This window comes from Dendropsophus ebraccatus, chromosome 13 (genome assembly GCF_027789765.1).
Source record: "Dendropsophus ebraccatus isolate aDenEbr1 chromosome 13, aDenEbr1.pat, whole genome shotgun sequence".
NCBI classification, from domain to species: Eukaryota; Metazoa; Chordata; class Amphibia; order Anura; family Hylidae; genus Dendropsophus; species Dendropsophus ebraccatus.
In genome coordinates, this window is record NC_091466.1 from 12,824,965 (window position 1) to 12,897,053 (window position 72,089).

A 72,089-nucleotide genomic window follows, 5' to 3' on the forward strand; every position below is an offset into this window, starting at 1 on the left:
GCATGTGGCTCTTGCATGGGTGTGTACTCCACCCCCTCCACGTTATGCCTGTAGTACAGAAGGAAGTCCTTTATCACAGAGCTCCTGGCAACAAACAGGGCACAGACACATAATAGGTCTTTCACAAAGGTATATCCTTTATGTCTGTAGAACTCCTGCACAGTTGTCTTCCTCTGTTCAGGACACACCTCACCTGGCTTTGAGTGCTCCAAACGTCTTTCTGGGCTCCTCATCCTCCTATAGCCATCCACATGTGAACTCCAGGGTTCCTCATCCTCCTCAGGCCATCCACAGGTGAACTCCAGGGTTCCTTATCCTCCTCAGGCCATCCACATGTGAACACCAGGGCTCCTCATTCTCCTCAGGCCATCCACATGTGAACTCCAGGGTTCCTCATCCTACTCAGGCCATCCACAGGTGAACGCCAGGGCTCCTTATCCTCCTCAGGTCATCCACAGGTGAACGCCAGGGCTCATCATCCTCCTCAGGCCATCCACAGGTGAACGCCAGGGCTCCTTATCCTCCTCAGGTCATCCACAGGTGAACGCCAGGGCTCATCATCCTCCTCAGGTCATCCACAGGTGAACGCCAGGGCTCCTCATCCTCCTTAGGCCATTCACAGGTGAACACCAGGGCTCCTTGTCCTCCTCAGGCCATCCACAGGTGAACACCAGGGCTCCTCATCCTCCTCAGGCCATCCACAGTTGACCGCCAGAGCTCCTCATCCTCCTCAGGCCATCCACAGGTGAACTCCAGGGCTCCTCATCCTCCTCAGGCCATCCACAGGTGACCGCCAGAGCTCCTCATCCTCCTCAGGCCATCCACAGGTGAACTCCAGGGCTCCTCATCCTCCTCAGGCCATCCACGGGTGAACTCCAGGGCTCCTCATCCTCCTTAGGCCATTCACAGGTGAACGCCAGGGCTCCTCATCCCCCTCAGGCCATCCACAGATGACCGCCAGGGCTCCTCATCCTCCTCAGGCCATCCACAGGTAACCGCCAGGGCTTCTTATCCTCCTCAGGCCATCCACAGGTGAACGCCAGGGCTCCTTATCCTCCTCAGGCCATCCACAGGTGAACGCCAGGGCTCCTTATCCTCCTCAGACCATCCACAGATGACCGCCAGGGCTTCTTATCCTCCTCAGGCCATCCACAGGTGAACGCCAGGGCTCTTCATCTTCCTCAGGCCATCCACAGGTGAACGCCAGGGCTCCTCATCCTCCTTAGGCCATTCACAGGTGAACGCCAGGGCTCCTCATCCTCCTTAGGCCATCCACAGGTGACCGCCAGAGCTCCTCATCCTCCTCAGGCCATCCACAGGTGAACTCCAGGGCTCCTCATTCTCCTCAGGCCATCCACAGGTGAACGCCAGGGCTCCTTATCCTCCTCAGGCCATCCACAGGTGAACGCCAAGGTTCCTTATCCTCCTCAGGCCATCCACAGATGACCGCCAGGGCTTCTTATCCTCCTCAGGCCATTCACAGGTGAACGCCAGGGCTCTATATCCTCCTCAGGCCATCCACAGGTGAACACCAGGGCTCCTCATCCTCCTCAGGCCATCCACAGGTGACCGCCAGAGCTCCTCATCCTCCTCAAGCCATCCACGGGTGGACTCCAGGGCTCCTCATCCTCCTTAGGCCATTCACAGGTGAACGCCAGGGCTCCTCATCCTCCTCAGGCCATCCACGGGTGAACTCCAGGGCTCCTCATCCTCCTTAGGCCACTCACAGGTGACCGCCAGGGCTCCTCATCCTTCTCAGACCATCCACAGGTGAACGCCAGGGCTCATCATCCTTCTCAGACCATCCACAGGTGAACGCCAGGGCTCCTTATCCTCCTCAGGCCATCCACAGGTGAACGCCAGGGCTCCTCATCCTCCTCAGGCCATCCACAGATTACCGCCAGGGCTCCTTATCCTCCTCAGGCCATCCACAGGTGAACGCCAGGGCTCTTCATCCTCCTCAGGCCATCCACAGGTGAACGCCAGGGCTCCTTATCCTCCTCAGGCCATCCACACGTGAACTTCAGGGCTCCTCATCCTCCTCAGGCCATCCACAGATGAACACCAGGGCTCCTCATCCTCTTCAGGCCATCCACAGGTGAACACCAGGGCTCCTCATTCTCCTCAGGCCATCCACAAGTGAACACCAGGGCTCCTCCTCCTCTTCAGGCCATCCACAGGTGAACGCCAGGGCTCCTCATCCTCCTCAGACCATCCACAGGTGAACGCCAGAGCTCCTCCTCAGGCAATCCACAGGTGAACACCAGGGCTCCTCATCCTCCTCAGAACATCCACAGGTGAACACCAGGGCTCCTCATCCTCCTCAGACCATCCACAGGTGAACGCCAGAGCTCTTCATCCTCCTCAGGCCATCCACAGGTGAACACCAGGGCTCCTCATCCTCCTCAGAACATCCACAGGTGAACACCAGGGCTCCTCATCCTCCTCAGACCATCTACAGGTGAACGCCAGAGCTCTTCATCCTCCTCAGGCCATCCACAGGTGAACTTCAGGGTTCCTCCTCCTCCTCAGGCCATCCACAGGTGAACTCCAGGGTTCCTCCTCCTCCTCAGACCATCCACAGGTGAACTCCAGGGTTCCTCCTCCTCCTCAGGCCATCCACAGGTGAACGCCAGGGCTCCCCATCCTCCTCAGGCCATCCACAGGTAACCGCCAGGGCTCCTCATGCTCCTCAGGCCATCCACGAAGCACTGATGGATGCCAGGGCTCCACATCTTCTTTAGGCCACCCCATAAACACTTGTGGATGTCCGGACTCCCAGTAAGCACTTCGCTCATGACCAACCTGTCGCTTTACTTTTCTCTACTGTGGTTTCTGTTTAATGCAGGGCTGAAGGGGGCGTAAAAATTAGGGTGGAGATACAGATTTCTAATGGTGTTTAGGGGGCTTTTCTGGTACTGGTTTTTATTTGTTTTTATGGGGGGGCGGGGGGTTATGCCACAAAATTATATATTCAGAAACACTTGCTGAAGCCACATCAGCCATAGAAGACAATGTGACTGTCAGGAATGTGCCTTTGCGCTCCTCTGTTAAGGGCGTACAAAGCAGAAGGCACTGGACCTGGTGTGAACAGGGCTCTGTTTCTATCTGTTCAGCCACACCCACCTTTCCTCTCAGCCTCTGGCAAAGATAGGGTTACTGTGTTCTCTGCTGGCTGATTCGTGCAGCTGAGCAGTCTTGTATGTTCCTTGATGGACAGGTGCCTCTGCCAGTTAGGGTGTTAGCGTCGGTCCAATGGGAATCTGGAGTGGTCAGCAGCAAGTCGCTGGCTATTAGTGTATACTATACTAAGCGTTCCTTCTATTTCTGGTGTATCTGCTCTGGCCTTTGCCCATCTATTTTCCTGTCTAGTCTGCCGCCTGCCCTGACCTATTTTGCCTGTCCCCAATTATTCGACCGTTTACCGATTGTGTACTTTTGTTACCAGCTTTATGTTCAGCGGCACCTACCACTGGTCTGTCTGCTGCTCCATCCCCTCCAAGAGCTCCTGCATGGTGAGTGGGTTTGTCCCCCAGATAGAACAGTTTCAGCATATCCTGCTGTCAATTGCCCCTTGCTGTGCTGAAATCTGTGGTGCCTGGACTGTCCACAGGATCATTCCCGCGTCAGATCCAGTCGCCATTCACCTAGGCCCAGTCTACATTAACCCAGTGGCCAGTTAGGGAGATGTAAAGGCTTAAAATACAAAGTCATGTATTCTGCTTATGTCCAAGGAAGGGTATCCCCAAACATACAGCTAATCCCAGTGAATACACAACATGGATCCCTTACAAATAGCTGATAATAACATATATAATAGAGAATAACGCAGTATCCAAACATTTGTAGTACATATATCACCATGTGTGGAAAAAGGTAAGGGGACTGTAGGGCAAAGAGCACATATTTTTATATATTCATGTTTCCCACCAATCTGAACCTGTCTGATTCCAGAACTTCCTGCGTGGTGATTGGCAGGCTCCACCACACCCATCTGGTTTCTTCTGCTAGTCCTAACCGGGCTGCAGACTAAGTTCAGCCTGAGTAGTGATGGACAGATGCCTTTTCCACTTATCTCCTGCTCATTCTGTATTCTGGATGTCAGAGGACTGGTCCAATCAAACTCAGGACCGGGATTCTGACATCTCTTAAGAAGTTCACTTGTGCTCTCGGACATTGATTTCTTGTACCTTGAGCTGATATTTCATAATGGATTTCTTGGAAAACAGTTCTTATATCTCCAGTTCAACCTGTATATTCCTCACTAGGATTGATCGAACATCCGAAAAAGCTAGGTTCGATCGAACGCAAACCTCGCCGGACCTTACGTATTTGATTGCTGGTGTCTTCACAGTCTGTGCAGAAGGAGGAGACATCCCGGGGACCGCCTGGAATTCTGGGATTCAGCCCATTACCTAGGTTGAATTCTGGAATTCCAGTTGGTCCCTGGGATGTCTCCTCCTTCTGTACGGACTGTGAAGACATCAGCAATTAAATGCTTTTTCAGATGTTTGATGTAGCCTATTCCTCACTAGTCTTTTTCATGTTTGTCTCTCTTGTCTTGTTCTGTGTTTTGCCAACGTTTAAGGTCAGGCTGGCAAATCTTGGTGGGGACTAGTGTTAGGGCTCACACTATATCTATATTCTACCCAGGTTCTGGGTTCCCTTACTATATTATCATACACTGTACACTTTATTTTTGCAAAAGGTTATATAGGAACAAAGGCACTACAACAAAACTATGTGATATGCTAGAAACAAATTCTATCACCTGGGATATTAATATGTGATATGACTAAAAACTTTCTGCATAGTACATGACTTACTTCCCTCGCTAAAAGTAAAATGCAAAATGTGTGAATGCCACACAACAAAAAAGGGAACAACCCAACAGTTCTACATATTGTGCACCCGATCATGCAGAGAACTTTCTAAGGTTCAGTGTATAGAAGAATAATCTGCCCCTGATGTCCTGTAGAGTCGTGAGGCTACTCCAGCTTTATTAGAGTAGATTCACAGAGGCTTTATTGGACTGGCCCACCAGAGGACTAGAGGATCCTCTGGTGGGCCTCCAGCTTTAAAACCTGCAGTTACACTGACTGACATGTTGTTTCTCATTGGTTCTTCAATGGTGGGCCCCCAGGATCATTCCCTCTGGTTGGCCCCAGATACCCCAGTCCAACACTGGACAGAGACGCAATACACAATACATTCAGAAGAGTGGATCCAATGGGGGCATGGTAGTTGTCGGCATTACATTCTTTCCAGTTGGCAACATATACCCCAACATTTTAGTGTAATGTCTTAACATGTGTTGAAAACATACAAGGTGGAAAGGAAGGAAGAGGGGGAAAAGAAAATGAGGAAGAGAAGTACACAAGAGGAGAAAGAAATGACAGAATGATAAGGTGGATAAGGTGAAAGAAGGGTAAAGGGAAAGGGGTCTATGGGCCAGGTCACACTGAGCAAAAGGCAAGGAATTTCCTTGCCGGATCTGTACTTAAAATGTCGCCTGAAAAATTGGTGCAGAGCTATTTTTTTATTGAGTTCAATAGGATTTCCGCTCTGCTGTTCACACAACAGAGGATCCGAGTGGAGTGTTTTACAAGAAAAAACATGTAAATTCTTTGGGGCGGATACCATTTGAAGAATCCCATAGAAATCAATGGGGCTTTGATTTTCCGCTTTGAGATTTGTCGGCGCAGAATTGCCAAAATTGCCAAATTTAGAAGACAGCCCTTCAGGAGGTGCTAAAGGAGGTTCTCTCTCTAATATCTTTGCAATAAGGGCATCCCAATCTATGGAGAACTGGTGGTGGTGTTTTTACCTGGACAGAACAGCTCTGTCCTCTGAGGTGCTTTGTGGTGTTCTGGTCGGGAAAATTCTGGTACCATAGTCTAGTCTGCAAACTTTGCAGCATTCTCTGGCCCTAAGAAGGGAATGGAGTCCGGAGTCCGGATGCAAGTGTGCTCCCCTTAACCATGAAGACAATATCGTTTTCTCGCCTTGTCAGTCAGTAAACCAGATGGCGTGAGGACACATTTTAACTGTTTAAATGACACTTCACAGACCTTCAGTGCAGACTTCAGAATTTTACACAGATCTCCATGGTGTGGGTGATTGTGGATCAATCATGTCTCTTCCTGGGATGCAACAAGCAGTAAAACACCTCCCTCAGAAAGTTGTCCTGTGATAGTCACCCAGAACATCCAGGTGTACTGATCGACCGGACAGTAAGTCAAACAGGAAAGCAACCAGCACTTTCTCAGCTGTGCTCTCTATCAGCTCATGCTGTTGGATAGTGGACATTACTTTGCATTGATCAGTTCAATCGGCGCTCTGCTAGCACAGCCTGTCTGAAGAAGGCCGTACAAGTACATCTGCCATGGCAGGCAAAGAGGCTTTCAGAAGCTGCCTATCAGATTCCTCAAGTCACATTACCATCTACATCCTGCCATCTCTATTGATCAGGGTATATAAAGGGTTAAACAGCTGGGATCAGGCTGTCAGCTATAAGATACAACCTCCCTCCCCCAACTTTTTTTTCATGTTGTTTTATTTTATTTTTTTTAACCTTTTAAGTGTCTCGTCTCATCCAGTTGATTTGGTGTCCTTGCAAACATACTGGCCTACAGAATAGAGATAACATTTCAGTATTACAACAATGTTAAACTTTTTAAAATTTTATTATTTATTTATTTTTTTTGCTGTTTTGATTTTAATTCCACCCCCAATTTTATTTTATTTTTTGGTTGTGGCCGGTATTAGATTTAAGAAGCACAATTTCGCTCGCAGAACAACCTATGTCTTTGTCAATGCAAAAATGAAAGTATGGAGGCGCTTAGAAGGTGAGGAGATACAGTAGATCTAAGATTGGGGTCTAGTAGATCATTTGTAGAAGACAAGAAGTACATGGCTCATAGCTGGTCTTCAAGCAAATTTGTACAGGCCAATACCCCCTGAAACCATCACTATGTCTGTTCCTGGAGTGTGCCTTTCCGATATGATGCCTAAAAACAGGTTTAAATCTGTTGATGCGGCCAGGCGGGGGGTCAATTAGGCATAACACCGGCCCCAGGAGAAAGGCTGACCCCGAGACTGGACATAGCGGGTAAAAGGTTACAAAACTGTACTGGTGGTTTGGGGTGGGTGGAGTCCAGTACAGATTCACTTTAACTGCTCCTGTTAATAATGGCATCACAGGTGGCCTAGTACATGAAGCTGGTGACCACCATGACTCTTACATCAACTAACCACATTTCACTTCATTGATATGAAGATATTGAAAAGCCCTGTTAGTACTGTAAGTTATATTATATATAGTACTAGTTAGTTACTGTGTGTTTGTATTATTTCAGTACTGTATGTAGTATGGCGGTGTATAGCATTGTTAGTTACAATACACCAATACTAATTGTGTGGTATCACACATGGCATCATCCAACCCTGATAGCACTGTTCACACATATGGTTGAGCACATATACAGTTTATGAAGTGCCAGCAACTATTTTACAGTTCTTCTTCCTTCCTTCTTGTATTTATAGAAATTTACTGAAAGAAGCAACTTCTCTCCTTATACTCGGCAGCATCATCTCCATCCATCATGTCCACCGAGACGTCGCTGTTATTACTCTGTAAGTACAATCATCTTCATGTCTATCAGTCTCTGATGGGGAATCATAAGAGGGATCAATAATGTCATATAAATAGCGGATAATACTACAAGTTACTGGGCTACACCCCAAGTCTCCCATCATATGTCCCTCAATACGACTGTGCACAGGGTATAGTGTCATATAAATAGGGGGTAATACTACAAGTTACTGGGCTACACCCCAAGTCTCCCATCACATGTCCCTCTATACAGCTGTGCACAGGGTATAATGTCATATAAATAGTGGGTAATACTACAAGTTACCGGGCAACAAAAAAGTCTTTTTTAGATGTATATTAATCTATATTTTTCACTGAAAGTGACCAAAAGTGTTCCAACACTGCCAGAATACTGAAAAAACTAAATACTAAAAAAAAATGTTTAAATGTGTTTAAAATTGTTCTTTTACTATCCCTTTTACTTTTTGGTGTAAAGTTGAGTGCGGTGTCATTTTTTTTTTTTTTTTGCACCATGACCTGTACATTTTATCAGTAGTTTGCTTGCTTTGTTTTTGTGCGGCTTTTTTTTTACAAATTTGCATGTACAGACAGAAACACTAAAGGCCCTATTAGACAAAGCAATAGTCAGCCGAATCAGGACGATCATTGGCTGATCATTTCTTTTGAGTCCCAACATAAAATAATTGGGTGTCGGGTACGCGGCCAATGGCTGATGATTGTAGTATAAAATATTAAAGTGATAACTCACCTTACCAACGTTCCATGGTGTCCTCGGGCCTTCCCAGGTGTCCTTGAAGGCCTTTCCGGGGTCTGCAACTCTGTCTTCTCTGCACTGACAGGCCTCCGGACACTCAGCCAATCACTGGCCCGAGACAGACAGTGACCTGTGACTGACTAAGTGACTGGCGACCTGTCACTGGAGAGAGGACAATGCTGCACACACTGGGAAGGCCTTCAAGGACACCGGAGAAGGCCCGGGGACACCTGGGAATGTGGTAAGGTGAGTCATTGCTTTATCATTTTATACTAAAGGCAAGGGCTTCACAGACATCTCTTATGATGTCTGTGCAGCCTTTGCTGCCCAATAGTTGGCCTGTCTAATTGCTCAGTAAATGAGCCCAGATTTAGTAGATCAGCACTCGTTTACAGTTTATGATCAGGCCCTAAGGCCAGATTCACACGTCTATGATATACGATCTGTTAACTGGCTGTATCTATCTATCTATCTATCTATCTATCTATCTATCTATCTATCTATCTATCTCCTATCTATCTATCTATCTATCTATCTATCTATCTATCTATCTATCTATCAGACTGAATTATTTAGGATTCCCTGCATCACAATTTATTATGAATCAGCAAACTCTGGAACAGTTAAACACTATGAGGGAGATTTATCAAACATGGTGTAAAGTGAAACTGGCTCAGTCGCCCCTAGCAACCAATCAGATTCCACCTTTCATTTTCCAAAGAGTCTGTGAGGAATGTAACATGGAATCTGATTGGTTGCTAGGGGCAACTGAGCCAGTTTCACTTTACACCATGTTCGATAAATCTCCCCCAATGTTATTGAGCTGAGAAAAGGAGGAAATGTACCATTATATCTGATAACTGCTTCTCTATTCTCTGTAGGGTTGGTTCTGCTACAAGAAGGTAAGTCCCCAGCTTTGTCCATTCTGCCCTCATTCTATTAAAAGTAATCCTTGCATACAGTGAATAGCGATGTCACTTGTGTTACACAACTCACCTTATAAATTCACGTTTGGAATTTTTTCCATCTTCTGATTATTATGGTGTTTGGGTGTTCATGTATGAACATACAGGACTGCGGTCAGGCAGGGGTTAACATTTTCCGGCGTATAAGGCGAACCCTGACAATCTGCTTAACAGTCAGGGGTCGTCTTATACGGAAAATACAGTATATCTAGCTAAAAGCACACAGAGGAGACTGAGGTGAACATTGACTAAAAGAAACAACTCTACCTACGCTGGACGGCTGCTCTCTATTCATCCTTATAACTAAGACAAGATGTCAAGTCAGTGGCTAGGTAAGTGCATAAAGCCAAAAGACTCCACTGCTGTTGCTAGGTTTTTATTAGGGGCCCCCCTGACGGCTAGCTCTACCCACAAATTGGGGCCTATGTTCCTGTTTCTATATCACTTCGTACCCACAGACAGGTGGAAGATCATCCCCATGAGCGTAGGTACTCTTTTCATAAAAGCCCCCACAGCTGAGTACTTTAGGGTCTAGGTAGGACCCTCAATAACCCTTAAGTAGCCTTCAGCCCACTCCTCTCCTTCTAAAGCCAGCCTACCAAACTAAGTTCACGCTAAAGTAACACAGAGACTTTCAAGTAAATAAACTATTATTCTTCGCGCGAGAAGCTGAGATCTAAAAACAATTATTTCTCCAGCGAAAATGGTGTTCTGCACTTTTAAGAATCTACAGTAAATTGGTTCTTGTTTAAGTTCATCAGCACCTGTACTAACAAAAAAAGTGTATGTTGGTACATCCAGGGGTGGGCGCATACCACTTCTGGCCACCATGACAAGTGCCTCAGGGTACACCACCATCTTGCCCTAGCTAAGTCCACCTGGATTCCCTGGGTCACCACAGATTTTTCCTCTTCCAGCATTTTTGAAGTAACCATTTGCAGTGTCCCAGAACAGCCCTTCTCATGCTCATACTTTTATTATAGCCAGTTTTGTTCTGGAAAGTTATGGTCCACTGCAAACTGCGTGTATTGTGTCACCTCTGCAGTATTCAGGTCTGCTATTTCATTCATTTATTGCATGTATATTCAGGTATCAGTGCCTAATGGTATTATGTCGCCTCCTAGTGTTCAAGTATGGTACTTCTCATGTATATTTCTCTGTATATGCCTAATGGTGTGGTGATGCAATGGCTGGATGTCACGTGACTGTGCCCTGCTTCCATGGTAACTCCAATGGTCATCAAGCTTTTGGCTGGGGTTACCATGTGACTTCCTGTTCTATCTCAGTCTTGTCCTCCACCTTCAGGGGACAAGTGTGAGTCTATCTCCTATCCCATAGGGAATAGGTTGTGTGTTTGGCCTCTCTCCCTGCTAAGAGAGAGGCCTGCGTGTGCTCTGCTGCTCCAGTCCACTGGCTGTGTTCCTGTCACAAGTCTCAAGATTCTCATCTGGGTGTCGATTCTTCAGTTCCTCTCATCATCATCTTCTCTAATCATCAACAGCAAGTATTTCATTCAAGTCTCATTCCACCCAGCATCTCAACTTCAGTTTCACTACTACTCCCATCATTCAGCACGCTAATCTCACAGCCTATTGCAGTATCACCCATTACTCTGCTTTATTTAAGATTGCCTTATTCCCGGTTGCATCCGGAGAGACTGTTGCTACTAGTTACCACTGTTACAATAAATATACAACTACCGTTGTTTCTGAACCTTGGCATTGGTGTGATAATTGGTGCCCTGACTAAGGACAACGAAGAATCACATGCCCAGTATTCCCGCATGGTCAGGAACCCGGTTTCCAGCTGTATCACCCTCGTGCCTAAACCGTGACCACTGTATTCTACAGCTGCCCCGGTTCCTGCCTGTTAGCACCATCTATACTGCGGAGTGGCCCCTAGGGGCCAGGGCGTAGCATTTTGGCGTCACGAACAGGATAACGATCGCATTGTGTGCCCCCAAGAGTGTGCCGCAACCCCAAAGAGACTTTCCCATATCACCATGGGGGTAATCGAGGCGCTCAGGGCCCTAGACTGTACACAAGATGGCCGCCGTCTTCTTCAATTTCTAACTGCGCCATACCCCGGAGAGGAGGGGGTTAACCGCCTTGCTGCCAAAGCGCGGGAATCGCCCGGCGCCATAGACTTTGCATTGACTGCTCCTGATTGGCTGCCTGTGCCAGATGATGTCACTGTTGCCGGGCAGGCTACAGGGACGGAACTTCAACCCCTGCGCTCCGCCTCCTCCCAGGTCCTCAAGACCATGCCAGTGCGCAGCAAGATGGCGTCCTGCATGGAGTATTCACCTGCTACTGCTGCACCTGTGCCGCCGGAGTCCTCCACAGCCTTACCCAAGCTCGACCCGGCATGCCTGCTGGCCCCGCTGCCCTCAGACAGCGACAGCAGCTGGGGATCTACTCGGCCCGAAGACGGGGATCAAAGCCGGGCCTCCACTCCAAGCTCCCCTGACAGAGGTGATGAGACTTTTTCTGGACTCAGCGGTGCCTCCAGCCCCGAGCATTCCGTCTCCTCCCGCTATACTTTCTCTACCGGACCATCGCTCTCCTCTGAGGACGACCGGATTCTGGACGAGTCTTCACCGGTGCCTCCAGATCCTGATCCCGGGGGTAAGACTTTCCTTAAGGGCCCTATATCTCCGGGCCTATGGCGGCCTCCAGGGTGTGATTCTCCGCCCCTACCACAATGGGTATTCGGCCGGGAGCCCAAAGTGATGCAGCTAGTGGAAGATATACAGCGGTCTCTCTCTCTCTCTCTACCCGCCACTAAAGCTGCACCCGCTATGGCTACTACTGCGCCTGCCGCTCCCACTACAGCAGGGCAGTCCACAGCAGCTAACACTGCCTCTTCCACAGCCGTGGCTAAAGCCACCAATGCTTCTACTACCGTCACCTATAATGTGGCCCCTGTCATTTCACCTATAACTACTGTGACCCCCAGCATTGTGGTCACCACTGCATCCAGCGATGCTTCTGCTCCAGTCCCTCCAGGCTTCTACTACCCGTGGCAAAAGAAGAAGAAGAAGCCTACTCAGGGTCCTCCTGCATCCTTTCATTAAGCTTCACTACAGAAAGCAAAGTTTTTAACTGTTCATATGACTGTTTTGTTTCAGGTTTGAAAAAGTTCTATGCAACGTTCAAGGTTCGTGCCTGGTTCTCCTGACCAAGTTTCCTTATTATCATCCAGCTATGTGCTGATGGACACTCATTGACCAAACTGTTCTCTAGTGCCTGTCCCAGAGCCTTTACATGGACGATGTTCTATATTGCCTAAAGAGACTCTACCACACAGAGACACTTAACCCATTCCTTCCTAAAGCACTTTTCATGCACTAACTACCTGTAACCAGAGTATGTTAGGCACCCCTAGGTGAAGTCCTGCCACTAGGGTTTTCTATATCCTACAGCTGCCCCGGTTCCTGCCTGTTAGCACCATCTATACTGCGGAGTGGCCCCTAGGGGCCAGGGCATCGCACATTTACCTCTTTTCATCTGCTGAAGATATTCCTTTGCTTTCAGTTCTGTGTTATCTGCCCTGTTTGTTGCTTAGCCAACATGTAGTATCCATGTATCACTGTTCTTTTTATCTTTGCCTCAGTGTTTCTGTGTCATTGTGTTGGTCAGCAGAAGTGGTTCTTGCATGTTGATGGTTTACATGTGTTTGCTGTTACTCCTATCATCCATAATCACAAGCATGGCATTGATTACTGTAACGGCGGTCAGGCGTCCCAGCTGCCATGCATTCCCTCACCGTCACTAGTTCTTCAGCCCGAAGCCTCATGGAGCAGCTTGTGTCATCTCTGCATGTAGTATAGATCTGGCCTCTAGAGGGGGTGCGTGTGCACCCTTCTTCGAGTTAAGGTTTAGTGCCTTAATTATTACACACCTGTGGTATTTAAGGAGGCTTCATTCTCTGCCTGGGCGTCAAGGTCCTATCGCCCTGCTAAGCTGTTGCTTTGCAAAAGCGTTCCTGTGTTCCTGTATTCCCCGGTCCTGGTTCCTGTGCTCCTGCTACTGTTTTCCTGCCATATCCATCCTGGTTCCTGTGTCCCCGCTGTGGTGTCCTCTTGTCCTACTGTTCCTGCTGTCTGATCCTGCACTCCCAGTTGCTTCCAGTATATCTCCATGTTCCTGTCCTGAGTGTGAACCTGCACCTGCTATCGTTCCTGCATCAAGTTACCCGCTTTGTGTGAAATACACTGTGTGACCTGCACTTGCATATTCATCCTCCCGGCATCTGTCACCAGCATCTGTTACTTTTATCCGGTGTGTCTGGTGTCTGCATATTGGTCTGTACAGTACTGTCAGTTTGGCAATACAGGTGGTTCCCCCCTCGCCATCTGGTCTACCCGAGCAAGCTGTCACATGCTTTGTCTATCACAAGATGTAGCGACCTGGTGTATCCTCTGGCAAAGTCTATCTCCACCATCAGGAGTATTTTGTGAAGAACAGAGGATACGCTTAGACAACGCGCAATGACAGACAGGAAGCTGTCACTAGTCACAGGCTGGACACCTCCCAGTTCACGGCTTCCACCTGCACCGTGTGCATATTTAAATGACATTTTACTGGTATATAAAGCTACCAAGGAACAAACACCAGATATGGTAGGAGTCCAGCATACAACATCTATGCAGCGTTGCTGGGAGCCTAATCACCACAATTGGTTCCTTTTAAGACAATGGGGCAATTGATTTTACTAAGGGCAATTTACTCTCCAGCACTTGGCTAGAAAACATCCCTGCTTGGCTTCTCCGTCAAGTTGTCTCATACCAATTATATGTCTTCCTCATCTGGCATCTGTTAAAACCTGGACAATGGAGGTAGCTTGAACTGTACCCTACTCTTACCCTATACTTCCGATGACAGAAGTTCATATGTACTATATATTATACTACCCAAATATATGATGACTTATAGCTGTGATATGTTATGTACATATTCTTATATTTTCACATTTGTTCGGATTTATCCTTCATTCATTTATTTCACTTATATGTGTTGGCACAACCCACCACTTGCCCCAACCACTCACATATTGGTTTTTGCCCCATTTATATCACCACTCACACCACCCGATGTATGTTTCATAACTAGAGATGAGCGAACCTGGAGCATGCTCGAGTCCATCCGAACCTGAACTTTTGGCATTTGATTAGCGGTGGCTGCTGAAGTTGGATAAAGCCCTAAGGCTATGTGGAAAACATGGATATAGTCATTGGCTGTATCCATGTTTTCCAGACAACCTTAGAGCTTTATGCAACTTCAGCAGCCACCGCTAATTAAATGCCAATCGTTCGGGTTCGGATGGACTCGAACCCGAACCCGGTTCGCTCATCTCTATTCATAATCATAGACCTGAAACGTCACTGACTTGTACTTGGGGATGCAATAAAGTCTTGAAGATTATTGCAACAGCATTCAGAGGTCGCTGGATGTTGCGTTAGCTGGGGCGAGGGGTTGTGTATCAACAAGGCACTTCTTATGGTGGCCAGGAGTGGTAGTGCCTACAACTGGGTATACTGACACAAGACCTTTTAGGTAGAACAGGGGTAGGTGTGAGACCTGAGTAACCCCAGAGTTCAGTACTTAACCCCTTAAGGTCAAAGCCAATTTTGTTTTTGCGCTTTTGCTTTTTTCACTTTATGTTTAAAAAGCCATAGCGCTTGCATTTTTTCACCTAGAGACCCATATGAGCCCTTATTTTTTGCGACACCAATTGTTTTTGCAATGACAGACTTTATTTTCCCATAAAATATGCTGCGAAACTGGTAAAAAAATCATTTGCGCTGCCAAATAGAAAAAAAGAAAAAAGGAATTTGTTTTCATTTCAGCGAGTTTTGTGCTTATGCCGTTCACCCTGGGGTAAAACTGACTTGTTATGCATGTTCCTCAAGTCGTTACGATTACAACAATATGTAACATGTATAACTTTTATTTTATTTGATGGCTTATAAAAAATTCAAACCATTGTTAACGAATATATGTTACTTAGGGTCCATTTACACAGAAAGATTATCTGCCAAAGATTTGAAGCCAAAGCCAGGAATGGATTTGAAAAGAGGAGAAATCTCAGGCTTTCCTTTATGACCTGATCTCTGTTTACAGTCTGTTTCTGGCTCTGGCTTCAAATCTTTGGCAGATAATCTGTCAGATAATCTTTCTGTGTAAAAGGACCCTTAAAATTGCTTTATTCTCAGGCTTATAACGCTTTTATCCTTTGGTCTATGGGGCTGTTTGAGGTGTTATTTTTTGCGCCCATGACATGTAGTTTTTATCGGTACCTTGATTGCGCATATGCAACTTTTCGATCGCTTTTTTGACATTTTTTTTTAATTTGATACGACCAAAAATGCACTTCGGAATTTTTTTGTTTACCGTGCGAGATCAGGAATGTGATAATTTAATAGTTCGGGCGATTACGCGCTCGGTGATACCAAACAATTTTATTTATTTGTTTATGTATTTATTTATATTTATAAAATGGGAAAAGGGGGGTGATTTGGACTTTTATTAGGGAAGGAGATTTTTATTAATAAAAAAAAAAAAAAAATTATTATTTTTTTTTACATTAACTAGAAGTCCCCCTGGGGGACTTGTATATACAAAGCACTGAACTCTCATAGAGATCAATGCTGTGTATATACAGTACACAGCAAAGATCCATTAGATCTGTGATGCATTGCTTTGGCCTGCTGCAAGCCATAGCAATGTACAGTATTGCCGAGCCGGGATCAGCATCATTGCGACGCTGAGTCCCAGCCGGGCCAGAAGCACAGATCTTCCCAGAGATCCAGCCCACTAGACACCAGGGACATCGGGAGCAAAGCATCTAAGTGCAGCTGTCAGGTTTGACAGCTGCATTTTGATGCTTAATTAGCCGGCGTGGCAACGGGACCCGTGCCGGCTAATAGAGGCACTCCCCGGCTGCACATGACATCCGGGAGCAGCGCTGTGCAGCGCGGGGTCCCGGTTGGACCCCTCTCTGAACTCCTCCCGCATCACCAACATGTATCAGATACGTCATGGGACGCTAAGGGGTTAAACAGGAACAATTTTTACTGAAGGTTAACGGGGCAAATACAAAAAATTATAACAATGGCAGTAAGGGGCAAAACAAAAATAGTAATATCCTTTCACAATCCCTTAAGCTTGATGCTTCGGTATATAGATACACTTTGTAGTAGATATAGATTCTTTAGACTCTTAGAATGGACTTGTAATAGCATTGATAGGTTAGGTTACACTTGGCTAGGGGGCTGCCGAGGGGCCCTTGCCTAAGTAGTAGTAAACTCTGTAAGGGTGACTAGACTGAAGAATACTTGATAGAAGAATAACCCATACTAACAATTTAGGAGAATACTGGCTTTTGCCTTTTTTTTTTTTGCCTGTGATCTGCGAGAGTGCAAGACCTGAAAGCATTGGCTCCGGGCTTGCAGAACATGGGGGAATCTAGCCACTCAAGATTACCCGAGATGACTTATCAAAGACCAATGGAGTACTTCAGCTGAAACTGCACTTTGCTCCACTGCAGAAGACCCAATAAGCAGTAGGACTGACTTTCCTGACGTGGAAAGGAATAGTCCAGTAACACTTATTTCTTTACTATAAAGATGTATGAGAACTGTGCAGGTGACTGTGTGTCCAATTCCTCTGTATAACACATGATGTCTTATAGGAGCGGCCATCAGACCTGTGGTCACCTTCACTCCAGACTACAGGAAGATATTTACATCAGAGAATATAACAATGAGCTGTGATGTGGCATCTACTATAGGAGATGAGGCGGATTATTACTGGTACAAAGACTCTTCTCATGTACAAAGAAAAAAATCCTATACAATACAATATAGTGTAAAAACAGACAGTGGAAGTTACCAATGTGAGACCAGACCTGGCGGAAGAAGTGACCCTGTTAGACTGGATGTTAGTGATGGTGAGTAACTCTACCAGGTCACAGATATACAGACAAAGTTACTGAGAAGAGATCATATATGTCACCTCATCTTATATCATGTTATATTACAGGTTACGTCATCCTGCAGACCCCTCTATATGTCTATGAAGGAGATGACCTATACATAAGATGTCACCATCATCCTGTATACACCGGAGGACAGACAATATTCTATAAAGATAACAGAGTCATCAGAGACCAGGGAGATAATGCAGAATATCATATAGGAAATGTAGACAGGAATACTGCTGGGACATACAAGTGTATAAAGGAAGTCTATTATAATGGTCGGTATAACCAACATGAAGATGAAGTTTCTGTATCAGTTAAAGGTAAATCATGGATCATTTCTAGATTATTCTGCAGCATTAGTACAACTATGGCGTCATCTGCAGATATTACTGAGGGAGGAGAAGATCAGAGGACAGATCTGTAGTAGGGATTCATTGAAATATGTTAACAATGAGAAGGAGAAGGGGGACTATTTTTGTTAACACTTAGGGCAGCTTCACACATCCCGGAATCGCTGCAGATTTACTGTCATTTTGTATAGGTTTTCATACTGCGAGTATGAAAAGCCTCATCCCACTTAACCCGCCACGACCCGCTGAATACTTTACCTGGCTGCGCTCTGGCCTGCTTCTGTGGCTCCCGGCCGTAATCACCACTGATTGGCTCCTTCTCATTGTTAACATATTACAAAAGTAAAGTATTGTCTGGGCCGCGGCGGGTTATGGGGGGGATGAGGCTTTAGATACTGATCCCTCTTACAAAGTGACAGTACCGGGAATCGCAGCGGATTTAACTACAAACTTGCAGCGTGAAATCCGCTGCGATTCTGGTAGGTGTGAAGATGCCCTAAAATGGTATTTCAGCAAATCAATTTTATTTTTCTTTAGATTTCTTTTGAAAAATGTTGAGTAACTTTGAAATATAATTTTACTAAAAGAGAACTCCAGGAAAAAACATAAATACAGTATAGTGCAGGCTGGGGGGTGCGGGAACATAATAAAGAATCAATACTTACCCATTCCTATGACCATGTAACGCTGCTTCACAGCTCGGGACCTTGCTGGCCTTCTGCAGCTTCAGCTCCTGCAATCTCACAATCAAGCTTAGAAATGCAAGCCCGAGCCAGTCAGTGACTGTGACACCACTGAAGTCACTGACTGGCTGAGCGAGCCCATCCCACTGGGTCATGAAGACACCAGAGCATAGGAGAAACTGGAGACCAAGGAGTAAGAGGTTCAGAAATTTGGGGTCAAAATTGTTTAGATTTGTGAATCAAATGCAAACGAATTTCAATAAAGCAGCCGAACTATAGTACAATAGCTACAATAGTGTGACTATTACAGAGTTACAAATTTTGTAGCACAGTTTTTTTTTAAGCGTCTAAAATCATTCAATTTCCTCCATGGACAGCAGTGGACGTTGGTGGATCAGCGACGTAATATCAATTTCCACCCAGGACAGCAGTAGACTTGAAGCCAAAACCAGGAATGCATTTGAAAAGAGGAGAAATCTCAGGCTTTTCTTTATGACCTGATCTCTGTTTATAGTCTGTTTCTGGCTTTGGCTTCAAATATTAGGCAGATAATCTGTCAGATAATCTTTCTGTGGGAATAGACCCTTAGACATTGTTAAAGCTGCAGCCCCATAAGGGGCAATGTCTTAGTCCTAGAAGGCTCCAGAACAGACACCTAGACGTGACAGCGGAAGCACTTTGACTCTCTTCGACCCTGATGTACTACATAGAGGACTAACTGCTGGGAAAGAGCACCCACAAAACGCTGAAAGCTGCTCGGTTTGGAGTGTCAGCACTCAAAATATAGGGCAGCACAAACTCCAGATCTAGGCTTGCTTATTTATTTTCTAGAGCTGTTTAAGACTCTAACAGTAAAAGTGACCCCACACCCATTTATTGAGGGGAGTAACATGACCCTAACATGTGAGACTGCGGTGAATCAGCAGGTTGTGAGGGTGCTGTTGGCTAGGGTAGGTTTAACGGTATTGTGGCTGCTAGGTGGGTGTAGGGTCACTTAGGCACTTGTCACGGTAGCCTGGAGTGGTGTTGGTACCAGCCCCCTATCAGACAGTGGTGTGGTGGTGCGGAATGATAGACAGAGTTCAATGGCTTATCCAGAATAATGCGGTTCAGGGAAGAAAAAGAGCGCTGCACCTCACACCTATGGCTGATACTAGTACCTCTCGGCTGCATAAAAAAACATCAGAATTCTGTATGTGAATTGATCAAGCCACACTGCCCCATGTACCGCGTGCAGGTATCTGATACAGATGGGTCCCTACACTAAGTCCACACTGTGCCAGTCAGCGATCACCCCCACCCCCCCACCCCCGCAGGCGTGCACAGTCAGGGAAGGGAGGCCATGGAACGGCCCTGCAACCCCCATGCCAAAGGACCAGACCCAAAATTGCCACACCAAAACCCAGCCAGCACCACCGGCGGAGGAAGCTGCCCCCAAACAGCACAAGTCTGGATAACGTATTGCACTCACCATAGCTATCAAAGACAGAATGGGACAGACAGGAGGGATTAAAACCATGAGCATTCAGGTGTCTCCTGCTAATTGCGGCCATGTGGGTCTCACCAGGAGGAGTGCAAAACACGGAGAAAAGAGAGAAACAAAATACGGTTCAGGGAAGAAAAAGAGTGCTGCACCTCACACCTATGGCTGATACTAGTACCTCTCGGCTGCATAAAAAACATCAGAATTCTGTATGTGAATTGATCAAGCCACACTGCCCCATGTACCGCGTGCAGGTATCTGATACACATGGGTCCCTACACTAAGTCCACACTGTGCCGGTCAGCGACCACCATCCCCTGCAGGCGTGTACAGTCAGGGAAGGGAGGCCATGGAACGGCCCTGCAACCCCCATGCCACAGGACCAGACCCAAAATTGCCACACCAAAACCCAGCCAGCACCACCGGCGGAGGAAGCTGCCCCCAAACAGCACAAGTCTGGATAAGGTATTGCACTCACCATAGCTATCAAAGACAGAATGGGACAGACAGGAGGGATTAAAACCATGAGCACTCAGGTGTGTGGGGGCAGTGTGGCTTGATCAATTCACATACAGAATTCTGATGTTTTTTATGCAGCCGAGAGGTACTAGTATCAGCCATAGGTGTGAGGTGCAGCACTCTTTTTCTTCCCTGAACCGTATTTTGTTTCTCTCTTTTCTCCGTATTTTGCACTCCTCCTGGTGAGACCCACATGACCGCAATTAGCAGGAGACACCTGAGTGCTCATGGTTTTAGTCCCTCCTGTCTGTCCCATTCTGTCTTTGATAGCTATGGTGAGTGCAATACCTTATCCAGACTTGTGCTGTTTGGGGGCAGCTTCCTCCGCCGGTGGTGCTGGCTGGGTTTTGGTGTGGCAATTTTGGGTCTGGTCCTGTGGCATGGGGGTTGCAGGGCCGTTCCATGGCCTCCCTTCCCTGACTGTGCAAGCCTGTCGGGGGGGCTGGTCGCTGACCGGCACAGTGTGGACTTAGTGTAGGGACCCATGTGTATCAGATACCTGCACGAGGTACATGGGGCAGTGTGGCTTGATCAATTCACATACAGAATTCTGATGTTTTTTATGCAGCCGAGAGGTACTAGTATCAGCCATAGGTGTGAGGTGCAGCACTCTTTTTCTTCCCTGAACCTTATCCAGAATAATGTCCATTTCCTTAGTTTCTTCAGTGCAATACACACTAAGGCTTTGGTAACTGCAGGTGCAGGCAATAGGTAGAAAAGTTGTAACAACAACAGAAAATGAGAGTAGAGGAGTATCTTGAGGGCCCTGTCCAAGGTCGCTATGTACTCTTCCGGGATAGAATAGTTGGGAGTAGTAGAAGAGAAGAATATACTTGTACTTAAGTTTTCTGACTGCCTAATGCCCTACAGTGTCAGGGTATCGGTCCTGTGAGGGTAGTATGAGGTCCCAGGTCCCTGCGCTGGGCAAAGCAGACTTTCCAAACCTTTCCATGATAGCCGTGCGTTATTCAGTTAAATACAAAGGCTAGCTTTGTTCCACTGGGGTCAGTGCCTAACTGTAAACAGGTCACTGCCCTGTACTGTGTAGAGGGTATCTCTGGCATGAACAAGGTGATCCTTAGAGGACTTCCATTCCTCCTGAGGTGACTAGCACTGCACACTTTCGGTGGTTACTTGCTTAGAAGAAAATCAATTTCTTGGTCCCTGACAAGGGTCCTGGCCTCAGCCAGGCCCTGACTTCACTGTAGCAGGAGCTGTCTTTTTCGTTGTTCTCTCTCGCAGAACTGAGTAGAGACTGACTGACTCCTAGTGATTGGGGTTGTGTGGTGCAAGAGAAAGAAAAGAGAGGATAGATCAGAAAAAAGAGGGAAAACAGCACCTCTGACAGGAGGAAAATAAACACATGAAACCCAACAATTAACCCAGTGTTTCCTTCAGCCGTGCATAAAGTAAAACATACAAAAACACAGTAGCGACACCTAGTGGTGAAAGCACAGAACATATCTCTGACCATATCTGACTGTGAGAACCTGATACAAGTTACTTTGCCCAGGTGCAATAGAAGGTTAGTAGCACACCTGTGCTTGGACACTACAAGACAATTGTCCCTCCTCCCAGACACAATACACAACTGCGGGTTACTTTCTATAGAGAAGGACGGATTGTTCAGGAATCTGGTGTCAGTGATATTTATGGAATCTACAATGTTCAGCTGGAGGATTCTGGGAAATATTCATGTGAAGTAGAAACTATAGATGGCAGAGTAAGGAAGAGAAGTGCAGAGAAAGTTATCCAGGTAGAGGGTAAGTATGGACACTGGTGATGTGTGGTGATGATGACTGGTGACATGTGAGGACTTCCCTGAAAATTTTAAAATATAAAATGTATTAAATTTTTCCTCTCTTTTCCATGCTAGAGCCACTCTCCCATCCATATATTACTGTGACCAATGACTTGTATGAAGGAGATCACATGACCCTGACATGTAACACGGCTCTTAGTCCATACATAAAGCCTACAGAAGTGCAGTTTGCTTTCTACAGAGATGGACGGACGGTTCAGGAATTCACATCATCTAATAAATATGAAGTTCAGTCCGCTCACCTGGAGGATTCTGGGAATTATATCTGTCAAGTAAAAACCTCCTTCGGCATCATAATGAGGAGAAGTGATGGATCCAAAATACTGGTAAATGGTAAGTAGGGTTGGGAAGAAATGTAGAGCAATGATTAATGACTGATTGATGATTGATGACTGATTGACATAGCCTAAACTGTGTGACAGGCGACAGCTTTACCTAAACAGCAAATGTTCTTTAGGGCCTAGTTCACACAATGTATTCTTTTTATTAAACAACGGCCATTGTTTAATGACAGTGACCGGTCGCACTTACCCCTATGGAATCCCGGCTACAGTGTATACGAATTTCTTTCTAATAGATAATGTGACAAACTATCTGCAATCCTTGTGTTTTTTTTGTTTATGGTGTTCACCGCACGGGAAAGGGGGGTTGATTAAAACTCTTATTGGGAGATAGGCTATTTCATATTTTTTAAAACTTTTAAAAAATATGTTTGTTTGTTTTTTACAAATTTGATTGCATATACTGTGTAGTGATGTCTAATACATATTAAAATTCTGATTTAAGCTTGATAACCTTAGTCTCAGTACTGTAACCCACCCATTTCCTTAATGATCTTGGCCGCCCTCTTCTGCACCTCTGCCACCCTCTGCAGTGGCGTGTAGTAGACAGTATAAATTATGGCCACTTCATGGAACATGCCGCCCCTCAGAGACTCTACAAAGCTGCCGCCTGAGCAATAAATTAATTTGGCCTCATGGAATGAGCAGTCCTGGTGCCATGTTAAATGTACTGCACCTTGTAAAATAATTCACTTTTGAGAGATGTGCACCAACTAGGGATGGTCCGAACCTGCCGAGGCAATGATTCCCGCTGTCTTCCACCTCCGTGGAGAGGGTGGATACAGCGGGAGGACCACCTGGAAAACTGGGATACAGCCATAGCCATAGGCTGTATCCCAGTTTTCCAGGCGGTCCTCCCGCTGTATCCACCCGCTGCACGGAGTGGACGGACAGCAGAAATCTGATGCCGAGTGTTCGGGTTCATACGAACCCGAACCTCGGCAGGTTCGGACCATCCTTAGCATTAACTTTTGCTGGATATCTATCTACCTCACATCTATATCATCTGTTATATCATCTGTTTTTTTTTCATTAACTAGTTATATATTATTATTACTACTACTACTACTAATATAATATATGTAATATATTATTATATAACTGTTCCTAATAGAACGTTCCTGCAGCCAATACAGAGGTACCAGCTGCAGGAATGTCCTTAATATAGCCTGGCGTCGGGCAGTTTAAGAGCATCTGTTGCTATGCACCCTAGCTAATCTACCAATTAGCCCCCCCCCCCCTGAAAATAAGGCAGCACGGGTGTTACTTGTCTTTACACCCCTTGCAAAAGCCTGGACCATGCCACTCAGCCCTCTCCCTCCAGTGCTGCTCACCCCTCCTCTCCTCCCGTGCTGCTCACCCCTCCTCTCCTCCCGTGCTGCTCACCCCTCCTCTCCCTCCGGTGTCGCTCACCCCTCCATCTCCCTCCCGTGCCACTCACCCCTCTGTCTCCCTCCCCTGTTGTTCACCCCTTCGTCTCCCTTCCGTGACGCTCACCTCTCTCCCAATCACATATAGATGATTATTATTATTATTATTATTATTACACATTTGAGGGCAGTGATGGCAGTGCTAGTCAATGATGCAAGGTAATAAATGGGCATGTCATGCATCTAATGTGACTAGGGAACTTGGTGTAATGACCGGGAAAGCGGGCCAATATTATCTGTCTTTAATGTTATTGAAATGACAAAGAATAGGGAAAGTGGAAGATAAGCAATTCCTAATGATATAGAAATAGAGCACAATATACCTCATCCCTTCGTCATCATCAATAATTCTTTTCTTTTTATTGTGATTTGCTTATATAGTTATTGTTGGATTCTCTTACTCTTTTCTAGAGCTCTTCTCTCCTCCAGTCCTGACAGTGTCTCCAGAGTCGGTCAGTGATGGTGATACCATGACCCTAAGCTGTGACACTAATCTCAGAGACTATAGACAGAGCACAGATCTGCAGTATGCCTTCTACAGAGATGGGGGAAACCTACAGGGATTCACCTCTTCTAATAAATATGAAGTTCTGTTCATTCAGGGGGAAATTCTGGGACATTTACATGTGAGATCCGAACATCAACCGGCAGTGTAAGGAAGGAGAGTCAGAGACTACAGATACAAGGTGAGTATTGTTCTGTATAAATCTGCCTATAGAGCTGTAATCAACTATCACCAGCAGCTTCCATAGACAATAAATGGGGTGACGGAAAACTGAAAACCGAGGATCCCATTTATGAGACTGTGAGATGGAGTGAAATAGTGTTGTAAAACTTCTTACCTCTCTACACTCCCTTGGTGCTCTCCTGTGGTGTCTCTGGTTCCCCAGCTCTATAACTGCTTGTTCAGCCAATCACTGACTGCTGTGGGCTGTCACTGAGCAGGGGACCCGGAGAGGGCACCAGGGGAGCGCAGAGAGGTAACAATGGGTTCTTTATTATTTTTTAACATAACAGCAGCACAATATCTGAAGTTTTACTATGCTATGCTATGCTATGCTAAGTTTTGCTATGGCACCCCAGTCTTGTAGTGAAATGAAAATGCGATGCCAGAATGAAGTGCCATATACAGGGCTGACGTCAGCAGAGGGCTTAATGTGTTTTTAATGTGTGAAGGGCCCTTCAATGAGATCGCTGCTGTACACATAACTGTCCTCAGACCAGGGCATAATGCGAGGTAACCGTGGTCCCGCAGCTGTCTGTCATTAACCCCCTTAAATGCTGTGATGCACAGTGATTGCGACATTTAAAGTAGTCAGTGACAGGACAAGGACCCGATGACTTGTGTCGGCAGGTGGGGGTAAGCCACTTACCCCCGTCCTGTCGGATCTGCAATCTGTTCATACAGTCTGCTCTCAGGCAGACTCTACGTACAGATCGCTGATAATACTGATGAATGACATGTTATGCCATAGCATTCATCAGTATATGTAATCAGAACATTACATATATAGGCCCCTAAGTGACTTATATAGGCAATACAAAATGTGTAAAAAAAAAAAAAAAGTTTTAAAAAATATTAAAAAAATCCTAATAAAATACCCCAATAAAAATTTATATAACCTCCTTTCCTTTTACACAAATAAAAACCTGAAAGAATAAAATAATCACATTACATAACTTAGCGTGCAGCATTGTTCGATCTATTAAACTATAGCAATATTGGTCCCACACGGTGAACGGCGTAAATGAAAAGCAGAAAAAACACACCAGGATTGCTAATTTTTTACAATTATATATTAGAAATATTTTTCCATGAAGAAGAACTCACGTCACATGCACAGCAAAGACGGAGGCTTCCGGCCACCAGGAACAGCTCACCAAAGCCCACTCGTACAGCACAGTAGGGACAGCGTAGGGTATGGAGCTTCCGGCCACCAGGAGGCAATCACCACAACACACTCGTACAGCACAGCAGGGACAGAGTGCACAGTATAGCAGCAGGCGATGGAATAACGGCATCATTATATGTGGTGGAGGGGAACCACAGGGATGGCGGCAGGCGACGGCTTTTTAATGCCTTGCCTGCACATTTACAAGTGACAACCACGAAAGGGAACATCGGGATTGGAGGCAGGTGATGGTATTCATGTCTTGCATGCAGCTGCTCTGCCACAGATGGTGAACATAGGGCAGCACAGTGGCTTAGTGGTTAGCGATGTAGGCTTGCTGTGCTGTGGTCATTGGTTCAAATCCCACCAAGGCCAACTTTTTTGCTAATATGGATGTTGTTTGACTTCCTTGCTCTTATATGTCACAGGGACATATCAAATATTCTATTTGTCTGGGGTCTCTGCTGAGACCCCAACTGATTGGGAAAATGAGTAATGAGAAGCATGTGCTAGAACATCTCACTCCACGGCTCATAGCAATCTCACTCAAGGGGGCTCCAATATAAGTCTATGGGGCCACTGGAGAGAGATGATTGACAATGGGGAAATGCAGCACACTACTGCTCATTCTCCTCTTCTTGGTGTGGGGGGGGTCTTAGCAATGCATTTTATGATTTCATTAAGTGTTCAAGACCCACAAGAGTCCAGACAACCATCTAGTTGTATATAACTCTTCTAGTTCTATATCTCTCTAGTTGCTAACATGTAATAGAAGAAATGTTCTAATCTTCTCTTAATAAAAATAATATTTATGTTAATGTTTTTTAGATCCTATAAACTATATGGGGTACACCTGGCAGAATATAATCCGCCTGACAATATCTGGATGTGTAATAATAGTTGGCGCGCTATTTGTCTTCTATCATATAAAATGGGTGATGTCTATGGAGGCAGCAGACACCTCTACAGTATACTGACCGACTGGTCTACAGGACCCAACAGCATCATCCATCCATGTATATACAGCGGAGGATATACTGACATCTATATACCTGGCTACAGGACCCAACAGCATCATCCATCCATGTACATACAGCGGAGGATATACTGACATCTATATACCTGACTACAAGACCCAACAGCATCATCCATGTACATACAGCGAAGGATATACTGACATCTATATACCTGGCTACAAGACCCAACAGCATCATCCATGTATATACAGAGGAGGATATACTGACATCTATATACCCGGCTACAAGACCCAGCAGCATCATCCATGTACATACAGCGGAGGATATACTGACATCTATATACCTGGCTACAGGACCCAACAGCATCATCCATCCATGTACATACAGCGGAGGATATACTGACATCTATATACCTGGCTACAAGACCCAACAGCATCATCCATCTATGTACATACAGCGGAGGATATACTGACATCTATATACCTGGCTACAGGACCCAACAGCATCATCCATCCATGTACATACAGCGGAGGATATACTGACATCTATATACCTGGCTACAAGACCCAACAGCATCACCCATCCATGTACATACAGCGGAGGATATACTGACATCTATATACCTGGCTACAAGACCCAACAGCATCATCCATCCATGTACATATAGCGGAGGATATACTGACATCTATATACCTGGCTACAAGACCCAACAGCATCATCCATCCATGTACATACAGCGGAGGATATACTGACATCTATATACCTGGCTACAAGACCCAACAGCATCATCCATCCATGTACATATAGCGGAGGATATACTGAGGAATATATGCCCCAAATGTGATGGTCTCTAAAAGTTAAAGCTCTTTAACACATTTAACCCCTTAGTGCCAATTTGTTATTGGCCAAACCGTTATTTTTTTTTGTATATATATATATATATATATATATATATATATATATATATATATATATATTTATATATCATTGTTCTGTTAGATTTTGGGGTTTACACAACTTACTCAGTTTTTTGTAATAAATATATATATACTTGAATATATTTTTAGATATATTTTAGTTTTTTTTAATATATATTCATATATTTTGAGGGATAATGAATAAAAAAAATTATATTTATTTATAATGTCTGTGGTGTGCCACTGCTTCCTCCTCAACGGGTGCTATGTCACCCTGCCCAGAACCACGGCTTCTGCCCGCTGCATCGCTTGGAACCCCACACCCTCGCCCTCATCCTCATCCTTTCCCCTTGCCTCTGGGGTTCAACATTTTATGGACACTGCACAGTCTAGACTGAGATAGCTGCACTACAGATCACAGCAAGCCAAGAAAATATATTACTCAGACTACTTTGGAGGTAGTTGTATAGAGTCTGTGTGTAAGTGCTGCTATATGGTGTATGTCACCCTCTTACACAGGACAATCAGCAGTGAGCTTGGATATGGCTGCACTTAGAAATAGTAAAGCATCACTGATGACTGGCTGCAGATTGGAAAAGATACTGGTCACACTAGTTTTTGGAGGTTGTCATATAGAATCTGTGGGTAAGTGCAGCTATATGGTGTATGCCACCCTCTTACACAGAACAATCAGCAGTGAGCTTGGATATGGGTGTACTAAGAAATAAAGTAACCCTGATGACTGGCTGCAGATGAAACTGAAAGAAACTGGTAACACTAGTTTTTGAAAGTTGTCGTATAGTCTGTGTGTAAGTGGTGGTATATGGTGTATGCCACCTGTTACACAGGACAGACACACGCGCCGATTTTGGTGTTCATGGGACTTCTCCTTCAAACTAAAAAAAAAATCCTCTCCATTACTAGACTAGGCCAGCACTATCTCAATTCTCTCTGCTCTTCCACTGTGCTGCTGTGCTGAAAGTATATAGCAATACATAATAGATAATGGAGTGATCATACTCAACAGTCCTGGGCCTTGTGTCCTAGCTCGTTAGTACTGAACTGAGGCAACCCCGAGACATCTCTAAGGCTGTCAATATACAATGGATATAGCTCATTGAACAGGAAAGGGGAACTAATGTAAACCTGTAGAGCAGCAGGATCAGTATATAGAACTGAGATAGAAGAGGTATATACTGTAGCTCAGAGGACCCCATAGACAGAATAGGCAAACTAATAAAAACCTGTACACAGCAGGGTCAGTATATAGCACTAAGAATGATGGGGTATACAGCTCAGAAGACTACAAGTACAGAAAAGGGGAACTAATGTAACCCGGTACACAGCAGGGTGAGTATATACAGAGCAGAACTGGAGGGAAGATACAGATAACTAGGCTCTTTGTACAGATAACTAGACTCTTTGGGGAACCAATAAACTCTATACACAGCAGAGTCAGTATATAGATAGCATTATAAACAGCTCAGAGGATGCCATGTATAGAAAAGGGGAACTAAAATAAACTCGTAGACAGCAGTATATAGATATCACTAAGATAGATGGAGTATAAAGCTCAGGGGATGCCAGATACAGTATATGCTTGGGGAACTGATGACAGCAGGGTGGTCGCTGACCTGCCGCTTATATACAGGTCACTGACCTCCATGTATAAGAAGGGGGGACTAACAACCTGTCCTGGACACAGCACAGCCCTTATACACAGCAGGTCAGGAGGTCAGAGCAGTGCTATCTGCATACTGAATGATGATCATACAGCAGTGATATATCAGCCATGTCTGTAGTATGTGAGGTAAGCTGAAGCAGATACCTGTATACAGCCGCTGTCCTCCTCTATTACACCAGAACTCAGTATATAGCAGTGATATGTCAGCCATGTCTGTAGTGTGTGAGGTAAGCTGGAACAGTACACCAGAGCTCAGTATACAGCAGCCATGTCTGCAGTGTGTGAGGTAAGCTGGAACAATACACCAGAGCTCAGTATACAGCAGTGATATATCACCCATGTCTGCAGTGTGTGAGGTAAGATGGAGCAGATACCTGTATACAGCCGCTGTCCTCCTCTATTACACCAGAGCTCAGTATACAGCAGTGATATATCACCCATGTATGTAGTGTGTGAGGTAAGCTGGAACAGTACACCAGAGCTCAGTATACAGCAGCCATGTCTGCAGTGTGTGAGGTAAGCTGGAACAGTACACCAGAGCTCAGTATACAGCAGTGATATGTCAGTCATGTCTGCAGTGTGTGAGGTAAGCTGAAGCAGATACCTGTATACAGCCCCTGTCCTCCTCTATTACACCAGAGCTCAGTATATAGCAGTGATATGTCAGCCATGTCTGCAGTGTGTAAGGTAAGCTGGAGCAAATAGATACCTGTTTGCAGCCCCTGTCATCCTCTATTACACAGAGATCAGTATATAGCAGTCATACTGTATATTAGCCATGTCTACAGTATGTGAGGTAAATGGGAGCAGATACCTGTATAGAGCCCCTGTCCTCCTCCATTACACCAGAGGCAGTGATATAAGCATACCTCCCAACTGTCCCGAATTCCGCGGGACAGTCCCGTTTTCAGGGTGCTGTCCCGCGGTCCCGGAACGGCACCCAGTGTCCCGCATTATATGTGGCCCCACCGAAAAAAAACAATAAACCAGTAACTCACCTGTCCGCCGGTCCCAGCAGCTCCTCTCCCGGCAAGGCACGTACTCCCGTCATCCTCTGGGGCGGGCAGTGGGGTATACAGACACTGACTGTGCTGGAAGTGAGCTGCAGCCTCTGTCATGAATTACTTCCAGTACAGTCAGTGTCTCTGTACCCCGCTGCCCGCCCCGGAGGATGACAGGAGTGCGCGCTCTGCCAGGAGAGGAGCTGCTGGGACCGGTGGACAGGTGAGTTACTGGTTTATTGTTTTTTTTCGGTGGGGCCACACAAATGGGAGGATTGGCTATTATGTGGGGCGCTATCTGGGGGATTGGCTACTATATGGGGGGATTGGCTACTATGTGGGGCACTATATGGGGGATTGGCTACTTTGTGGGGCACTATATGGGGGGCATTGGCTACTTTGTGGGGCATATTTGGGGGCATTGGCTACTATGTGGGCACTATATGGGGTATTGGCTACTATGTGGGGCACTATATGGGGGCATTGACAACTATGTGGGGCACTATATGGGGATTGGCTACTATGTGGGCCACTATATGGGGGCATTGCCTACTATGAGGGGCACTATATGGGGGGATTGGCTACTATGTGGGGCACTATATGGGGGATTGGCTACTTTGTGGGGCACTATATGGGGGGCATTGGCTACTATGTGGGCACTATATGGGGTATTGACTACTATGTGGGGCACTCTATGGGGGATTGGCTACTATGTGGACACTATATGGGGTATTGACTACTATGTGGGGCACTCTATGGGGGATTGGCTACTATGTGGGGCACTCTATGGGGGATTGGCTACTATGTGGGGCACTATATGAGGATTGGCTACTATGTGGGGCACTATATGGGGATTGGCTACTATGTGGGGCACTATATAGGGGGATTGGCTACTATGTGGGGCACTATATGGGGATTGGCTACTATGTGGGGCACTATATGGGGGGATTGGCTACTATGTGCGGCACTATATGGGGATTGGCTACTATGTGGGGCACTATATAGGGGGATTGGCTACTATGTGGGGCACTATATGGGGATTGGCTACTATGTGGGGCACTATATGGGGGGATTGGCTACTATGTGGGGCACTATATGGGCATTGGCTACTATGTGGGGCACTATATGGGGGATTGGCTACTATGTGGGCACTATATGGGGTATTGACTACTATGTGGGGCACTCTATGGGGGATTGGCTACTATGTGGGGCACTCTATGGGGGATTGGCTACTATGTGGGGCACTATATGGGGATTGGCTACTATGTGGGGAACTATATGGGGATTGGCTACTATGTGGGGCACTATATGGGGTATTGACTACTATGTGGGGCACTCTATGGGGGATTGGCTACTATGTGGGGCACTCTATGGGGGATTGGCTACTATGTGGGGCACTATATGGGGATTGGCTACTATGTGGGGAACTATATGGGGATTGGCTACTATGTGGGGCACTATATGAGGGGATTGGCTACTATGTGGGGCACTATATGGGCATTGCATACTATGTGGGGCACTATATGGGGGATTGGCTACTATGTGGGCACTATATGGGGTATTGACTACTATGTGGGGCACTCTATGGGGGATTGGCTACTATGTGGGGCACTCTATGGGGGATTGGCTACTATGTGGGGCACTATATGGGGATTGGCTACTATGTGGGGCACTATATGGGGATTGGCTACTATGTGGGGCACTATATGAGGGGATTGGCTACTATGTGGGGCACTATATGGGCATTGCATACTATGTGGGGCACTATATGGGGGCATTGAATACTATGTGGGGATCTATATGGGGGCATTGGATACTATGTGGGCAGGGGCGGATTAACTTTACCATAGGCCTAGAGCAGTTCACCAAGCCTGGGCCCCCCCACCCCACTGTAACTATGGAAGCACTAGCCTGGCGTTCATAGTACAGGATAGATAATGTCATGATATCCTGATTTGTGCAAAATTGCCATAAAAAAACAGTGATTTTTTTGCAAATCATGGCAGAAGTGTAGCCAGTAGACAGTACACCACTGAAAGTATAAAACTTTTTGGGTGGTCATGGGCCCCCCAGGAGCTCAGGGCCCCGGGCTGGCACCCGAAACGCCCCTATTATAATCCACTACTGTATGTGGGGCACTATATGGGGGATTGGATACTATGTGTGGCACTATATGGGGGATGGGATACTATGTGGGGCACTATTGGGGGGATTGGATACTATGTGGGGCACTATATGGTGGATGGGATACTATGTGGGGCACTATTGGGGGGATTGGATACTATATAGGGCATTTTGGGGGGATTGGATACTGTATAGGGCACTATTCAGTCAGCAGCATGTGGTGACTGTAGGGGAGTGGCTATGGAGGGTTGTTATGGGGGCGTGGCTATGGAGGGTTGCTATGAGGCGTGGCTATGGAGGGTCACTATGGGAGCGTGGCTATGGAGGGTCACTATGGGGGGGCTATGGGGACCGCGGCGCACATTTCCCTCTTTGCTCTTTGCAAAAGTCGGGAGGTAAGATATAACAGCCATGTCTGTAGTAAGTGAGATAAGCTGGAACAGATAGATACCTGTATAGAGCCCCTGTTCTCCTCTACTACACCAGAGGTCAGTATAACGCAGTGATATATCAGCCATGTCTGCAGGAAGTGTACACAGCTCAGTCTGCAGTGTGTGAGGTAAGATGGAGCAGAGACATGAGGAGACATGGTGACTGGAGGAATCCCTGGGGTAATGTGGATTCCATACATGATATAGGAGCTGATAATACACTGCGTGTGATGTCTGAGGTGAATGTGATCATATAAGTGTAATGTAATTAGAAGTAAGGCTCTGTTCACAAACTGTAGAATAAAATAAAAAAATGTGAGGTCAAAATACAACAGTATTTTCAATATAAGGCTATGTTCACACAACGTATCTTTTCGTAAAAGTACGGGTGTTGTTGCCGATTTTCACAAAAAGATACGTTGCCTTGTGCTCTGTGGGATACCGGCTGGAGTGTATACACATGATATACACTCCAGCCGGGATCCCTCACGGCGCCGTAGAAAACTGACATGTCAGTTTTCTGCGGCCGCTATTCAGTGAACAGCAGCCACAGAAAACCCTGTCAGTGCACACTATGGAGCGAGCGGCTCCGGCTGTGGAGAGTGCGCATCAGAACTCTGTGGCCCGAAAGATCATCCAATGATGTTTTCAGAGACCAGCCGTTCCGTGACCAGGCCGGGTCACAGAATGGCCCTTCTAGTACGCTATGTGAACGTAGCCTAATAATGTGCTCCATTGAGGTCACTAGAAAATTGGCTGGCAGTGCACACACAGTATAGAATAATGAACGTAATTGATGACGACCGTCCAAATAATGAACATGCTCAGTATTTGTCATCTGCATTTGGAAAATACTGCCTTTTTTCATCTATTTACACATTGTTTCATTTTTAATCTAAAAACTCTTGTACACCAATTGATTATTGGCCATACTGACCTTACCGGCGAATCGTTTGCTGTAATAGATCACGTTAAAAGATCACGATCAGCCAACATTCACCATGTTGTTTGATCGTTGTCTTTCATCATGTTGAAACACAACGATCTGAGTCTGCTGCTCATCGCTCTGTGTATAGAAGCAACATGAGCAGACTGCTGCTAACTTCAGTGGCCAGCCCAAACAATCCAAGGAACGATTGGGCAACCCCTCCTACTGTTTACCGCTCACTGTCTGTGTGTGTAATAGCACAGACAGCAAGTGGGCAATGAGGGGCAAGCGAGTGCTGACCTGTTAGGTTAGTGCTCGTTTCCCCCTTTTATCGTGCCGTGCAATACGGACTTAACCTCATAATCTCTGAGGCTACAGACATGTTTTCTCCAGATGAGACAGAGAGGAAGGGACATATAAGACAGGAAGTGCCGCAAGAACATGTAGTTTTTTTTTAATCAGCTAAGTTCACACAAAGTATTTATGTGAAAACACAGAAACTGTGCAAATCTTCCCATTATATTTTGCCCTATCAGTCCCACTTCTGATTTCTGGTTGAAAAAATACTTACCAAAAGACTGACAAAAATACTATGCCATACATAGCCATAAAGTCAATCTGTCACCCCCGACTACCCACAGAAGCACCTAGAACATACCTTTGTTGTCTGTGTCTGTATGTATAGCACCTTGATTCAGGCCATTAATATTGTCATGGAGGTGGAACCAGTGTCGGACTGGAGTGCCTTGGGCCCACCAGGGGAAATCATTCTTAGGGCCCACCCTTCAGCCACCATACTTATCTATGGTAACATTAATAAGGGTCCAGTTACACGGCACGATATGGGGCAGTATGGGGCTGCAAACGATTGCTAATCTGCAGGGCAGGAATATATAGAGATGTGCAGCCGACAGCAATGATTTTTACAGCCGCACAAAAGATCAAATCAGCCGACTATGGGGCATTTGCTTGTCAGCTGATCTCTGGCACTGTTACATGGGGCTTCCTAGGAGCGCTTGTTACCGATAATTGGCCGGTGTAATTGGGCTATAAGACAATTTCCTTTGTATGATAACGCTGTATACTTAGATACAAAAGCCATACAGCTACCAATGACACCAGGATATAAAGAGCAAATATCCCCACACATATTACCGCCATACTATTACTGACCAGATCCTGTATACTGAGACTGATTTTACCAATAATACCATTATATAGGCGGGAAATATTATCACCATACATATTACCGCCACAATTACCGCCATACTGTTACTGACCAGATCCTGTATACTGAGAGTGATATTACTAATAATACCAGTAATATTACCGCCACACCACAACCAATACCATCACTATATTGTTACTGACCAATTCTAGTATACTAAGAACAATAAAAAACAGTACCGGATTACAAGCAACAAATACCACCACATACTGACAAATACCACCACATACTGACACAGAGGTAGACACAGCTCTACACAGGCTCTATACACCATATACATTACAGTGCAAATATATCAGGTGACTCACAGGGGACGTCTTCTCTGATCGGAGTTCTTCCCTTTTCATCTTCTCCATCCGTCCTGGGCCATAATGAGAACTTCTATGAGCCAAGAATCCACAGAATCTGCCAGACAGACATATTAGGCTCCTCACTATGTCACCATCCTCATCTCTCTACAAACTGCACATCTGTATTGGCCCCTGTACGCCCTCACTCGAATATATATATATATATATATATATATATATATATTCCTTACAGTATATGGTCCCCCCTCTGTTGTCCCCCTTATAAATGGCACCCCATATTGTCCATCCCCCATATAGGTACCCCCCTTATGCTGTCCATCCCCATATATATAGCACCCTCAAGTTGTCCTTCTTCAATATAGATATCCTCATGTCCATTCACCCCATATGGCCCCCTCATGTTGTCGATTCCTCAGTAATAGCCCCCTCATGTTGTCCATTGCCCCCTATAGCCCCCTCATGTTGTCCAACCCCCCATAGCCCCCTCATGTTTTCCATCTCCCCATAGCCCCCTCATGTTGTCCATCCCCCCCAAAGCCCCCTCATGTTTTCCATTCCCACTATAGCCCTCTCATGTTGTCCATCCCCCCCTATAGCCCCCTCATGTTGTCCATCCCCCTCTATAGCCCCCTCATGTTGTCCATCCCCCTATAGCCCCCTCATGTTTTCCATCTCCCCATAGCCCCCTCATGTTGTCCATCCCCCTCTATAGCCCTCTCATGTTGTCCATCCCCCCTATAGCCCTCTCATGTTGTCCATCCCCCTCTATAGCCCCCTCATGTTGTCCATCCCCCTCTATAGCCCCCTCATGTTGTCCACCCCCCTATAGCCCCCTCATGTTTTCCATCTCCCCCCTATAGCCCCCTCATGTTGTCCATCTCCCCCATAGCCCCCTCATGTTGTCCATCCCCCCCTATAGCCCCCTCATGTTGTCCATCCCCCCTATAGCCCCCTCATGTTGTCCATCTCCCCCCTATAGCCCCCTCATGTTGTCCATCTTCCCCCCATGTTGTCCATCTCCCCCCATGTTGTCCATCCCCCCCTCATGTTGTCCATCTCCCCCCCCTCTCATGTTGTCCATCTCTCCCCCATGTTGTCCATCTCCCCCCCTCTCATGTTGTCCATCTCTCCCCCCTCTCATGTTGTCCATCTCTCCCCCATGTTGTCCATCTCCCCCCCTCTCATGTTGTCCATCTCTCCCCCATGTTGTCCATCTCCCCCCCATGTTGTCCATCTCCCCCCCCTCTCATGTTGTCCATCTCTCCCCCATGTTGTCCATCTCCCCCCCTCATGTTGTCCATCTCTCCCCCTCCCATGTTGTCCATCTCTCCTCCCCATGTTGTCCATCTCTCCTCCCCATGTTGTCCATCTCTCCCCCACCCCCCTCATGTTGTCCATCTCTCCCCTCCCCTCATGATGTCCATCTCTCCCCCATGTTGTCCATCTCCCCCCCTCATGTTGTCCATCTCTCCCCCCCCATGTTGTCCATCTCTCCTCCCCATGTTGTCCATCTCTCCCCCCTCATGTTGTCCATCTCTCCTCCCCATGTTGTCCATCTCTCCCTCACCCACCTCATGTTGTCCATCTCTCCCCCACCCCCCTCATGTTGTCCATCTCCCCCCCTCATGTTGTCCATCTCTCCCCCCCCCCCATGTTGTCCATCTCTCCCCCCTCATGTTGTCCATCTCTCCCCCCTCATGTTGTCCATCTCTCCTCCCCATGTTGTCCATCTCTCCCCCCTCATGTTGTCCATCTCTCCTCCCCATGTTGTCCATCTCTCCCCCCTCATGTTGTCCATCTCTCCTCCCCATGTTGTCCATCTCTCCCTCACCCACCTCATGTTGTCCATCTCTCCCCCACCCCCCTCATGTTGTCCATCTCTCCCCTCCCCTCATGTTGTCCATCTCCCCCCCCCCCTCATGTTGTCCATCTCTCCCCCATGTTGTCCATCTCCCCCCCTCATGTTGTCCATCTCCCCCCCTCATGTTGTCCATCTCTCCCCCCTCTCATGTTGTCCATCTCTCCCCCATGTTGTCCATCTCCCCCCCTCATGTTGTCCATCTCTCCTCCCCATGTTGTCCATCTCTCCCTCACCCCCCTCATGTTGTCCATCTCTCCCCCACCCCCCTCATGTTGTCCATCTCTCCCCCACCCCCCTCATGTTGTCCATCTCTCCCCCACCCCCCTCATGTTGTCCATCTCCCCCCCACCCCCCTCATGTTGTCCATCTCTCCCCCACCCCCCTCATGTTGTCCATCTCCCCCCTATGATAAAAAAAACAAAACCGAAACTCAACTCACCTGTCAACACGCTCCCCCGTCGTTGGTCTCTTCTCCTCTGTTCCCCGACAGACGAGCAGCTCCTGGTCCTGGACAGCGCCATCAACACTGAGCTCCGTGCGCGCCGCAGCGGCTGGGACTTCCGGTATGCGCTACGTGAACCGGAAGTCCTAGCAGCCGCACCGCACACAGAGCTCGGTGGTGATGACGCTGCCGGGACCAGCAGCTGCTCATCTGTCGGGGCGGCGGCGGCGGCAGCACCCTTGTGATCGCAAGCTTGCGATCACAAGGAAGGGAGGGTGCCGGCCAGCTATCGGCGGCTGAGTGGGCCCCCCAGGAGCACGGGGGCCCCCGATGCGGGGGGACCGTGCTCCCTGACTGGGGGGCGGGGCCTACTCCTGCTTGGGGCCCACCGGGGGTTTCCCCGGTCCCCCGGTGGCCCAGTCCGCCCCTGGGTGGAACCAATCATTCCCTGGGTCCTTGTACAACTTCCCCTCACTCTGCTGTTTGTCCTCCCTTTGCATAATCAGCAATGTGGATTGTGCATTCACCACAGAGAGGTGTAGGGGTGCTAGGACTCAGGGAATGATAGCCCCTTATGAGCTATTCTAGTTATTTAGATGTTATGTCAACAGCAAAGCTTATAGGATTTTGCTATTTCATATCATCAACGGGGTCTTGATAAATTTCCTCCTTATGTATCTAATTTTATTCTAAGTGATCTCTGTATAATTCACCTGTCTAATAAATGTATTTCATGTTTGTATTAGGACATTGTTTACACTGAAGTAAACGCCAAGGCTAAACGCCAAGTCAAGGCTCCTCAAGGCATGTCTGACACTTCAGCTGAAATCTATCAGAATCTAGACCACCAAAAGACACCTTAGGTTCATTGTGGTCAATATAAATATTTCTATTTCTTGAAGAGACAATTAGAAGCTGCCTTACAGAGGTTGTTGCCTTGTATTATCACTGTATGATGAAAGGACATGTCTGATGGACATTGTTTGGCCTTCCAATGTTTCTGTTCCGCTACTGATGAAGTGATCATCCAAATGCATATTTTATCCAGAAATTTTCAGAGTGTATCAAACAACAAGGAGTTGGGCCTGGTGCAGACTGAGCAGTAAAACAATTAGGCATTGATTTAGGTTTAAAGTAATAAGGAAACTGTAAGCCACTTTTCGACTCTTAGACTTTTTGTTTCATGGCCACCGAAATTCCCAAATAGAATCAACAATAAAATTTGACTTTGCTCAATAAACATGCCTGAAAAACATGGCTAGCAGGCCATAGGCCATATCCATGTTTCCCTTGGACTATGTTCAACTTCTTTAGCCACCAGTATTCAAATGCCAAATGGTCCCACTTGAGTTGAGCTTATCTCTAAGTTAAAGGCTTTGTGCCACCAGTTCTTCCACACCAAACTCCCCCTCCATGCCTTTATGGACCTTTGTGGACTAGGTAGGGCACAGTCATGTTAAAACAAAAACGGGCCAAGCTTAAACTGTTCTTCAAGTTGGAAGAGACAAAATGTCTTCATAAGCTTATTAAATCACTGTAATTAAAGGGCTTAGGCCGACCCATCATCCCCTACCCACCATACCATTATCCCTCCTCCGCCAAACTGTATAGTTGGCACAATGCAGTCAGGCAGGTAATGTTCTACCTGAATTTAGCAAACCCAGACCCATTAATCAGTTGCCAGATGGAGAAGTGTGATTTTGTCACTCCACAGAGCATGTGTCCAATGCCACAGAGTCGAGTGGCAACGTGCTTTAAACCATGTCGTCCGGCATAACCCCAACCACAGCCTGGAGGTCCAGGACAGCTGCAGGGTGACGTCGCAGGACCTGACTGGATGTGGAGACAGCGGAAAGTGTGGGGGCAGGTGAGCGGCTGGCTGGGGGAGGGGGGGGCGCAATGCTGGCCATCACTCAATCACTCAGGGGGCGGACACCTGAGGTTTGCCTCAGGCGGAAGAGACCCAGAATCGGCCCTGCTTACAGCACAACGCTGGAATACGCTGGAGCTCTTCTGCTTTCCAAAAGACACAGAACGAGGCTGGATTGTTGAAGACAATATATGACTCGCTTATCGTGAGAGTACGGCGCACAAGCATCTGAAGGGTCTGAAGATGAATATATGTATCTATATTGATAAGTATTCTATTCTATCTATAAGATGAAATTTGTATCTCTATTAATAAGTAATTAACCTGTCTAACTTGGGCAGAAAGGTTATTAGTTAAAAGAAAGTAGCAAACCCCTTTAACGCTCCAAATGGGAAAAAATGTTTGTATAAAAGGTCAGATTATGAATGGAAAGTGTTTAGTAGTTACTGGCAGCAGATTTGGGCTTTTTTGCAAGATAAATGAATCCAGGCCAGATATTAGTTGTATCTTGCTACTGGTGAGGCACTTACTTATAGGGGTTCTCTGGCCCATCTTACTTCCTGAGCAGCTTCGCTGCCTGAATTGTGAATTCACGGCACGGCTGCGTTCCAGTGCCGCCATTCTATGCCGTGACATCAGCTGCAGTGGACGTCTCTTTCTCATCTTCAGAAGCTTGAGTGCCGTACTCTTGCTTATTGTGAGAGTACGGCATACAAGTGTCTAAAATGTCTGAAAATGAGGACGGCACATTGTGGAAGAGACGCCCACTGCAGCTGACGTCACAGCATAGAATGGCAGCGCTGGAATGCCGGTGGCGGAGCTGCTCTGGATGTAAGATGGGTGGGAGTACCCCTTTAATGAACCATCTACCTCTTTGTAGATGCTGGTCTGAGATCTCCAGCCTGTTGGTTTGGTATAGCCAGCATCTAGTGTGTTGCTGCATTGCTCTTGTCCTTTCTCAGCCCTTCAGTACATTAGTGTTTCTTGTTTCTTCTTCTGTTAGTGGTTTGTACTATCTATTGCAATAGACCTAAGTAGTTTCTCACCCATTTTGCACATTCTCTATGCTTTTCTTCTAAAGCAACCCTCAGTGCATGGTTGCACAATCACACTGCTCCTATCTGCTGCAATCATTCTGGTGAATAGTTAATTTCTGTTTCTGACTTATATGAACTGGCATGTATTTTCTTGTGTATTTTCTTGTGGTGGGTATTGCATTCCTGCTCTACCATGAAGACCTAGGGATATCTGAGTACGGGAGTCCATTGTCAGGATTTAAGGAAGGCTTCTATAGATGAAGACTAGTTCTATTGACAGGGGCGTAGCTAATGTCTCCTGGGCCCTGGTGCGAGAGGCCAACTTGGCCCCCCCCCCCCTCCTTTCACGACCAAGTGATGCTATTGGTGTGTGTATATATATATATATATATATATATATATATATATACACACACCAAGACAGATATTACCACTAACACCAGCATATTGGAAGAGAAAGTATTATCACCGCACATATTACTGCCATACTGTTACCGACCAAATCCTGTATACTGAGACCTATATTACCAGTAATACCAGTATATAGGAAGGAAACATTACTGCCACACCACAACCACTACCATCACCACCATATTGTTACTGACCAAATCCAGTACACTAAATCACCTCATCCAGTCATATAGAGGTGGCCCCAGCTCTACACAGGTTCTATACACCATATACATTACAGTGCAGATATATCAGGTGACTCACAGGGGGACGTCTTCTCTGATCGGAGTTCTTCCCTTTTCATCTTCTTCTCCATTTGCCCTGGGCCGTTATGAGAACTTCTCCGAGCCACGAATCCACGGAATCTGCCAGACAGACATATTAGTCTCCTCACTCTGGCACCATCCTCATCTATATACACACTGCACATCTGTATTGTCCCCTTTACACACTCCTTTAGCGGGTAGGCCTGACTCTGTGACCCCCTAATAATATATGCCCCCCTCTGTGTATTCCCTCTCCCCCTATGTTGCCCCCCCCAAATAGATGGCCCCCTCTCCCCCCATGTTGCCCTCCTTATAGATGGCCCCCTCTCCCCCCACCCTCCCTTATAGATGGCCTCCTCTCCCCCCTACATATAGATGGCCCCCTTTACCCCCTCCCTTATAGATGGCCCCCTCTCTCCTCACCCTCCCTTATGGATGGCCCCCTCTCCCCCCACCCTCCCTTATAGATGGCCCCCTCTCCCCCCTCCCTTATAGATGGTCCCCTCCCCCCCCCCCCCCTCCCTTATAGATGGGCCCCTTCCCCCTCTCCCTTATAGATGGCCCCCTCTCCCCCCCTCCCTTATAGATGGTCCCCTCCCCCCCTCCCTTATAGATGGTCCCCTTCCCCCTCTCCCTTATAGATGGTCCCCTTCACCCCCCCCTCCCTTATAGATGATCCCCTTCACCCCCCCTGCCTTATAGATGGTCCCCTTCCCCCCCCCCCCCCTGCCTTATAGATGGTCCCCTTCACCCCCCCCTGCCTTATAGATGATCCCCTTCACCCCCCCTCCCTTATAGATGGTCCCCTTCACCCCCCCTCCTCCCTTATAGATGGTCCCCTTCACCCCCCCTCCTCCCTTATAGATGGTCCCCTTCACCCCCCCTCCCTTATAGATGGTCCCCTTCACCCCCCCTCCTCCCTTATAGATGGTCCCCTTCACCCCCCCTCCTCCCTTATAGATGGTCCCCTTCACCCCCCCTCCTCCCTTATAGATGGTCCCCTTCACCCCCCCCTCCTCCCTTATAGATGGTCCCCTTCACCCCCCCTCCTCCCTTATAGATGGTCCCCTTCACCCCCCCCTCCTCCCTTATAGATGGTCCCCTTCACCCCCCCCTCCTCCCTTATAGATGGTCCCCTTCACCCCCCCCCTCCTTCCTTATAGATGGTCCCCTTCACCCCCCCCCCTCCTCTCTTATAGATGGTCCCCTTCACCCCCCCTCCTCCCTTATAGATGGTCCCTTTCCCCCTCTCCCTTATAGATGGTCCCCTTCACCCCCCCTCCCTTATAGATGATCCCCTTCACCCCCCCTGCCTTATAGATGGTCCCCTTCACCCCCCCCTGCCTTATAGATGGTCCCCTTCACCCCCCCTGCCTTATAGATGATCCCCTTCACCCCCCCTCCCTTATAGATGGTCCCCTTCACCCCCCCTCCTCCCTTATAGATGGTCCCCTTCACCCCCCCCCCTCCTCCCTTATAGATGGTCCCCTTCACCCCCCTCCTCCCTTATAGATGGTCCCCTTCACCCCCCTCCCTTATAGACGCAACATCCCCGGCAGCTGCGCAGCAGTCGGACTCTTGTGACCGCAAGCAAAACAATGCTTGCGGTCACAAGAGTGATTGAAAGGGAGGGCCTTGCGGGGCCCTGATGGCCCCGCGGGCCCCCCTTTGTGGCGGGCCCGGTCGCGGCGGCGACCCCCGCGACCACGGTGGCTATGCCACTGTCTATTGACTCATTAATGTCATGAGCGGGTAAAAGTGATAGGTTTATACTTTTATATTTACCCATACAAAAGGTTATATTATAAAGCTGCTTTTCTACATAAGACTGGAAAATGTGCTTGATAGAAATGAGCGAATACAATTCAATCAAGATGGTTTTCGATCAAATATTGCGGTATTCGAAAGATTTGAATTCAATCGAATAGTGTGACGAATACGCGGGAAACATTTGAAAGCCCTCCCATCGCAGTTGGCACTTTTTTTTAATCCAATCACCATGCAGGGAGGCCGTGAGGGACCCTGGGAGTACGCATGCAGCGCGAAAATGGCGTCTACCCTCATTGGATAGCTGAACCACATGACCTCGAATATTTAATAATTGACTTTCGCCTCTCGACAGCAGATGCACTTTCAACCTAGACAGGGAAAGATCTTGGAGCAGGGAGAGATAGGTTTTAGTAGTAGAACCCAAAAGTCCTTTTCAGGGCTAAGATCCAGCGAAAAAGTCATCTCTGAATCTTCTCAGTGCTAAGAAATAGATGATAACAACAGCAGCATCAGCAGCATCTGTATTCATTCCAGTACCCTGTGTGTACAAGTGACTTATAGTGTCCCTGGTTTAGCCCACTAAGGGCACCTGATGTATACTGTTCCAGTAGCCCAGAAAAAGGCACGTCATACATACTGTTCCAGTAGCCCTCTAAGGGCACCTGATATATACTGTTCCAGTAGCCCAGAGGGGGCACCTGATATATATTGTTCCAGTAGCCCACTAAGGGCACCTGATATATACTGTTCCAGTAGCCCACTAAGGGCACCTGATATATACTGTTCCAGTAGCCCAGTAAGGGCACCTGATATATACTGTTCCAGTAGCCCACTAAGGGCATGTCATACATACTGTTCCAGTAGCCCTCTAAGGGCACCTGATATATACTGTTCCAGTAGCCCAGAGGGCGCACCTGATATATATTGTTCCAGTAGCCCACTAAGGGCACCTGATATATACTGTTCCAGTAGCCCACTAAGGGCACCTGATATATACTGTTCCAGTAGCCCAGTAAGGGCACCTGATATATACTGTTCCAGTAGCCCAGTAAGGGCACCTGATATATATTGTTCCAGTAGCCCACTAAGGGCACGTTATACATACTGTTCCAGTAGCCCTCTAAGGGCACCTGATATATACTGTTCCAGTAGCCCACTAAGGGCACCTGATATATACTGTTCCAGTAGCCCAGTAAGAGCACATGATATATACTGTTCCAGTAGCCAAGTAAGGGCACCTGATATATACTGTTCCAGTAGCCCACTAAGGGCACCTGATGTATACTGTTCCAGTAGCCCAGAAAAAGGCACGTCATACATACTGTTCCAGTAGCCCTCTAAGGGCACCTGATATATACTGTTCCAGTAGCCCACTAAGGGCACCTGATATATACTGTTCCAGTAGCCCGCTAAGGGCACCTGATATATACTGTTCCAGTAGCCTAATTAAGTCACTTGATACATACTGTTCCAGTAACGTTCGTACAGCATAATGTGTGAATAACATGACGCTCTATGGACGCACATTGGAATCATGTATGTAACGCTGCGCAAGAAATACGAACAAAATGTGTGAACATTGCCGTAAATGTTCGTAAAGCTTTCGCAAATATTTTTCCTTCGCAACTGCAGAGAGTGGCATTACACTGGGATTTTGGGGTGTTTGGGGGCACCCAGGCATGCTCCCCCTAATGTCTCAGTGTCATTCCGGAGGTGCTCGCATCGTTTAGGGAGGTTTCATGGGGGACTTGGTGACCTCCAAGTGGGATTGAATATTCGTTCGAATAGACGAATTTCGGTGACTATTTGATTTGAATTCTCGAAAGTCGAATATTTCACTACTCGCTCATCTCTAGTGCTTGACAATATACAATGTCCGCAAATTGGTCACATATGACATAGAGATGTAAAAAAAAAACAACCTGCATGAGTATTGGGTTGATGTGTTAGTATGTGATAATCTGGTGTTGGAACTTTGCTTACTCAACTATTATGTTTTTATGATTTTTGGCTATAAAAAAAACTTTAGGGCAGGTTCATCTGAACACAACAGCCAATGAAAGTTCAGTTTTTCTTTTACTAAAACGAATATTCAATAGTTACAGGAAGTCTGACTCCCTTGTTACAGTGTGCTGTGTTTTACTCTGATCTCCGGTGGGGGGAAAAAAATCGAGCGCAGGCAGGGGGTCATGGGAACATAATACAGAATGTATACGTACTGGTCACTATGTCCCTGCAGCGCTGCGTTTCCGCTGTCATCCTCCTGCTCTCTTCCAGCAATGTCCCAACCTGGCTGATGGATGCCCCGCTCAGCCAGTCAGTGACTGGGGCAGGACACCGGTGCAGACAAAGATTGACTGAGGGGGTACTTTCCCCCGGGTCTTGACATACCAGAAATCCTTGGTGGAGCCTTTTGACTCTGCTCTGCAGGGACATGGGAACCAGTAAGTATAGAGTTCCCCTTTAAAGACTGCAATGTTTCAGAAAAATCATAATGCACTGAAATCAGCCTTGAACAGGTTATGAAGTTAGGGAGACCAGCACTCTGCAGACTACCCTCCGCTGTGTTGGGCTTGATATATAGGTCTCTCCCTATATCTGAGACACCAGCTATTTATGCCCTGTCCTGGCCTGACAGCTTGATTGTCAAGCCTTTCTATATTTGTGTATAGGGAGCAACCTGTCAATAAAGGCCATTGGGGTGAGGAGAAGGTTGCGGAGACCTGGACCTGGCCCCCTTAACTTTCCAACCATCTCCTGACTCATGTTTAAAGGTATTACTGTAGCATTTCAGAGTAAATCATAGCAAATTGTAACAAGGGAGTCTGTACCTGTTTTATGACGGTAGCAGGAAAAAAATGACAGGTTCCCTTTAATAGTCAGATTTTGGTTATCACCAGAAGCTACTTGTAGGAGTCACGTGAATAAAAAAACTTCAAAGATTGTGGTGTTCATATACGCTAGGTACAGATCAAGTATTTGAAAACTCTTGGAAAGAACTGCTAGGCCAGGATCACACTGCGTTTTTGCAGTCCGTTTAACTTATCACTTTTTTAATGGTTTCTTTGCAAACCTGCACGAGACTGGGATGGGCGGCAGGATAATAGGCAAGCTGCAACGTACACAAAAACCTGGTCAACCACGTTCTTATGTATGCTAAAAAAGAAAGAAAACAAACTTATATGTTTTGATTCGTTTTTTTACTGATGGAACTCAAAAGGAAAATGGATTGCACACAATTTCATCCGTTTTTGCATCTGTTTTTCCCCCATAAAACATATACATTAAACAGACTGCTAAAACGTAGTGTGAACCAGCCTTGAAGTGTACCTGTCCTGCTCTTACTTTGAAGCTGATGCCAGGGGATAGGGATGCCCTGGATACTTCCCATGCCAGGCGAGTTCTGTGAATGAGGCCTATTCTAATTAATAGTATTAGTACATGGAACTCATCTGGCATGGGATGCATTAACTAACCTTTGTTACTGTATGTAGCTTCCACATTAACCCTACTTTAACGTATGTCATCATTTGTCACATGTAAAGGTTTCAAGTCTGTCCTCCGGTTTCCCTTCTTTCCTCCAAACAGTTCCGATTAGGTTTTACAGTATTGGTCCCCTGACTGTAACTATTTCACAGTTCTTCCTTCCTTCTAGTAACTCAAATGTACTGACAGAAACCACTTCTCTCTTTCTATTCAGTAGCACTGTCTCCATCCATCATGTCCGCAGAGACGTCGCTGTTATTACTCTGTAAGTACAATGATCTTAATTTCTTTCAGTTTTTGATGGGAAATCATAAGAGGGGTTCAGGACTCCTTACTGCCACTTCCTGCACTCTTCAGCCACCGGTAATTGAATGCCAAGAGTCCGAACCCAAGGTTCGCTCATCTCTACATACTGTATAACTCCATTACTATACAAGCCACTGTTTATTGTGTTGGTCTGGTTGACTTGCTTAGAATAGAAATTATTGAGGAAAGATCTATACACAGTCTCTCTCTATATGTAGATGCCCTGTGATTGTTATGTAATTGTTATGTTATGAAGCCTTTGGCGTATTCTGATATTGTGGTAAATTGGTAAAATGAGAAATTGGAAACTTTACCCTTTATGGGAAAAATGTATATATTAACTATGGATTAATCCTAAAAAAAGTATCCTTAAAGGACAACTCAGACGAAAAGTATTTTTAATATGTTATTACTTATGGAAAGTTAGACAAATTGATAATGTACATGAATTATGGGAAATGCACATATAGGGCTATTTCCGTTAATTTAGTAGATCAGGGAGGCTTCAAATTCCCTAAAAAAAAAAAAAAAAAAAAGTGATGTCACGAATCAGGTGTAATTCCTATGGAGTTTCCAGCAGGGGGCGCAGTGTATGTAGAAGTCTATGGACTGTAATGAAGTATATAGAAGAGTATGTAATGTAATGTAAAAACTACACTTTATTAATGGACTATGTGTATGGAATAATTTGGGGAGCAAGGACACTTGCTTCCCAAATTGAGGGCACCAATCAGGGAGGGAGAGAGGTGACGGTGCATCTAACTACCTCCTCTCTCCCTCCCTGCTTAGTGCAGTGGGCCAGAAAGACACTACTATTACACAGTAAGGCAGATACCTTCATCTTTAGCACCCCGAGCCCACTAGGAAGCTATCAGCAGGTTAGATTCGTCTTACTTCCCCTTTAAAAATTTATAGCTATGAGATTCTGTTAGATCTCCATCCACAGGAAATTATAACTATTCAAACCTTCTATGTACAGCACAAAAAATATTTAGAAATAATACGTTTTTAAGATGGTAAAAAAAGTGTATTGAGCTATTAAAAGATGTTCAGTTTGTGGCTATGTTCACACAACGTATATTTTCGTGAAAACCGCAGCCGTTGTACAATTTATATGTAAATATACAGTAAGTGCCATTGCTGCCTATGGAATCCCAGTCGGAGCGTATTCACATAGTATACGCTCCGGCCAGGATCCCTAGCGGTGCCGCAAAGAACTGACATGTCAGTGGACACTATGGAGCGAGGGGCTGTGCTGTGCGGAGTTCTTCTGCGGGCGCGCACAGTTGCTGCAGTACTGCAGTACCAGCCGGGATGATCTTTTCAGAGACCGTCCAATCCGTGACTCGGCCGGTCCCCTTCTGTGTTTGCACATAGCTTATTATTGTATTTTCCTGCATATAGGACTACTTTTTAACCCAGAAAAATCTTCTAAAAAAATCAGGAGTCATCTTGTACGCCGGGTGTCATCTTATAGGGCAGGTGTTAAAAAAACTTTGGATCCGGACTGGAGAATCTTGGGTCACCGCATATGGTGGGGGGAGCTAAAAAATGGCTTCACCCCAGCCATATGCAGCGACCATATGAAGGGCAGAGCAAGATGCAGGTGTTCAGGGAATGGAAAAAAGAGATACAGTAGAGTGGCCCTGTGCCCAGAAAGACACACCCCTTGAAGAGGGTTAGTCTTTTACGGCAGGTATATCCCAAAATCTATATTTTAACTGGAAAAGTTGAAGGTCGTCTTATATGCTGGAAAACATGGTAAGTCTATTAAATAATTTATTTAATCTTAAATTGCCCCTATACTTAATAAACCTCCAGTGAGGAAATGTTCCAAGACTGTATTATGTCTAGTGATTTTTTTTCCCTCTTCTCTTTTAAAGGGTTGGTTATCATACAGAAAGGTAAGTTGCCGGCTTTCTCAATTTATCCTTTATTAAATAAAATACATGGCACACAACCCACTGTGTAAGTTCATTCAATATTCTGTTCATTGCAGTATTTTGCTATTGATATATTGCATTTACGGTATCTTTTGCTTTATAAGACACACCTGATGATAAGGGGAAAAATGGATAAAAGCAGTTTGTTGCTGCACAGTAAGGCTATGTTCACACACCGTTAGAGACCGTTAGAGTCACGGAATGGCCGGTATCTGCCCGGATTATCCGTCCGGCTGCGGAACTCTGAGGCGGGCGCGTCAGCGTGCGCCCGCATCAGAGCTTCCCATAGCACACAGTGAAGCGAGCGGCTCCGGCCACTGTGTGAACTGACATGTCAGTTTTTTGTGGCCCCGCATGAGCTCCCGGCCAGAGCGTATAAGATGTGTGTACGCTCCGTCCGGGATCCCATTCATCAATAGGCATTTTTCCACCCCGCAAAACTACGGCCGTAGTTCTGAGGCGAGAACTACGGCCATAGCTGTACGCAGGGCCGTCTTAACAGTATTATGGGCCCCTGGGCAGAGGTGCGAATTGGCCCCCCCCAACCGCCACCATCAAATCCCCCACATCTTTGCATATAGTGCCCCCCATAGTAGCCAATCCCCCCATAGTAGCCAATCCCCCCCATATAGTGCCCCCCATAGTAGCCAATCCCCCCATATAGTGCCCCCCATAGTAGCCAGTGCCCACATAGTAGCCAGTGCCCCCCATAGCAGCCAGTGCCCCCCATAGTAGTCAGTGCCCCTCATAGTAGTCAGTGCCCCTCATAGTAGCCAGTGCCCCCCATAGTAGCCAGTGCCCCCATAGTAGCCAGTGCCCCCATAGTAGCCAGTGCCCCCCAGAGTAGCCAGTGCCCCCATAGTAGCCAGTGCCCCCCATAGTAGTCAGTGCCCCTCATAGTAGCCAGTGCCCCCCATAGTAGCCAGTGCCCCCCATAGTAGCCAGTGCCCCCACAATAGCCAGTGCCCCCCACAGTAGCCAGTGCCCCCCACAGTAGCCAGTGCCCCCCATAGTAGCCAGTGCCCCCATAGTAGCCAGTGCCCCCCAAAACAACAAACCAGTTACTCACCCGTCCGGCGGCCCCAGCAGTTGATGTCTCCCGTCAGCGCGCACTCCCGACATCCTCCGGCACAGGCAGCGGGGTACAGAGAGACTGCCTGTGCCGGAAGTGACCTGCTGCATGACACATCCAGGACACAGACAGCGTCTCTGTACCCCGCTGCCTGTGCCCGGAGGATGACGGGAGTGCGCGCTGCCGGGAGAGGAGCTGCTGGTGCCGCCGGACAGGTGAGTTCCTGGACCACCCGCCCCTTCTATCGCCGCTTAGCTGAGTCGATCAGAAGCCCAGGAAAGTGCTGCTCATTGCACTTTCCTGGGCTTCTGATCGGCTGTCAGCTGAGAAGCGATAGAAGGGGCGGGCGGAGGGGGTGGCTCAGGGCCGCTCACTATGCATATGCATAGTGAGCGGCAATAGAGGGGGCGGGCGGGACGGCTTCCTTGCGGTGCTCAGCACTGCTTGGAAGCCGTCTTCGCTTTATAGGACGCACTTAGTTTTATAAGTGCGTCTTATAAAGCTAAAAATACAGGTCACAGAGGGCAGGGCCCCCTAGGACGCAAGGGCCCCCGGGCAGCCGCCTACCCTGCCCAATGGATAAGACGGCCCTGGCTGTACGTTGTGTGAACATAGTCTAAATGTAGTTTGTTCATTGAGTAGCAGTGGTGATTTGTAACTGCAGCTCAGCTCCCATTCAAGTGAATAAGAGCTGAGCTGCAATTACAGCTGTGTGGTTCTATGGGTAAAATCAGGTATCAGGTTGCTCAGGTTCTTCTGAGAGTAGTGGTGCTAGGGAGTTAACCCCTAAACATGCTACAGCTCAATGAGGGTTAAAATCCTGGCACCACTGCTCCCAGAACAACCTGTGCTGGGTAGCTTAGTATAAAATGAGGATGGGAGAGGAGAAGGGACTCCACAGTGCTTTGCCCTCATGGGTGTACATTTTCAGTAAAATGAAGTAGTTGATGTCTTCTTCCTGTAAAAACAAAACAAAAAAGCTACAAAATAAAAAAGGGAGTGAGGATTAGAAACCATACTCACCTCTCACCTCTCCAGCAATGGCTGTGCTACTTATGCCAGGGAGTTTGCCAGATGGAAGCAGAAGGAGTTGTGCCAAAAACGTTCTACTCCTGCCTGGGAATCCCTATGGCAGTTGAAACGGCAGACCAAAGCTGTGTATGGCAGATTTGGTGTTCTGTGTCATGTGGGGGAAAGGTTCCCAGGAGGGGCACAGTGTACCTAGGGAATTTATTAAAAGTAATATAAAGTAAAGGGAAAAAAATCATTTTAATGAGGTTTGACCAAAGCACCCCAACCAAACTTTTTAAAAGTTTGCTTATCTCTAATGCAATTTAGAAATAAGTTGCAGAAAAAACTAATCTATACTCTGTGAGGCAGCCTCTTACATGCGGGTGATGTTTTGTTTAAAAAGTACATTAGACCTTGTGGACACACCAAGCTTTTCTTTTTTTTTTCTTTTTTCTTTTTGCTTTTCCACAATTCTTGCTGATAGCAATATGCCCTTGTTTGTTTCCATTAAATTGTTAATGGCAGTAATTGTAAATTGGGCACAGACTGAAGTATTTTAGTTCTGTATACTGCCATATGCAGACAAATAGGACAATGTTGTTGATACCGCTCCAAAGCAGCCAAGCAAAACTTTTAAAAAGTTTGCTCATCCCTACATTGGTACGTCTGTGTTTAAACAACTCCATTCTAAACTGGATTTCCCACTGAAGAGTAGTGATGAGCGAACATGTGTAAACTCCATTGTGTAAACTGACAGGGTTTTTTTGTGGCCGCTATTCATTGAATAGCGGCCGCAGAAAACTGACATGTCAGTTTCTTGTGGCGCCACTAGGGATGGTGGCCAGAGTGTATTCCATGTGTATACACTCCGGACGGGTTTTTTTCTCAATCCCCGAGACAGTGTATTCAGGGGTGACCATAGCAGGTACCACTCCTGATAACTGTGACAAGTGCCTGAGTGGTGCTTTCAACATCTGACCTCCTTGGTTTCTGTTTTCTGGGACACTGCAATTGTAGACCACATAGACACAGATTGTGGTTTTATGGTGCTACATAAATGCTTGCTGGACACAGGAAATGTATACATATTTTTTCACCTTATGAAGAAGTTAGCTTACTTTTGTGTAAAGTGCCACCCATCTTTCATATGGCTTGCTTTTCTTTGTGTTTTAAGGACACAGAAAATATGACATTTTGTGGAGGCATTAAAATTTCATGGAAAACAATGAGTGTTATCCGCATCAGGATTTAAATTTTCATATTCGTTTGCATATGTCAGAATACAGCTCTATTGTAATTCCGTCTTTGTCCAAGTGACAATTACTGGCATTAACAATTTAAAGGAAATGAATAAGGGAACATTGGTATCAGCAAGAAATGTGGGAAAATAAGAATAAAAAAATAAAAAAACACTGAATGTGTCCACTAGGTCTAAACTGGCCAAGTACTTAAGGAGTAGAGATGAGCGAACCTGGAGCATGCTCGAGTCCATCCGAACCTGAACTTTCGGCATTTGATTAGCGGGGGCCGCTGAAGTTGGATAAAGCCCTAAGGCTATGTGGAAAAAATGGATATAGTCATTGGCTGTATCCATGTTTTCCAGACAACCTTAGAGCTTTATCCAACTTCAGCAGCCACCGCTTATAAAATGCCGAACGTTCGGGTTCGGATGGACTCGAACCCGAACCCGATTCGCTCATTTCTATTAAGGAGTTAAACCATTCTACAGTTATAGAAGTGTATACAGAATATAGATCTTTTAGGGCCTCATACTGAGGATCTTATATTATACAGGTTCCTTATAACAGAAGTGATTAGCCATGGGCTCAGAGATTTACCGGTAGATCTGGTTAGGGTGGACGGCGCATTATGTATGTCATGTGATCTCATTCTGTACTATGAAGAGGTATGAAGAATTCCTCTGTATAACACATGATGTCTTATAGGAGCGGCCATCAGTCCTGTGGTCATCTTCACTCCAGATTACGGGAAGATATTTACATCAGAGCGGATAACAATGAGCTGTGATGTGGCATCTACTATAGGAGAGGAGCTGAGGTATATATGGTACAAAGACTCTCATCCTGTATACAATGGGAAATCCTATACAATATACAATGCTGGAACATCACACGGGGGAAGTTACCGATGTGAGACCAGTAATGGAGGAAGAAGTGACCCTGTTAGACTGGATGTTAGTGATGGTGAGTAACTCTACCAGGTCACAGATATACAGACAAGGTAACACATAGACTGAGGAGAGATCATATATATCACCTCATCTTATATCATGTTATATTACAGATTGGCTCATCCTGCAGACCCCTCTATATGTCTATGAAGGAGATGACATAACGATTAGATGTCACCACTATCCTAAATACAAAGGAAAAGATACAAAGTTCTACAAAGATAACAGACTCATCAGAGACCGGGGAGATGCAGAATATCATATAGTAAATGTAGACGGGAATACGGCCGGAACATACAGATGTGTAAAGAAAGTCAATTCTTATGCACTGTATTATGAGTATGAAGACAAAGTTCCTGTATCAGTTGAAGGTAAATCCAGGATCATTTCTAGATGAATTATTTGGCAACATTTGTACAACTATGATGGAATAACATTGTGTCCTGAGGAGTCATCTGCAGATATTGGGGGACATTTACGAAACGTCTGCCTGAGGCGTATGCCAGGGAGAAGGTGCAGATTCGCCCTTTCTCCCTGGGGAACGACTGCCGTATGCCCCGCTCGCCCAATGGACGGGCTGGGGGAGCTTGGGGGGGGGGGGGCGTGGCAAGGTGGGGAGGAGATGTGGCGAGGCGTAAATCATGATCCAAATCCACACCTGCTGGAAGCAGGTGTAGATTTAGTATGCCGGGCGCAGGTTCGGTAGCCCGGCCGGCCGGATTCACTAAGAGGCGTGCGCCTCTTAGTGAATCTTGCCAGGGGAAAGGGGGGGAGCCTAATATAAGACCGACGTACTTGTAAAAGGGTGTAAATATACACCTGGTGTAAACTGCCCACAGCAACCAATCACAGCTCAGCTTTTAGCTCTGGTAGAATAAAAGAGGAGCTGTGATTGGTTGCTGTGGGCAATTTACACCAGGTGTATGTTTACACTCCCCCTGAATATATTCACAATTAGACTATGTCCAGTTCCTTAAAATCAATAGACTTTGCACACATCAGGCTATATGCCATACAATTCTCTGCTTATAAAAAACCAAAGTAGCTGTTTGAAGACCGCACATCCAAAGGAACTTCACTTTAAAGTGGTACTCCGGGCCGGGGGATATTTTTGAGGATTGCAGGGAAGGGGGTGGAAATTGAAGCCAGAGGTCACTTACCTCTCCCATTCCAGCGCTGGTGCCCAGATCGTGCTGCCCGGTACTCCGATCCCCATCCCGTGGACGCTTCCTGGTCAGAGCTGCCACATGAGACGTGATGTCTCAAGGCAGCTCTGCCAGTCAGAAGCCGGAGCGGGGTCCCAGCTCGGCCACTGAATGGCAGAGCTGCCTTGAGACATTACGTCTCATGCGGCAGCTCTGACCAGGAAGCGGCCACGGTACAGGAGTACCGGGCGTCGCAATCCGGGCACCGGCGCTGGAATGGGGGAGGTAAGTGACCTCTGGCTTCAATTTCCACCCCCTCCCCGGCGATCTTCAAAAATACCCCTGGCCCGGAGTACCCCTTTAATCTCACCAGTGCAATGTTTCGGCTATAGATGCCAACTTTCTCAAGCATCTATAACCCAAACGTTGCACTGGTGGGATTGCAGTAAAGTTACTTTGGATTTGCTGTCTCCGTACTGCTTCTCTGGATTGTCATATGTACCTGGGTCTAGTTTGGTGAGTTTAGCACCCACCCATCACTGAATATGGTGCTGCTAGGATTTGTATTGTTTTTTGGACTGCTTGTAACAAAGAAAGTCATGTAACACAAATTAGATAATAATTGACATTAACAATATGTCCACTCTATGTCAGCATTGTCATTGGCCAGCCTTCATATGTATTGAAAAAAAAAAAAACAAGTTTAGTAAAAGCTGAGGGCACTCACCGGAAAGTTGCAGTATATCTTTATTTCAACATGAAGTTACAGGTTTCAGTGGTGCATATCGCTATTCGGCAGACGCCAGACCACTTCACATAGACATTAGCAATAGCCATTTCGCGTGCATGCGCGCTTCATCTGATGATGGGCATCAATGTCTAGTTTGTCTATGTAAAGTGGCCTGGCGTCTGCCGAATAGCTATATGCACCACTAAAGTCTGTACTTCATGTTGAAATAAAGATATACTGAAACTTTCCGATAAGTGCCCTCAGCTTTTACTAAACTTGTTGTTTAAACTTATTTTTTCATCTGATGAAGCGTGCATGTGCGCGAAATAGCCGTCATGTCTAGTTTGTCTATGTGAAGGGGTCTGGCGTCTGCCGAATAGCCATATGCACCACTGAAGCCTGTAACTTCATGTTGAAATAAAGATATACGGCAACTTTCCGGTAAGTGCCCTCAGCTTTTACTAAACTTTCTGTTTATACTACACGACTATTGTGAGGTGCACCTCCTCCGATAAATTCATATGTGGCCCCGAGTGCGTTAAAGTCCAAGTGTATATAACACTACAGACTGGTGGATGAAGCAGTGACAGTGATTTTCCAAGATTGTGTGAAAAAAAAAAAAAGTTTGCAATTTAAATGTATTTTTTGTTTCTTCTTATCATATATAACGACTAGATATAAGGCCCCCTTCACACGTCCGGAAAATCTGTCCGGATTTCCTATCAGGAAATCCGGACGGATTTCCGGACTCATAGGCTAACATTGGACACGGACACCCTTCCGGATTTTTCCGGAAGGGTGTCCGTTCCGGAAAATAGGACCGGATTTTTTAGATCCTGTCCTATTTTCGTCCGGAAATCCGGCACGGACGCCCCCATAGAAGTCTATGGGAGCGCCGGAATCACGGGCATTTTCCTGATGTATATCAGGAAAGTGCCCGTGATTCCGGAATGGTAGAGAGCCAGGACCTCACCACGGGGCCGACCGCCCGCCCGCTCCGCTCGCCCGCAAGCTCCGCTCCGCTCTCCCGCCCGCCCGCCCGCAAGCTCCGCTCTCCCGCCCGCCCGCCCGCAAGCTCCGCTCTCCCGCCCGCCCGCCCGCAAGCCCGCCCGCCCGCAAGCCCGCCCGCAAGCTCCGCTCTCCCGCCCGCCCGCAAGCTCTGCTCCGCTCCGATCGCCCGCCCGCCCCGCTCGCCCGCCCGCCCCGCTCGCCTGCACCCCCCCCCCCCTCCCGGAAACTCACCACCGGCCCGCCGCATGCTCCGGACCTCCGACCGCTGCCGTCGCCCGGATCTCTGCACTGCACTCTGCCTGGACCTCAACCTCGCTCCCCGGACAGAGCAGGATCCAGGACAGGTGAGATTACCCCTTTAGGACTACTACTCCCACCATGCTCTGATGGAGTTGCCAGGCCATGATGGGAGTTGTAGTTCTGCAGCCTGTGGCCATCCAGGTTGCAGAAGTACAACTCCCATCATGGCTCTGCTGACAGGCCATGATGGGAGTTGTAGTTCTGCAGCCTGTGGCCATCCAGGTTGCAGAAGTACAACTCCCATCATGGCTCTGCTGGCAGGCCATGATGGGAGTTGTAGTTCTGCAGACTGTGGCTATCCAGGTTGCAGAAGTACAACTCCCATCATGGCTCTGCTGGCAGGCCATGATGGGAGTTGTAGTTCTGCAGACTGTGGCTATCCAGGTTGCAGAAGTACAACTCCCATCATGGCTCTGCTGGCAGGCCATGATGGGAGTTGTAGTTCTGCAGCCTGTGGCCATCCAGGTTGCAGAAGTACAACTCCCATCATGGCTCTGCTGGCAGGCCATGATGGGAGTTGTAGTTCTGCAGCCTGTGGCCATCCAGGTACACTAGGGGCTGTGTGGGTACCTGTGATTTATGTTGGCATACTAGACCATCTCATCAGGAAATCCTGAAGGTTTTTCCTGATGGTTTCCTGATGGTTTCCTGATGGTAAAAACGGATTACTGTCAGGAAATCCTGATACTATCCTGATGACATTTGAGGTCTCCTGATCAGGATTTCCTGACAGTAAAAACTGACACGGACGTGTGAATGGGGCCTAACCTTTTCATATGAAAACAAACTTGGTTATATTTGGTTATCCAGGCTTAGAAAAACATGGTCACTTTCTTCCAGAAGCACCATCACTCTTTATACTCATTATGGGTGTGGGGAGTTTTGCAATTGTAATGCCAAACACAACCTAAGGACCGGGCGGGGCTGCTTTTGCACATGTATGATCATGCATTGCTAAGTGAGTTTAGGATTATAGGTCAAATCTAGGAGAGGGAAGTTATAAACAACCTTATTGTGACTGGCAGACAGATGGTAATAGATAGGTAGGTACTATGGGAATAAAAACAAATATACAAAACAAATATACAAATATAGGCAAGTAGAGGGCAAAATGAAGGAAGGGTAAAAGGTTAAAAGAAGGGTTAAAGGTTAAATGATGTCAAAGGCGGCAGGGAGAAAGTAACAAGCAACCATTGCTTACCTCTCCCCGTGCACCCTATGAGCAGCATGACCAGCCATGAGACCTCAGCCGAATGGCATTTTCCCCCAACTGGCTGAGCGGACCGCCCATCAGCCAGGTCGTGAAGTCAGCTTTGCTGGAGATCACAGAGGCTGGCGGGGGTCCTGGAGCACTGATCCAGCACTGGAGAGGCACGGGGAGAGGTGAGTTAGTATTGTTTGTTATGTTCCCCTCCGTGCCCTGCCATTTGGAAATAAATCCTGAGGCCACACTTGCTTACTAGCTGCTGGGAGAAGGAAGCGACCTACAAACAATGTAGACAAGTGGGTAAGGTGTCAAACAATCGGTGGGGGATCAGTGAGAGCAGCTATATGCTTTTTGTGCATTTTATTTTTATGGGAACGTTGGAGTTCTTCTTTAATAAACCAATACACAGCTCCAAAAAATACAACAGAAAGACGGAATCATTTCAATATTGAAAAAAATAACATAATCACATACAGAACATGTAATATGATATATGGCACATGAAATGGTCAGTAAGTGAAAAGAATGGACCCCAAATCTTTAAGAAATTACAGATAAACTTCGCCACTGATATGACCTAGAATTTTACAAGAAAACATAGAATTTGTTAACCTTTGTGGGGGTCTACAAGACTTTGATTCTAAAACTAACATTTTAGTAGAGGACAGCGTTCTTCTTTGCCCAGTCTACAGTTATTCTAGACATAAGCAGCACAGGTAAATAGACAGGGATCAGTAATGAATGGGAGGCATAGCAAATTGTGGGGAATTGGTCTAAGCCTGCTCCATTTTCCATATTTTACATTTGCCATTACAATTATCTACACTGTGAAATAGGGCAGTATCAGACTAAAGAGCTGATGGAGATCATTGGTGCAATTGATATATAGAAGGAATTTTTAAGGAGTTCAGGGTGATTTAAAAAAGAAAATTGTATAGACATGTATTTCAACTAAAAGTCACCTCTACGTAATCATATGATTTTATGTTGTTGGTCAAAATACTACCAGGATGCTACTGCCTTCTACTCAATCCTCCCAGTAATATGTGGTTATCACTTTGTTCCTTTTCTAGAGCTGTTCACAACTCCAAGAATAAAAGTGACCCCAGACCCTGTGTTTAAGGAGAATAACATGACCATAACCTGTGAGACAAGTCTCCATCCTCATAGACAGAATACACAACTGCAGGTTACTTTCTATAGAGAAGGACAGATTGTTCTGGGATCTGGTGTCAGTGATATCTATGGAGTCTACAATGTTCAGCTGGAGGATTCTGGGAAATATTCATGTGAAGTAGAAACTACAGATAGGAGAGTAAGGAAGAGAAGTGCAGAGCAAGTAATCAAGATAGAGGGTGAGTATGGACACTGGGTATGTATGATACATCTGTTGACTTATTCTTTTATATCTATTGTATTTTCCCTCTCTTCCATCTTAGAGCTATTCTCCCATCCATATATTACTGTGACCAATTACTTGTATGAAGGAGATCACATGACCCTGACATGTAACACAACTCTAAGTCCATACATAAAGTCTACAGAAGTGCAATTTGCTTTCTACAAAGATGAACGGACGGTTAAGGAATTTAATTCATCTGACAAATACGAAGTTCAGTTCGCAAACTTGAAGGATTCTGGGAATTATACCTGTGAAATAAAAACCTCACGTAATTCTGCAATGAGGAGAAGTTATGGGTCTAACATATTGGTAAAAGGTAAAAACTCCAAATCTAAAAAAAATCTTAAAATTCTGTTCCTAGATAAAATAAATAAATGAAAAGGGGATTATGTAACTACCATTCAATGATATACTGGATATCACATATTTTCTACTACTTTTTCCTTTTTATGAACAAATTCTAAGAAAAATCAAAAGATTTAAGATCTTTAGGCGGGTCGTGGAGATGAGTATCCTCAACTGATCTAAAAGGATAGGGATGGCCAATTGGTTCCTGGCCTTCAAAAAACAACAAATGTTCTGCAGTAGAGATGAGCGAATGCGATTCGATCGAATAGGTGTTTGATCGAATATTGCGGTATTTGAAAGATTCTAATACAATCGAGTAGTGTGTCGAATACGCGGCAAACATTCGAAAGCCCTCCCATCGCACTTGGCGCTTTTTTTAATCCAATCACCATGCAGGGAGGCCATGAGGGACCCTGGGAGTACGCACGCAGCGCAAAAACTGCGTATGCCCTCATTGGATGAATGAACCACATGACCTCGAATCTTACATACAAGCCTCCCGCCTCTCAACTGCAGATGCGCTTTCAACCTAGTCAGGGAGAGTTCCACGAGCAGGGAGAGATAGGTTTTAGTAGTGTTTTGGCTAGGCAGGCTTACTACAGAACCCAAAATATATACATATACATACATATAGTGTCCCTGGTTTAGCCCAGTAAAAGGCACGTTAACGTTATACCTATTGTGCCAGTTATCCAGTTAAAGGCATGTGATACCTAGTGTGCCAGTTACCCAGTAAAAGGCACGTAATACCCAGTGTGCCAGTTGCCCAGTAAAAGGCACGTTATACCTAGTGTGCCAGTTGCCCAGTAAAAGGCACGTAATACCCAGTGTGCCAGTTGCCCAGTAAAAGGCACGTTATACCTAGTGTGCCAGTTGCCCAGTAAAAGGCACGTAATACCCAGTGTGCCAGTTGCCCAGTAAAAGGCACGTTATACCTAGTGTGCCAGTTGCCCAGTAAAAGGCACGTGATACCTAGTGTGCTAGTTGCCCAGTAAAAGGCACGTGATAGCTATTGCGCCAGTAGCCCAGAAAAAGGCACGTCATACATTCTGTTCCAGTAACGTTTGTACAGCATCACGCGTGATACGTGCGAATAACATGACGCTCTGCGGACGCACATTGGATTTATGTATGTAACACTGGGCAAGAAATACAAACAAAACGTGTGCACATTGCCATAAATGTTCCTAAAACGTTCGCAAATATTTCTCATTCGCAACTGCGGAGAGTGGCATTATACTGCGATTTTGGGGTGTTGCTTGCACCCAGGCATGCTCCCCCTGAAGTCACAGTGTCATTCCGGAGGTGTTGGCATTGTTTAGTGAGGTTTCATGGGGGACTTGGTGACCTCCATGTGGTCGAATTTGGATTTCCAAGTGCCGGGAATTTTTTTTCCCATAGACTATAATGGGATCGAGTATTCGTTCGAATAGTTGAATCTTGGTGCCTACTCGATTCAAATTCTCGAAAGTCGAATATTTCACTACTCATCTCTATTCTGCAGTTAAAAACACATTCATTTAGTTAACTGAGGGTTGCCGAGCAAAAGTTGCTCCCCACTATTGCCCTTGATAAGTTTGGGTCACAACAGTCAGAATACCACAATAAAAACTTTTAACATGTCCCAGTGTGTGTCCCTAGTAAGTACAATGTTTCTCCTGTAGTGCAACGTTTGTAGAAGCGCCCTCTTCATGCCTCCGTTTGTAGTGCCGCCAATCAATAATGTTGCCCCCTTGTTAGATGTTAGATGGGTTCCCCTGGCCGCAGTGGTAACATCATATTATCACGCTAGCCTATGTAGGGCCCTCATATGTGTAGCTCATAGGTTGGAGAGCCAGAAGTGTCTGCAACCTATGTGAGTGCATAGAAGAGCAAGGAGCGGACATCTCTCTTATCATACTACCCCGTTTCATGACAGTTGTTATTGATGGTTGCCCAGAGATCTGGAGCACCAGGCCAACAATCCAAGGCTTGTACCCTGAAAGTCAAGTGGGAAGCAAGAACTTGGGCACTGGCACATAGCTAATTCTTTTAACACTTGTAAGTTTTATAGCAAGAAAGGAAAGCTTAGAGCTTACTTTTTAACACTAAAGAAAAAATATATATACTCACTCCTCTTCTCACCCATTGTCCAGCGCTGCCATTGCTCTAGAGTTCCTGGTAAAATTGGTCTAGTAACAACATCTTACACTGAATGGGACAAAGAGGCCAATCAGTGACTTTAGTGGTCATGTGACCTCACTTGAGCACTGCTAGTGGAACTCCACAGTGGTGACAGTGCTGTAACGGGAGTATAAGGAGGGGTGAGTATGTTTGTACTAACCGCTGTTCTCTGCAAATTTTAATTGTTGCCGTAGTAAAAGCGTTAATACTAACATCTCCAATCTTAATTCACTACACAAATAGTCCGGAGTATCTGACAGCATACATTAATCTTATTTATTGTATATTGAAGTTTAGAAAAATATAACAAATCCCTCCATCATCCAAAAAATCCTCCTCCATGCTTTACTGATTTGTATAAATAGTTATTCTTGGATTATCTCGTACTTTTCTAGAGCTCTTCCCTCCTCCATTACTGACGGTATTTCCAGAGACGGTCAGTGATGGGGATACCATGACCCTAAGCTGTGACACTAATCTCAGTGGCTATAGACAGAACACAGATCTGCAGTATGCCTTCTACAGAGATGGGGTGAAGGTTCAAGGATTTAACTCTACTAATACATATAAAGTTCTGTTCATTTGGGTGGAACATTCTGGAACATATACATGTGAGATCCGAACATCAACCAGCAGTGTAAGGAAGGAGAGTCAGAGACTACACATACAAGGTACCATAATCGGTTTCTATCATCCTGCCTTGGACACTTCTATTAGCTAAATATTATCTAATGATGGGTATTGTGTCTCTCCACAGCATCACATGGATATTCTCTATTGACCATCCTATCTGTAAGTTCGGGGCTCTTACTACTCATCGTCATGACTTTTGTTATTGTGTACCTATTCTGTAAGCGTTGGTCATCCAAAAAGAACCCTCAACCAACAACAGGTAATAAAAAATCCCCACATCTTATCCATTGTTTGCATTCATTACAACTGCATTGCTTGTTATTGCTTGTTTTTAGTTTAGTTGATAACCCCCTGGATGAAAGAGCAGACACCCTTTGGTACCAAGGCTAACAACCGGTGTTAATAAATACAACGCTATTGAATAGGTTATTTAACTCTGTATACACTAAAAAAGAGGGAGGGGCTGAAGTGGGCGGGGTCAGTACCGAGGTAGGAGGGGCTAGTGCTGGTAACTCATCATGTAATGTACTGAACTGACTTACTGTAGATATGGTCCAAGATAAATTAAATAAACTGAATGTAACTTAAGCTCCAGGACCTTATGGATTACACCCAAGAGTTCTTAGGGAACTCAGTTCTGTAACTTCTAAACCCTTGTACAAATAATCAGCAATTCTTTGGTGACTGGTATTGTACCAAGGGATTGGCGTATGGCAAATGTAGTGCCAATCTTCAAAAAGGGCTCTAGGAGCTCCACAGGTAACTATAGACCGGTAAGCTTAACATCTATTGTAGGAAAATTATTTGCGGGACTTTATGAGAGACTACATCCAGGAATATACAGTATAGGGGGTAATAGTATTATAAGTGATAACCAGCATGGTTTTACTAAGGAAAAAAGCTGTCAAACCAACCTAATGGAGAACAAACTTCATGATGGCTAAACTTTTGTTTAATGTCAATGGTCGGATTAAAGAAGCACTTAAAAAAAAAAATAATTAAATTGCTCCCTTTTCAGCCGCTGACAACGAAAACTTTGTTGAAGATGAAGTCACTTATACTGTCCTTAACATGAAGAGGAAACCACAAAGTAAGTTATCTACTATATATACCTCCATCCTGTATCTTGCTGATATATTTAAAGGGGAACTCCGGATAAGAAAAACTTGTTTTCTATTAAAAGTACATTAAAAGTTATATAGATGTGTCTATACAATGTATTACCATATCTGTACGGTTCTGCCACACTGGTAGCTGATAGAAATCCAAGAAGTGAAGAAATATGGCCTCTGTGCCAATCCACATTGTCTTCTGCTCCTTCTGCTATCCCCCCTTAGGAGACAAATTTCCCATGCCTCTGTCTCACATTGTATGTGTCTGCTAGTCACAGGCGGATGATGCAGAGAGGGGGAGGGCGTGATTCACCATCTCTGAATGGCCAGAAGTGGGTGTTTTAACTTCGCTGATTGTGCAAAAGTCTACAGAGAAATCAGGGCTGTGTTCACACATGTTGGAGTGTCATTGCAGTACTGCAGCACCTGCACAAAAATGATGCAGCAACACAAATAGATAATGCTAAACAGCAGAGAGGATAAGAGCCGGCACTGCCAATCCCACCTGCACAAAAACAAGGCATAAACAGTGTATCCCATGTAAGATAATATTGGATAAAGTCCTTATTGTGGGAATCAACTTCAAAGATAAAAGATGTTTGATCATAATATGTGTGTGGAGATAAAAATAAAAAAAAATAAAAATATAATTTAAAAAGTTCTTTGCTTTATTCCAATATCAGCATTGCAGGTAGAGAATACAGGGTGCTGTGCGGGTGGGTGGGATCACAATGAAATGATAAAGTACTGCAAATAATTCAGTAACACAATGAAACTGCAATGTGTGAACACAGCCTAGATGTTCTGCAACAGCTTTGGGCGGGGAATAGGCAGGGTGGGGGACTGTGATGAACAGCTGGGGGAAAGCATTGCATTCTGGAACCTGTAGTACTGAGTACATCTGCTCAACCAGGAAGTGCAGAAACACAAAACAGAACAAAACCCCCAAAACAAATGGATTTTTGTTAGTTTCAAAACTGGGATAGATAGATAAGTATTGTTATATGCTTCTGCAGAAGTATCATTTTTTTCCCCTCTACCCGGAGTTCCCCTTTAATCAAATCAATACTTTTTGAAGATTTCCAGATGAATATTAATGGGTAATTAATGTATAGTAAATCTTATCATATTTTCCTTTTTTTTTTCTAGATAATTTGCCAAAGGACACTGAATCTGTAAGTAGCACAAATGAATGAAGTTATAAAAAAAAAATGTTCACCCTTGAGGATTTTTTTCAGCTTAATGGGGTTTGTGGATCAAAGAAGAAAAATCTGTACTAATGCTTTACATTGCTTTCACTATACTCCACTCCCTCTGCTGAGATCAGCACAAGAGTCAGTGGCCAATCAGTGACAGCAGTGATGTCCCGCCTCAGCCAGTGATTTGCTCAATGTCAGTGTCTAATGCCTGACAAAACAAATAGGTGTGGTGGGCACCGCAAATCACATATCAAAACATAGAGGTGAAAAAAATAGCTAGCTAAAAGACGACATCAAACAAAAAAAAGGAGATAAAGCGGCTAGACTAACAAGGAGTAATGCACACTCAATAGATTAAATAATGAAAAATAGTTTATTAACAACCAACAACAGCAGAAATGTTAAAACCACTTAAAAAGGCCTAATAGACTATAATGGAAATACACAACTGCCCTCACATTACACAGGGCAACAAGTAATGTGCCAGGTGGGGGAAACCCTCACAATGAATGTCCTGCCAATACCGCAATACACATTTCAGAAAACATAATAGAGGAACAAAAAGATCAAAGTATATAAATCAAATAATCAAAAATAAAGTAATACAATAATAATCTATTCCATAATAAGAGCAATAGCCGCAGGTCTATCCTGGCACACAGCACCTATACCCCACACCTTCTGTTATGCCGCCATAACTTCAACAGGAGCTGTGATGATCGACTGCTAATGTTGGTATATATATATATATATATATATATATATATATATATATATATATATATGCCAATACACAATTAGTTTCATAAATACCTACCATGGAGCGCACGCCATGGTGGAACGCACGGAATCGGAAGTGACGTAGTGCCAAGTCCGTTCACGTAAGCGCAATGCACAAATGATAAGTAAATATTAAGGGTCCAAAAATGTTAAAAAGAAAGAAACGGCGCCTGCACGGAATCAATCGGCGAAGCTATCCAATGTACAACCCTTGTAAAAAATCAAGCCCAATAGACTCACTGCATAATAATGGAGCGATCATGTGATCTATGCATCATGCTGTCTTGATTACATGGGAAACCAGTCCCCACTTATAAACACGTGACCAATGTGTCATCAGTCACGTGATGAAGATCAAACAAAAATCCCTTCTAAATAATCCTCGACCGGCTGTTCCCACAATAAGCCCATTATTATTGCTTATTGTGTGACTGTCATATATATGATTTTGGCAGCCGCTCGAGGATTATTTAGAAGGGATTTTTGTTTGATCTTCATCACGTCACTGGCTTCCCATGTAATCAAGACAGCATGACGCATAGATCACATGTTCGCTCCATTATTATGCAGTGAGTCTATTGGGCTTGATTTTTTACAAGCGTTGTACATTGGATAGCTCCACCGATTGATTCCGTGCAGGCGCCGTTTCTTTTTAACATCTTTGGACCCTTAATATTTACTTATCATTTGTGCATTGCGCTTACGTGAACGGACTTGGCACTACGTCACTTCCGGTTCCGTGCGTTTCACCATGGCGTGCGCTCCATGGTAGGTATTTATGAAACTAATTGTGTATTGGCATATATATATATATATATATATATATATATATATATATATATATATATATACCAACATTAGCGGCCGATCATCACAACTCCTGATGAAGTTATGGCGGCATAACGGAAGGCGTGGGGTATAGGTGCTGTGTGCCAGGATAGACCTGCAACTGCGGCTATTGCTCTTATTATGGAATAGATTATTATTGTATTACTTTATTTTTCATTATTTGATTTATATACTTTGATCTTTTTGTTCCTCTATTATGTTTTCTGAAATGTGTAGTGCGGTATTGGCAGGACATTCATTGTGAGGGTTTCCCCCACCTGGCACATTACTTGTTGCCCTGTGTATTGTGAGGGCACTTGTGTATTTTCATTATGGTCTATTAGGCCTTTTTAAGTGGTTTTAACATTTCTGCTGTTGTTGGTTGTTAATAAACTATTTTTCATTATTTAATCTATTGAGTGTGCATTACTCCTTGTTAGTCTAGCCAGTGTCTAATGCCTGACACCAGGAGAGTGTAACCAGTGATTGGCTGAGCAGGCAGGTCCTGTTCCGACCTCTTGTCTTAGAAACGTGAACAGTTGAGGAGAGGAATTATATAATAATAATAATAATAATAATAATAATAATAATAATAATAATTATTATTATTATTATTATTATTATTATTATTATTCCCCTTTAATTCTTCTTGTGGCTGCACGCAGGAAGCATGGTATCTTTTTAACCTTTGTCTGCACATCTGATAAAGGGTAGAAGTTTAAGCAATATGGTATTTGATGCATGTTTCAATTAATGGCAGGAACTTATCATGTAAAAAAAAAGGAAGTTCCATTATTAGATTTCCTACCGACACGTCACAGTGATAAGTCAGAAGATAACATTGGTGGAAGTTTTGTAAATTTCAACCATATTTATTTGCAGTTCAAAAAAAGTTGTGAAACTTGGTATTTTACCGTTAGAATTTCTAATACTTGGACTTGATTTAATTTTATGCCCTACACAAGGGATGAAGAATCCCAAGCTATTACATAGTAACATAGTAAGTAAGGTTGAAAGAAGACAAGAGTCCATCAAGTTAAACCTACAGAAACCCTACAGTGTTCATCCAGAGGAAGTCAAAAACCCTTATGAGGCAGATGCCAATTGCCCCAACAAAATGGCAATTAAAATAATTCCTGGATCAACGTATCACCAGAAATCTAGTGTCCATAATTTATAATATTATATTTTCCAAGAAAAGCATCCAGGCCTCCCTTGTGGCAGAGATTTCCATAGTCTCACTGCTCTTACAGTAAAGAATATAGAAAGTTCCATAGTCTCACTGCTCTTACAGTAAAGAATATAGAGAGTTCCATAGTCTCACTGCTCTTACAGTAACGAATATAGAGAATGCCATAGTCTCACTGCCCTTATGGTAAAGAATATAGAGAGTTCCATAGTCTCACTGCTCTTAGGGCCCTATTCCACCGGCCTATTATCGTTCGCATAATCGTTAACGATTAACGATCTCAGACCACCGCTATTGCAAAAGACCTGAAAACGTTCACTCATTTCCATGGAACGATAATCGTTACTTATGATCGTATTTGCGATTGTTTTTTCTTCGCTATATCTTTGCTCTTGCGTTCGTATCTACTGAGAACGACCGAATGACGTCTTATTCAATGCGAACGAGTTGCGAACGTTTTGAAAACGAGCAACGATAAAAATATGTCCAGGTCTTATAAAGCAATCAATAATTTCTCATTTGGTCGTTAATTGTTAACTGCTATTCAACCGAACTATTATCGTTTAGATTCGAACGCTTTAACGATAATCTGAATGATAATTGTCTGGTGGAATAGGGCCCTTACAGAGAAAAATCTGCATCTGTGCTGGTCGTGAAACCTTCTTTCCTCTAGATGTAGAGGATGCCCCCTTCTTTTGGTTAGAGGCCGCGGTTTGAAAAGATCACTACAAAGATCTTTGTACTGTCCTTTCATATATTTGGCTGGCTTTGGCTGCCCAAGCATGATGGAAATTGTTGTATTGCATTAGCTGGAGGGCCAAAGATTCCCCATCCCTGACTTACACCTTTCTAAGTAAAGGCCATATTATAAGGACCAATTATTGGCCTAACAGGCGGATATCTTACGTGTAGTAGGACCAGCAATCAGTATGTCATGTGCTACAGAAAATGACTTAAAATGTTTTCTCTAAGGTGAAGGTCACGTAGTTACGTGTGGTGGTGAAAACTATAAGTCACACTCATAGTGTTAGCTTTGGAACCTTCTAAGTACACACCAACAGACCAACAGTCCCGGCTGAGAATTGGTGTTTTATACTGTTCTTGTATCAGTATGGCCATTGTTCTGTGGAATGTCATGTAATAAATGCTTCAAAAACATGGGATTTTCTATTGGAGTGGTATCTTTGTGAAAAAGGCACATAGACCTTCCAGATACGGAAAATGAACGAGTCCAGCTCCCGGCAAGGTGGGATCAAGTGCATTTTTATTGTGTCTCCGTCACCGTACACACGTGCGGCATGCCCCCAACAGAAGCCTACGCGTTTCGGCTGCTAAACCGCAGCCTTAATCATAGACCTTCCACCCACTTCAATTTTTGCATTTTTATCGACATAAATTTCCACCCCACCAAATAACATAGACCTTCATAATTTATTTAATTAACATATCCATCTGCCTAGCATGCCCATCTAATAACTGCATTATATTCCTGTTGTAGAACACTGTCTATGCTGAAGTACGCTTCAATGCTAAACACCAAGTCAAGGCTCCTCGAGGAACGTGTGACACTTCAGCCGATATCTATCAGAACATCAGCTCCCACAAAGCAAATCATCTCCGGATGTGACCTTTAAGAATAAGGGACTTGCATCAATGATCTGTGAAATCCTAATACTGAAGAACATGGAGAGAACATGGTTTTATCCCTGTATAACTCACTAGTTTCACCACAAGAAAGACATCCTAGGTTCTACTACATCAGTTGTCCGTACAGAGATCTTTTTCATTGGGTTGAACCTTGTAGAATATACATAGTTACATAGTTAATACTGTTGAAAAAGGACACATGTCCATCAAGGTCAACCAAGAAGAGAATTGATGGAGGGAAGGGGGATAAAGAGGAACAACACGAGAGTGCTAGGTTAACTAGGAGAATACCCAAGTTCTTTTGAGTTCTTTTTTTTAGGTAAAGTTAATGTCAAAGCTATGGCAACATGGCAATGGGTAAACAGATGGTATCTAACAAGTAGTATCTAACAGATTAAATACATAATGCAACTGGGTATTTTTTAAAGATTTTAAAATTAAAAAAGGCCCTAAGGGCCAGTTCACATGGAGCAAAAGCTGCGGACCTCTCTGCCACGGAAACCCGCCTGCCTCAGTCTCATACAGTCTTTCTATCGGAGGGCTGTCAATTCTTTGACCGGAGAGCGACGGAAGCGGAATTCCTCTTTGGAATTCCAACTTTTTTGTTCTGTGTGAACTGGCCCTAAGATGGCAAACTCCTCCTAATGATTAGACTCACAAACAGTCCGGAATAATCCCTTTTTAGTATCCTGAAAGGTGAAGAAGTAATAGATTTTTGCTGGCCTTAAAGAGGATGTACCACCTGGGACATCCTCCTTAACCTAAACCCACTGATCGAACAGCGCCGGCACGGGGAAGCCGGTTTACGGACCGAGGCCAGTTCCCGTGCACAGCGCCGTTCTATGCACTGGAACCGGCCGGTGCTCAAGCACTGGAGGCCGATCGGGCTGCCCCCAGTGGGAGGGAATTCCCTCCCCTGTATGACATGGCTCCATTCATTCTAAGGGAGCCGCGTTATACAGGGGAGGGAATTCCCTCCCACTGGGGGCGGCTCGGCCTACCTCCAGTGCTTGAGCACCGGCCGGGTCCGGTGCATAGAACGGCACCGTGCACAGGAACCGGGCCAAATCCGAAAAACGGACCGCGGCACTGGCCTCCCCGTGCCGGGGCTGTTCGATCAGTGGGTTTAGGTTAAAGAGGATGTACCTGGTGGTACATCCTCTTTAAGAAATAATCTTAGTTTGAGGAGAAGCAATAGGATATACATTCTAGAAGGGGAAGCAAAACCCTATATGAAATGCTTTTTCACAACAATTAGTGTACCAAAACTAAAATAACACCCAATTTGCAATGAAACCTATTTTGTACTCTATACAGCTATTGTGCTTGTGTGGGCCTGCTTCTAGCTGTGTTTTTCACTGATCACTCTCCTTAACAGACACCTGCTATTCCTAAAATGGCTGATAAAGCTATGTGCCATAGGCTTTTATAGTAACTCTGACATCACCCCTGTACTGCCTTCTCAGTGGTTGGGAAAGCTGCTTACATGGCATTATGGGCTTCCCTGAGGTCGTTTGATCCTTCCTCCTTTTACTTTCTGACATTTGGCCGACTCTGTTTTAGGAGGTTCAGCAGCTATTTCCGCATATAACATACAGTGTCTTTTTATTTCATACTTTATTTAACTTTATATAACTATAATTTATTTTCTTTAAATGCTAATTTATCCTAGGTGATGGAAATATAATGAACGTATAATGATGAACATATAACATGAATGATGAACATATAATATGCATAAGAAACATTCTATGTCTATGTGCCAGATAACATGCAACTCACAGTGACCCCATCAGCTTGTACTTTCTTGTTTCCCAATCATACCACAATAAAATATATGGAAATATATCATATGCTATTTAAAACTATAACTGAACCCACAAAAAACAAGCAACCATAGCAAACAAGAGTAATGGCTCTTAGAAGGAAGACAAAACTTAAATGGACTACTGTATTAATAAAGGAGTAGTCCTTTACCACCCTTGACATACTGTAAAAGTAACACAAGGGCCTTAAATAGTCAGGACATGATTTGTGGTTATGTCGTGGTGATTGCAATAAACTGTTCCACCACGATGGGTTCCAATATTTATTTTTATTCTTTATTAAAGGGGTATTTCATTATTATTATTATTATTATTATTATTATTATTTTATATTTCTTTAATAGCTAAATGGCTGTAATATACACTGTAAAATGGCTGTACCGGGAACTGCAAGGCTGCTAAAGCCCTTGTCCCAGCTTATTTAGATATAGCTAGTACTGTTTAATGATACTAAGCCTCCTCTAATGTATATTCTACTGCATGTCAGGGAAGCTGTGTGTTTGGTATGATATGTTTATGTTTGTTTTATTTAACACTATGCACCAATTAACTGATTGAGGGGACATTTTATGCACATAATGTGATTATTTGATAATCTGGAGGAGATATTACTAGTTTTTCACAGATATATAATGTATGATACACTGGATACACTTGCTATATTTAATGACGCATACAATACTGTTTTTGATACTTGATATGATGTTTATCACCTAATTATGCTATGAATTACTGATTGGATATGCTTGCTGTGTAATTTGCTGTGATTTTGCTGTGTAGCACATATAAGGCACTGAATGGCCACCATGTAGTCACGCTTGAGAAAGGCTGAAGTACCAGCCGAAACGTCGCGTCTGATGTGAATAAAAAATCACATTTTTTCACAAGAAGTGCTGTCTCCTACATTTACTATTGGATTGAAGCCGAACGGAAGGGTCCTGTGCGGTGAGACGTGCACTCCATCTAAATATTCTTATCATTTTTTTCCATTTTTTCCAGTGCTGTCCCAGTTTGATTTTTATAGGGAAGCTGTGTGTGTCACTAGTGCTGCAGCGCGGCATCCTGTAGCAGAGCGAGTGGTGATTGACAATTATCCTTACTTGCTTTGCTACACTGTGCTGTAGCTACAACGCTAGTGATACAGACAGCTTCCCAAAGTGAGTATAATGTCGTTTTTAATACTAACGTGCATTAGAATAGACACAGTGTCTGCTGCATGCATTAGTGCTAGCGAGATGTAACTGTGCCAGGATCAGGGCTTGTGCAGCCCTGCAGTACCCGACGCAACCACTGGTGGCAACAGAGTGGCTGTGTCATACCTTATTGCTGACACTCTTTGCAAAAATGTGATAAAATCAATATCTAAAATTACAAATAATATATAATATGTATTCTTTAACCCCTTAAGGACAGAGCCAATTTC

The 72,089-nt window shown here is 45.3% G+C and overlaps 2 protein-coding genes across 2 annotated transcripts; both read left to right on the forward strand.

Annotated features, from left to right (window-relative positions):
• Positions 1-21,417: 21,417 nt before the first annotated feature.
• LOC138770422 (Fc receptor-like protein 2) lies at positions 21,418-46,937 on the forward strand. Its single transcript, XM_069949526.1, is given in 6 exon segments — positions 21,418-21,458; positions 21,934-22,118; positions 22,232-22,510; positions 24,360-24,554; positions 24,557-24,634; positions 46,918-46,937. Coding segments are annotated over 6 exon segments (798 nt in total).
• Positions 46,938-52,972: 6,035 nt separating this feature from the next.
• Positions 52,973-69,557, forward strand: LOC138770423 (Fc receptor-like protein 5). Its single transcript, XM_069949527.1, has 9 exons — positions 52,973-53,159; positions 53,260-53,517; positions 58,613-58,894; positions 58,979-59,257; positions 61,848-62,123; positions 62,210-62,344; positions 63,104-63,175; positions 64,347-64,372; positions 68,692-69,557. The coding sequence occupies exons 1-9, from the start codon at positions 52,973-52,975 to the stop codon at positions 68,818-68,820; spliced, it is 1,644 nt and encodes a 547-aa protein (XP_069805628.1). The 3' UTR covers positions 68,821-69,557.
• The last annotated feature ends 2,532 nt before the right edge of the window (positions 69,558-72,089 follow it).

What these genes read in the sequence shown, in the direction of transcription:
- LOC138770423 (XM_069949527.1), top strand. Translation starts at nt 52,973, where the DNA reads ATGAGCTGTGATGTGGCATCTACTATAGGAGAGGAGCTGAGGTATATA. An exon ending in TAGACTGGATGTTAGTGATG is followed by an intron (nt 53,160 to 53,259) that starts GTGAGTAACTCT and finishes GTTATATTACAG; the next exon opens with ATTGGCTCATCCTGCAGACC. An exon ending in TCAGAGACTACACATACAAG is followed by an intron (nt 62,124 to 62,209) that starts GTACCATAATCG and finishes GTCTCTCCACAG; the next exon opens with CATCACATGGATATTCTCTA.